The sequence below is a fragment of the Cimex lectularius genome, unplaced genomic scaffold (genome assembly GCF_000648675.2).
Source record: "Cimex lectularius strain Harlan isolate CLEC.00 unplaced genomic scaffold, Clec_2.1 scaffold285, whole genome shotgun sequence".
In the NCBI taxonomy this organism is placed as follows: domain Eukaryota; kingdom Metazoa; phylum Arthropoda; class Insecta; order Hemiptera; family Cimicidae; genus Cimex; species Cimex lectularius.
In genome coordinates this window covers 307,088-364,497 of record NW_019392999.1, presented here as the reverse complement: position 1 = coordinate 364,497, position 57,410 = coordinate 307,088, and the positions used below count along the sequence as shown (strand labels likewise).

Below are 57,410 nucleotides of genomic sequence, written 5' to 3'. Positions count from 1 at the left end.
TTAGAGCAGCGGCCTATCTGAAGGTAGTGGGTTCGAATCCCGCTCGTGACACTGACTTTTTTATCTCAACTAAAAAACCTTAATAAAATGAAAGATATTGTCATTAACTTAAGGCATTTTTATGATTTTGTTTAAAGTTATAATATAATAGCGAGCATGAATTATGTAATTGACTGTCCTGTTTTGCCCTGTTTGGACTAATTCGACTGTTACATAAATAAAAATATAGTACAATTCGTTCCCCGGAGATTTCGTTGAAATGGTACTAATTTAAGCAAATCAGAAAAAAGACTAATAGTAGAACAAAAAATTCAACAAAAACAGGATGAAAAAAAATCATGCCTGAATAGATTTAAAAAAATATATTGAAAATAAAATCGTTTACATATATTTTTGTTTAGGCAGGACAAACGCAATAAAACAGCAAAATAAGGAAAACAAATTGTTAGAAAACAGAGCAACGTGGGCGATATACAATAAACAAAAGCGGCTGAAAAAAAATCAAATTGACAAAATCTTGTAAAAATTTATAATCCTGATAGAATTTAATCAGATAAAAAATGAAACCCTGTTCTTTAAACGATCTTTTTTTAATTAAACTTTCATAAACTCTAATACAACGTGGAACAGTAATTATAATTAAAACACAAAGCTTAATATTAATAAAACATGTACATGATCACAAAATACACAATTGCCTTATTTATTGTCAATTTATTTGGTTAAAACAGTAAAATATTGACATACAGCTAACAATAAATGATTTGTGGCTTCCCGATGGTGTTCAGCACAAACGGTTACAAATTGGTCGACCACAATCTCCGACCGGAAATTCAACACCAAGCTTTGGCGACGGATATGACCAATATTACGAATATTGTGTTATCTTAGATATTATATTTAAAAATAATCACCCGACAAAATCTTTCTACTCAATGTTATTTATTTAATTAAATGATAAAACAGTATCTTCGATCGACTAGCTCTTACGAACTTGCTCCATAATAGCATCGTGGATTGGGGTTGTAGTCAGATATAGAGCTTTTGTACCATCGCATGTAATACAGACATATTACAGATTCTTGACAACATCCAGGTACGTAGTCAAAATGTAAAAACGTTTACATTTGTTAAATAACAAAAAAACCTACATCTTTTCTACTATTGAGTTACTAGATATGTAAGTATAAATTCTGCATAAAATTAATAAAAAACTATGTTGATGATTTGTTCCTAATTGAAAAAAGAGAGATTTGGGGACATTGTAATAGATTTCAATTCATATCATNTTAGTATTAATAATTTTAGTATTTATTTATTATTAGGTTTTTTCAATTAATTTTTATGTAAGGTATTGGTTGTGATAAAAAAGCCAATGTCAAGAGCGGGATTCGAACCCACGACCTTCGGCTTGATACGCCGCTACTCTACCACTTGAAGTCACAATAGCTCAAGTGGTACAGCAGCGGCGTATCTAGTCGAAGATCGTGGGTTCGCATCCCGCTCGTTCCATTGACTTTTTTATCTCAACTAAAAACCGTAATTAATTGTAATTAAAAACAAGATTGAACCAAAGTGATATCCTTGGGAGACACCAGATTTTGTTCTGGACACATGTTTCTGGAAAGTTTACTTCTAAACTTTACCTTAAAATTTCTATTCATAGGAGATTCTAGAGATAGGATCTAATCCAGGCGAAGAAACTGCCACCAAACCCAAACTGCAATCCATGGTCAACCATATCGAATTTTTAGCAAAGCCCCTGTAACCTGTGTCAACTTCATTACCATTCTCAATGGAATTGTAACAACTTTTAAAATTATTTCTTTCAAATAATTTATCTTTTTTATGTACGGTGTTGGTTGAAATGAAAAAGTGTCACGAGCGGGATTCGAACCCACGATCTTCGGCTAGATACGCCGCTACTCTACCTCTTGAGCTATCGTGACCTCGATCCACTCGGACACTAACTTCCCATCTCAACCTCACCTTTCGAATTTTCCCTACTTTTTGCCATTTTCCAATTAATTGATTGATTCCTTTCAGTAAAAGTGGCATAAAATAAGCTCCAGAATCGAAGTGTAGAATAAAAATATGGGATTCTCATTTAAAGTAACCAAGTTAGTGCCATTTCCCAGCTGAGAAAGTTATGTTAAATCTGTTACCACCACGCGATTCCTGGTCAAAATTAACTTGGGGTTTGCATAAGAATGAAAATGCGCTATGAAAATCATTTCCGAATTAATGCGTGGTCTTTAGAAGTTGATATACACTGTATAGTTAAAATATTTAATAGTGAAGAAAGAGATTTTTTGTTAACATGTGTAAACATTTTTAAATTTTGTCTCAGTACATGTAAGTTATCAAGAATCTTTGATGACTGTATGAATGTTAAATTAAGATCATTCTCTGTAGAATCTGAAGAAGACAAAATATATCGACGAAAGCACGGCGTCGGTACATACAAAAGCACTATGTGTTTTTCTCAACAGAACCCTAACTCAAGAGACTATTATAAATTATAAAAGTTTGTATAACCTTGATGTTAGAAGAAAGAAGAAAGAATGTTTTGATGAGTAGCTAAGTTGTTACTGAAGACTGTACATTAAAAATCAAAGTTTCACAACTGAAATTAAAGGAAAAATCAACTTTATTCTTGGCGAGACTATCCAGTTAAACACAACGCATTTACAAAATATAGGGCTGTATAGAGTATGAACAAAAATATAAACATGTAAAATGAAAATACTCCACAATGGTAATTAAACAAAAAATGAGTGGTGATTAGTGATCGTTAGTCTATGATTATTTGGAAATGGTAAGATGCAGTCTGGTGTGACGTAGGTTTCAGAAAAACATTTTCTTTATCGTGCCAACGTTTCGATCGTTACTGAGAACATCTTCAGGGCCTGGGATTTACAAAAATTGTTTAAATTTAACAAATACATGTGTCACGTTCAGATTTAAATGAACCGCCATGCCCCTCCACACACTCAAACAGTGAAAGGAGTAGGGGCCAAGGAAGGGCTATTTTTTTCAAGTCCTAGAACAGATCCCTTTCTGGCTTGTGTGGGTAAATATCTGAAGGTAGTGGGTTCGAATCCCGCTCGTGACACTGACTTTTTTATCTCAACTAAAAAACCTTAATAAAATGAAAGATATTGTCATTAACTTAAGGCATTTTTATGATTTTGTTTAAAGTTATAATATAATAGCGAGCATGAATTATGTAATTGACTGTCCTGTTTTGCCCTGTTTGGACTAATTCGACTGTTACATAAATAAAAATATAGTACAATTCGTTCCCCGGAGATTTCGTTGAAATGGTACTAATTTAAGCAAATCAGAAAAAAGACTAATAGTAGAACAAAAAATTCAACAAAAACAGGATGAAAAAAAATCATGCCTGAATAGATTTAAAAAAATATATTGAAAATAAAATCGTTTACATATATTTTTGTTTAGGCAGGACAAACGCAATAAAACAGCAAAATAAGGAAAACAAATTGTTAGAAAACAGAGCAACGTGGGCGATATACAATAAACAAAAGCGGCTGAAAAAAAATCAAATTGACAAAATCTTGTAAAAATTTATAATCCTGATAGAATTTAATCAGATAAAAAATGAAACCCTGTTCTTTAAACGATCTTTTTTTAATTAAACTTTCATAAACTCTAATACAACGTGGAACAGTAATTATAATTAAAACACAAAGCTTAATATTAATAAAACATGTACATGATCACAAAATACACAATTGCCTTATTTATTGTCAATTTATTTGGTTAAAACAGTAAAATATTGACATACAGCTAACAATAAATGATTTGTGGCTTCCCGATGGTGTTCAGCACAAACGGTTACAAATTGGTCGACCACAATCTCCGACCGGAAATTCAACACCAAGCTTTGGCGACGGATATGACCAATATTACGAATATTGTGTTATCTTAGATATTATATTTAAAAATAATCACCCGACAAAATCTTTCTACTCAATGTTATTTATTTAATTAAATGATAAAACAGTATCTTCGATCGACTAGCTCTTACGAACTTGCTCCATAATAGCATCGTGGATTGGGGTTGTAGTCAGATATAGAGCTTTTGTACCATCGCATGTAATACAGACATATTACAGATTCTTGACAACATCCAGGTACGTAGTCAAAATGTAAAAACGTTTACATTTGTTAAATAACAAAAAAACCTACATCTTTTCTACTATTGAGTTACTAGATATGTAAGTATAAATTCTGCATAAAATTAATAAAAAACTATGTTGATGATTTGTTCCTAATTGAAAAAAGAGAGATTTGGGGACATTGTAATAGATTTCAATTCATATCNATAGAAATGACATTTTTGTATAAGGAGTCGGCTTCTTTTAGGTGAAAAGAACCGACGATGGGAAAAAACGTTGGTAATGGTTCGGCCAGATTATCCTTTCCGGATTATATAGACGGGGATATTAAGAAAAGGAAAGCTAAATTGTTGAAGAATTAGACTATGTACAAACGTTTGATGTGTGGAATGTGATGAATGTTTTATATATTATATGTTTTGTGTGATGTGATGATATATGTATGTTATCTTTATTGAATTTGATTATTGATATTGGCTTAGCTGCGACTGAGTTTACATGTGTATGTTCTGTAATTGATGCTGTGTTTATCTATTTAGAAATCGTTAGATGCGGTCTGGTGTGATGTAGGTTTCAGAAAAACATTTTCTTTATTGTGCCAACGTTTCGATCTTTATTGAGATCATCTTCAGGGCTCAAAGTGTTCTTCTGTGTAATTGTGTCATTCTTGCGTGTCGTGTCGAGAGTGCCCATTTTTGGTTTTGGTATAGGTTTGTTGGGATAGGTTGTGTTGATTTGTAGTGAGGTGTTGTAAGTGATTTGTTATTGTGTTAATGCATTTCGATCGTGTTATGTCTTTTTCTTCTTCTATTTTTGTGGATTTTTGGATTGCATAGTCTACATCCGTAATTAATTTAGCTATTGGAAAATCTGTTTTGTTGTAAGGAATGGAATGTTTGGGACCAAGTGATAGGAAGTTCTGGATTTCTGGAGGAATGGTAGTTTTGGTTAGGTTTAGGAACCATTTATTTGTGTTAACAGATGTTTGTTTGTTGATTAAGTTATTTAATTTTTTGATGTGTTTGTTTTTGATTTTATCGAAGTGGACGTTTGTGTGTACGCTGTGTTTATCTCTGTTGGTGTAAACCATTTCTAAAAAGTTACGTTTATGTTTGTTTTATTCTGTGTGTAATATTTTTAGATTGTTGAAGTCGAAATTGTGTTTGTGTTCAAAATGGTGGGTAGCGAGTGCTGTAGGATTTTGCTTGGGTTTTTTGCAATCATAGATATGTTGATTTACTCTCTTGTCCAGATATTGGGATGTAAGACCGATGTAAGTTGCCGGAATGTTTAAACAGTTGATCTTGTAGATTACGTCAAATTTATTTGTTTATTGGTGTGGGATCTTTAATTTTGTAAAAAAGTGTGTGAACTATTTTATAGTTTTTGAAAGCTATTTTAAAGTTATCGGGCGAGAGAAATGTGTTAAATTTATGTGATAGGCCGTGAATGAATGGCATGGTGAAGTATGTTGGTTTGTCTGTATTTGATATATTTGATGTAGTATTATTAGTAATAGTGGTTGGTGTTAGTGTTGGGTTGTAGTTATGTGTTTAGGGTAGTGATTGTTATGGAGGATCTGTTTGTATATCTTTGTAAGCGCGTCTCTTCTGTTTCGGGCCCAACTCTGAATTCGGAGAACCGAAAACAAGGTCCCAGAGGTTTTCTTATGATCGGACCTGACTACATTAATTTAATTTAATGATCAGGCACCTTTTTGTGATATACAAAATCCCAATATTCAATTCAAACCAAAATAAATACGAGACCAAAATATTATTTAAATTTAAATCTTTTATTACAATTTATTTTCAAAAAAGATTACAATTTCTTTTATTAATTATTATTTTTAATTTAAAGAATCGTTTATTCTATAATAAAACCTATTTCAGAATCTACAAATATTAATTTTATAATCGAATTTAATTCTCGTTTTATAAAGAAAAGTAAAAGTAAAGGAAATTATTATTATTGTTATTATTATTAATTTTTGACCACCAATTAGAAAATACAATTAATATTTTAATATCACTTTTAAAATCAAATGTTATCTTTTTTAGTTTTTTTTATAAAAATATATTTTTTGTTACAACCCTTTTTTTTGTTACAAACCTACATTGGTGACCCCGGATTTGGACATGTAAAGTGTATATAAACTTTTAGTTATTAATCGTCAATTAAGTGTTCTTTTTCTTCATCTTGGTGAGTTTCTTTTTTTCTTTCCCATCTTTTCTTTCTTCACGCATTCAATTTGACCAGTACGAAACAAAATGGCTAACAACGAAAACGCAATCGATAATCCGGATCAAACGACCGCACAACCCAATTTCGTAGAAAGGGTCAGCGTCAAGATACCTCCATTCTGGGCAGATAAACCAGAAATATAGTTCTACCAGGTGGAAGCGCAGTTTCAATTATCTGGCGTAACTCAGGAGCTAACTAAATTTAATTATCTTATAGCCCAATTAGATTTGAAAGTGGTCGAAAACATTTGGGACATCGTTTCGTCAACTGACGAAAACAAATATACATTAGCTAAAAACCGCTTGTTAACAATTTTCAAAGAGAGTGAAGAGAGGAAAATAAAAAAATTAGTTAGCGAGCTTGATCTAGGGGATATGAAACCTAGCCAGCTCCTAAGAAAAATGAAAGCCCTTGCAGGCAAAGAAATTTCCGACAAATTGTTACAAACTTTATGGTTAGATAAATTACCCACACAGATAAGAGGAATTACCTCAATCACGGATGGAGAATTAGAAAAAATGGCCGAAATCAGCGATAAGATATGGGAAATGACCTGTCACAATAACCAAGTCAACGCAGTATCCTCTCATGCCCCTCATGTAGATCGCATTAGCGTTACAACCCAGAAGGGAAATATTGTTATGGTCACTTCCGATATGGGACATAGTGTAAGCCGGAAAAATGTACACCACCTTGTAAGTGGAAAAAAGAATCTAAGTCTTCGAATTTAGTGAATCAGACCAATCAGGGAAACCCCGATTGGCAGGCACAGTAACGGCCGAGTGCGCTGCCTGTAATGTCTCAGGCCGTCACCATAGACTATTCGTAAAGGATCGCCGCTCAGGCATACAATTTCTTATGGACAGTGGTGCGGACGTCTCAGTAATTCCAGTTACTAAGCAGAAGACGCCAACTGACTTCAAATTATATGCCGCTAAAGGTGCCGAGATACCGACTTATGGTACCCAAATATTTAACATTGATTTAGGATTCCGGCCAATTCAATATGGAATGGCCTTTCTTTATAGCCAAAACATCAAAGGCAATATTAGGTGCGGATTTTCTCCGTAAGTTTGGTTTATTAATAGATTTAAAAAATAAAAAATTAATAGATAATACGAAATTAACTGTCGTTGCTTCAGTTGACATACATTTTGCTGAAGACAGTTAGTTCTATAAAAACAACCAATTCAATTGTTAAAGAAATTAGGAAGATGACTTCTTGAATTTAGTCATCTGGCGTTTCGGTACAGCTGAAAATATTTATTCAAAATATTCATTTTTAACCTAACATCGGCAGATTTATTCTGCTAGGCTTGGGTCTCTAACTGAAGGATATAATCTTGACCAATTGTTTATAACCGTAGGTTTAATTGTACCGACATATTGTGGCATTTAAAGCCCGGTTGGGGTCTGCATTCGGTGAGTGGTAGCACGAAAATCCGCTTATTTTAAATTAATCACCACTGAAGATCGACCAGGCCGAGGATCAAAGGAAATCTCCTTATTCTGAAGTACCTCTTCACCTTCAACTGCGCAAATTTCTACATCGAGCCTACTTAGCACATTTTCCCGATAGAGTATCGGAAAAAGGATTTTTCCCCAGAGATGTTTCGTACAAATTGGTATAAACACATGAAAAACAAAGTGGCCGGGAAACCAACTGAATAAAGAATTATTCAAACAGCGGTACAAATCATATGAACAAAAGTGGAAAATACAGATTAATATTTGACTAAGGATTTAACGCAATTTATTCATTTCAAGGGCTTTTTTACGAATTAATTCTATTTTAATTTCTAGAATTTTAATTTCTATTATTCTATTTTAATATCTTAATAAAAAATATTAATGTTATATCTTAATATAAAATAAACTATACATGAGAGAAAATGAGTTATTGATATGTATTTTATTAAGAATTTTTTTTAAATAAATTATTTTTATGTTTAATATGGTAACCAGCTACAAACAATAAGATGTATTTGCCCGATACAGCGTTCTTCAATGAGAACATGAACCACAAACAATAAAGCACACGCAACTAGTAACAACAAGAAAAGAACAAAATGGATTATAACTAGATACATCAGGAAAGAGATACAAACTAACCAAATCATAAAACGGCATAAAAACTACACTGAACTTAAACAACAGACAAAACGGAATCACGAGGAAGTGGTAAAAGATGAACTACTTCCAAGCTATTTTTGGCCGATGTTTGATAATTGATAAAAGTCGGTTAAAAATGAAGAAAATAAAAACAGATACAGAGAACACAGAAGACGATTAAAGGACTAAGAACGAACATAATGATCACCGGATGAAACCAAGATGAAGCCAAACAACTCATAACGATATAGAAAAAACCTGTCAGTCGGCCAAACTGCAGGATACACCCCTTAGACCTTAAGGTACAAATATCACAATAATTATTATTGCCTTTTCTTAATCATCCATTATTCCGACTCAATGATTAAGTGCTGACCCAAACTAAACAGAAATTGTAGACTCAAGATTAATGTATGTAACTGACTAAAACACCCAGACTTAATCCGTTTTTTTTTTTTTTACAATAATTTCAATAATTCAACAACTACTATCTGATCGAAATCACGCAGCAAATTATTGTGACCGAAAGACTAGATTAGCAAATAGTCTGTAAGACACCAAAACACCCAGACTTAATCCGTTGAAGACGCCGACATACAATGGAAATACCGACACACACAACATTTTAACAAAGAACACATAAAAGGGGTGATTTGTAGTTTCTCACCCTGCTTAAAACCCTGAACAAACCACTGAAAATTGCAAGAAGCCGACGTCCCAACTGGTTCACCTACCCGCTGATCCCATGAGGAAATTTCACAATAATTCAATAATTAATATCTGATCGAAACCACCCAGACACGAAATAGAGGAAGCAAAGTATTGTGACTGAAAGACCAGAATAGCAAATTGTCAGTAAGACACCAAAACACCCAGACTTCGGTAGGCTGTCCAATGGAGCCGTTTTCGGCCGAATAGGGCCGGATGATCCAAAAGCGAATAAACGAATGAGCACGCGTCCATTAGAACCAATTCGTTCGGTCGTGTTGGGCGTGTTCGGCCGAAGCACTTTCCGATCCAAACAAAGTTGGATTTTCCAGTCCTATTCGGCCGAATGGTTACTTCGACTTCAACTGTCAACCACGTAACATCAAACACTCACCATTGTTTAACGCCGTTCTTTGCTTTTTGCTTACCTTTTCGTTTCGTTTTCATTTCGATATATTGCGCAAAATTGATAAGTGCGGTTGAGGAGCAGGCTCTTGGGACATTCGTGATCCACAACATTTTAACAAAGAACACATAAAAGGGGTGTTTTGTGGTGTCTCACCCTGCTTACAACTCTGAAACCACTGAAAATTGCAAGAAGCCAACTTCCCAACTGGTTCACCTACCCCCCAGATCACAAGAGGAAATTTCACAATAATTGCCATCTGACCGAAATCACCAGATGCCAAATGGAGCCGGTAAATTATTGCATATGACCGAACGATCATAATAGCAAATAGTCAGTAAGACACCAAAACACCCAGACTTAATCCGTCGAAGTCGCCGATATGCAATGGAAATACCGACACACTCAACATTTTAACAAAGAACATACAAAAGGGGTGTTCTGTGTTGTCTCACTCTGCTTACAACCCTGAAACCACTGAAGATGACAAGAAGCCAACGACCAACCTGGTACACCGACCCGTAGATCCCATGAGGAATAATAGTCACACAATAATACCCATCTGACCGAAATCACCCAAATGCGAAATGGAAGCAGTAAATTATTGTATATGACCGAAAGACCAAAATAGCAAATAGTAAGACACCAAAATACCCAGTCTTAATCAATTAAGAAAAAAAGCCGACAGGCAATGACAACATTCCTTTCAAACTTTCTATTTATTTATTTATTTTACAACTGCATTCTTCGACGCAGCAAGTAAATTGCATGTAAACAATAATAACAGTAGCATAAAAGCTTGAACAGCTGCCATCCAGTGATGGTAGCCGTTAGTACATCAGTACGATGAGCGAGATGGACTCCATCCTAGGAGACCGAAGTCAAGGGTTAAGGTTGTCGCCACCTACGCTTCAGTCTTCTGTTTGGATTATTAGGTAGATGACAGGATTTAGACGAAAGGGTTCGGATGATGGGGTAGTTTGGAATGGAACGTTCTGTAGCGGGATTGGGCTAGCTCGGTAACAAGAGGGACATTTAGGTCGGTATAGAAGGTGTGATCGGATACATAGAAAGGGTCGTTGACTATTTTGGATTGAAGGGATTGGATTCGATTGAGATTGGAAAAGTTCATGTCCGTATGTCCAAATGGAGGCAGGATGGTAATGTAAAGTTTTCTTTTGTTTGTTTAAAGTTTTGATCGTCTATCGAGTCGTTTAAGCATGAAAAAAATATTACAGTCTATGCGCTTAAGTCGTGCATGGGGTCAAATTTTCGAAAATATATGACGACATATTCTGTTGTTCTACCCTGCTTTAAAACCTGACCCTGAAATGTACATGGACCAAAATAGCGAGAATAGGCGGACCAAATGACCGGAAACGGCCAATGTGCGATTAATGTCCCGTAGGTTTCATCATGAAATCACACAATTATAACAGAGCTGACCCAAAGAAGACAGAAGCGAATTGGAGACACTAAATAACGTATAAGTATAATGATCGACAGAACCTTTGCTAATACCCGATACACTGACCAAAACTTATCCGTTAAAGAATAATTAAATATCGATACAATCCTTTCAAATTTCAAGACAAACATGTGAAAAAATTATTCAGAAATCGTGAGATGCGGTCTGGTGTGATGTCGGTTTCAGAAAAACATTTTCTTTATCGTGCCATCGTTTCGATCTTTATTGAGATCATCTTCAGGGCTCAAAGTGTTTGTCTTCTGTGTAATTATGCCATTCTTGCGTGTCGTGTTGAGAGTGCTTTCTGAAACCTACATCATGAATTCGCCATGAATAATTATCGACTAACTTCATCACCACACCTTTTTATTTAGCTAGATATTATATTTGTCTTTAAAAATATCCAGTAAACAATAAAAACTAATCTTTATTGAGATCATCTTCAGGGCTCAAAGTGTTTGTCTTCTTGCGTGTCGTGTTGAGAGTACCACCAGACCGCGTCTCACGATTTCTGAATAATTATCGATTAACGGTCACTAATCACCACACATGTGAAAAAAAGTGTTTTTGTTCTCTCAACCTGTTTACAACCCTGACACGCGTAGTGAGAAGCCGATAGAAAAAAAGTGAGCATTGGCAGACCAGAATGATCGGAAACGGCCAAACTATAGGTTCACCAGCCCGCAAGACTTAATTTCACGATATAACAAAGCACCCGACTAAACAAAAAACAGCACATTAATCTATGATGGCAAGAAGATCGAGTGTGACGATGAAAACAACGAGGATAAGCAGACCAAAAATGATCGGAGACGACTAATTGTAAAAATTTGAAATTGTAACCAGCGGCCATTTTTGTTGGATAATTTGAACGTTACCGATCATTTTATTCTGCCTTCCTTCGCTGTGTTGATTTGTCAGTCGCGTTTCTGCATTTAGCCCTTTTCAGTGTTGGCAACGACCAAATTGCAAGTTCATCATCAAGTCCACGAAGAGAAAACTCGAATTTTTGTTTACACTACTAAAGAAAAACCTGCACCAAAACATAAACAAAACTCGGGTCTAAATCTAACATACAAAATGCAGAATTAAATTTCGAGAAGAAAGAGGGGGGAAAAAGTACAAATTTTCTCTCTTTAACTGGGCTTTTTCAAAACGATCACATGACTGTACCAACTGTCGTTAAAAATCGAAATACTGACACGATTTCCTGAAGGGAAAAACTGATCGGTAAGAATGGCGGATTTGCTCGGAGAGGCAGGCGAGGGTGAGCAAGGCCCTGAAAATATCATCGGGGTGAGTTAATCAATTTATCTACACGACAACCAACTTTTTTTTATGTCTTCCTTTAAATATTACCGATCCTTTTATGTCCGTCGCTGAACAAAAATTAGATCACGGTGGGTACGTTTTTGAAAGGATACTGACTGCATTATAAAAAAATTAAAACGTTATGATATGGAGAAGAGAATGAACACACCAATAAAAATTAATATCATAGATAACACTGAAAATCTATCAATCCAAAGAACCTACAGTAGTCCTAATAAAAGCAATATCATTTCTTTAAAAGCAAAATTTAAAAACTCAATACTATTGGACAATATGCTCTTACTTTTCACCTGATGTGATTTTATCAATATTTACTTTTTTCATTTGAATTTTTACACCACAAATTTATTGGACAAAATATTACAAGCAAGATATAACAATAAATTAATACAAAGGTCGTTTTTTTTTCTGTCTTTTCACTGGAATTTATTTTTAACTGTCCAATACAAATATTTTCAGGTGGGTCTGTTAGAATAAAGAAAAAAGAAATCAATTTTATTGGTGGTCATCATAATGATTGAGTGGTATTTTCCAGGAGTATGAAGGTGAGAGGAATGCTCTGCAAGAAAGGCATGGCCTCGGTCGTGCTATTCTTCCAAACAGAGATTACTATGAAGGCCAGTACAGAAAAGGCTTGAGACACGGACTTGGACTTTATGTGTTTAAAAGTGGAGCGAGGTACAACGGTCATTATCACAAAGGGATCAAACAAGGCATCGGCACCTTTTACTATCCGGATGGGACGAGATACGAGGGTATGTTTTAAAAAGAAGTCACCAAAACGTTTTTACAATTGTTCTTTTAGGCGAATGGAAGAGAGATCTCCGCCATGGCTATGGTGCTTATTACTACGCCAACGGTGACATATACGAAGGCCAGTGGAAGAATGGCGTGAGGGAAGGACTCGGATCGTACACTTACAAAGGACTTGCTGTCAAATTTATGGGCACTTGGAGAAACGGTGAAATGGATGGACCTGGGCAGATTATAACACATGCTCATCGGTACCATGGAGTTTGGAAGAAAAATCTTGTATGTTTTTTATGTTATTTGTTTTTTATTTGTTATTTATTGTCCCTTTTTATGATAGCCAATTGGAAATGGTTGTTTTACATTCAAAACAAATTGCATGCAACATGGACATCACATACATATGAATTACCCATTGTTTGAGACTACTGAGCTGTTCAAGAAACAACTTATGCCTATGCTTGATCCGCTGAAGGAAGAAGAGGCGAAAGAAGTCGCGGCAATCTGGCGGGCAAGAGAGGTAAGAAATAATTTCAGTCTTTTGTTATTATTTTTTAAATAAATTAAAATTATATCTTAGATATCGACATATGATCCTGAGAGACTGCCCCCGGCTCCAGTGCCGTTTGAATACCCGCCGTCCGATACTTCAATCACTCCACCTCCGACCCCAATGCACGAAGAGCCAGTATGCCCGTACGACTTCTTCCAAGATATTGCTCAATACAACAAATACTACTTGGACGAGAAGGTCATCATGGCAACAGGCCAATGGGAACAAAAGCCTAAAGAACCTTCAGCAGTCCAAGAAGTTATGGGCGAAGGTACAAAAGAAGAAGATGAAGACCAAGACATCGATCCCAGATATTAATATTATTTGTTTCTTCTTGTATATAAATATTGCAAATAATAAATTTAATTTGATATTTCGAGGTTTTAATCAACCCCTGGGGGAAAATATAAATAAGGTTTAAATTTTAAAAAATTGGCAGTAATTTTATTTTTATATTGTGTAGTATGTACATACCATGGCAAGTCTTTATTTACACATCATAAAAAAATGATGCCAATGGGTATCGGATGATGAAGGCCAGTCCACTAGAAAATATCTGGAAAAAATAAAACACACACACACATACAATTTGTAAACTTTCTATATGTTTCTTACTTATAAAAAAATAAAATAATCGATACTACCAATGATTTGAGAATTAATGAAGCAAAATTCTTATAAAATGTACTGCAGTACGTACAGAGTGAAAATATCCCCCACCCTATATTTTTTTTATTAGTGTTAGGAAAAACATGTAAATTTTTATTTAGTCTAGTTTCTCACAATTCAAAAAGGTTTCGATCTAATATATCCCAGGGCATCAGGATAAAAATAAGGGCTTAACTATTTCAAATGGTAAGTTACTCATCTCATGTACTTTTTTTAAAGTTTTTTGACACTGAATTCAATGATTCAAATTATTTTTAATTCACCTGTCCTCAAGTTATTTGCAAAAAAAAAATTTCCGAATGTTTATCAGAAAAAAACCCCAACTTTTTCAACCAATTTATTTATCATTGTGATAGTAAATTAATTAAGCAATTACAAATAAAAATATACTTTGGTAAAGATAACCAACAAAAACATATATAAATATAATTACTGATTGACCCGTACATGATGTATATCGCTGAGAATAATATGTATATTACACGATACTCTAGAAGCAAGATAACATTGTCAACAAACAAAGAAAAACGTATGGGACTTAAGACACATCCCTGGTTAACACCAGCACCCATATTAAAAAATCCAAGACGGCTCCCACACAAAGAATTCAATGTCTTTACAGTATTAATAAATTAATAAATAAAAATAAAACTGCCAATATTTTTAAGAATGGTAATTACATGCTCCTTAGATGTCTGATTTCAGGAAAGGAAAACCAAAAGTACGATCATACAATGTTCAATATGATACAAATTTCATCACAATTCAATTCAATCCACAAATGCAAATTCGAAGGAATTAATTTTTGATAAAACAAATAATTTTATGAGGTTAGGTGTGTTAATTTTTGAGGCTTGATTAATGAAAAAAAAATCCATAGTTAACATTTATCTTAAAAGCAATCACAGTAAAGTTATTTTTTCATTGTTTGAATTACTATATCTTAAAAATATCTTGTATATTACAAGAAAACGTTGAGATGATTCTGCTGTTGGGAAAATTGGATCGGAATCGTATCCAACTGTGCTTTAATGTGCTATATCCAGAGAATCCTGTTATTCTAAGACATTTGGAGAAATTATTTTAGGAAGATTGAGTTTTTCCAAAGGCAAAGTGTTCGGAAATAGTTTTTTTTTCCCAATAACTTGAGAATGGTTGCCTCAAATTAAAAAACCGTTTGAAGTATTGAATTTAGCATCACAAAACCTTTAAAAAAAATATATACTTGATATCTTGCCGTTTTTAACAGATCTTAGTTGTATCCCGCTTTCCTGGAGTTAGATCAAAACTATTTGGCGCATGGGAAACACATTCTCCGTAAGTTCTGCAATGACAAAAGTCTCCTATCAATGCACTTCTTTTAAAAATTTAATTTAAAAAAATTAATTTAGGAGGTGAGAGCTAAACAATTTCATAATTCAACAGTATACATAAAAAATTATCATTTTGATATTTTTAAGAGAAGAAGAATGAAAATATCAAAATGATTTTTTTATGTATACTGTTGAATTATGAAATTGTTTACCTCCCACCTCCTAAATTAATTTTTTTAAATTAAATTTTAATTTAAAAAAAGATTAATTAAAACAAAAACCATAGTAGTAATTTTTATTGTATAATGAACAATATAATAACTGTAATTATTTATTTTTCAATTTGTTGTCACTTTTTATAGCATAAATCCAGATAAAATTATTTTCCGCTTTCACCATTGCTGTACGGTTAATTATTGTGATTTGTTAAATTTTTCTCTGGACATCGTATAAGGTTTTTTATTACATCAACTTTTTTTTTTACTCTCAATAAAAATTATGTTATTAAATTACAAAAAACAAAAGAAAAAAAATTGTATTTAAGTATCCTAAGGAGTGTTAATAAAAATAATTGTCGAGACAAATGTGTAAAAAATATTTTCTGTTTATTTTTTTCTAAGAACCAAGGGTGCATTTGTAAATGTCTTAAGCGGCCCATAGACGATCAATATTAGTGCACAATATTTTGGGTTGTGCAATTTAATTGATCGTGTATAGACGATATTGAAAGTTTGTGCAATACATTGCATGATTGACGAAAAGTTGAAAATATATTGTACAACCTCGAAAATATTGCACCATCTGTTGGAATTATTGTGCAATATCAGTTAGTTTGTGAAGTATCAACAAGTGGAAAATATTGCACAAACTTCAATATCGCCAACAAACTATTCAAGTTCATCACAAACAAAATTTTGTACAATATTATTGAACGTTAAGGGGCAACGTCAAATTATTGTGCAATCTATATTGTAAAATAATATTGACCGTCTATGGGCCGCTTTAAGGGCAGTTTTGACATTTGTCAGGTTAACAAAAATTAATTTATATATTTTTTATATAACTGATTGGTAAATCAAGAAACTTACTTGGATCGTTAGCAGTACTGTAGTTAGGTGCATTTCGTGTATTGGTCCTCCTTTAATAAGTATAAAATTAATTAGGGTCAAATTGTTTACAGATATTGTCGCTTCTTTGAACTCGACATCCGCCAGGTGCAACTTGTCGAAAATTTTTAATATAAGAAGGCCGAGTGTGTCCACTTCATCTTTTCCAAACTCAACCCTGCTCGGCTCCAGCATATTTGCCTTGTTCAACCTTGTTCAAAAACAAAATAAATATAAGAAAATTTTGAGAATTAAAAATTTCAAACCTTGGAATCCGATGCCTAGGGCAGGGTACAAAATGAAACAGCTGAGGAACCGAATAGATAAAATTTGCAATTTGAGGAATGAAAAATAGCAGAACTGTTTTGCTAAAATGTCCAAGTATTGCGACAACAGCGAAAGTCATCCCAGCAAAATAGCAAAATGTATCTCCGACGAAAACCTTCGAAGGGTACCTGTGAAATGGATAAAAATGAAGTACGGATTCGATCCCTTATAGAGAAAAATTTACCAATTGTGTCGGAAAAGTGCAAGCGATGTAGCGATGAACGGTATAATGAAATAAAGTGAAAACTGGTGTGTCCGCCACATGCTTCCTCCTAGTTCACAAATATTGAAAACCCCGATCGAGCCCGCGATGACAAGGGATTGCCCAACCTCAAGACCGTTCACACCCGCCAGTATGTTTATCGCGTTTGTACAGAAAACCGCTAAAAGCCCCATATACACATAATACAACACACCTAAAAACAAACTAAGTTACGAATTAAAAAAAAAAGGATTTTTTAATCTGCTTACCTATATTTATGGAAACCCCAAGCAAATGCCTGAACGGCTTGGGGACGATGATCGTCGTCGAGTTGAACGTTACGTAGTAAACCATCAACAAAGGTAGTGATGCGATTGTAGGCAAAAGGAGTTTATGTCTCCATCGCAAATCTAGGACATCATCAGCAAATCCTAGTAGAAGCATGCAGCATATAGAAAGCAACGCAGCGACCAGTTTCACAAACTAAAAATGAAATAGTTAAAAACCCTAAATGCAAAAAGCAAATCTAATAGTTCACCTCATCATAGGGAAAATGTGAATTTTGAAAAATCACCCTGCCGAATGGGAAGGGAATGAAGAGAGACATAATTATTAGGAACATACATCCTGAAACAACTCCTAGAGCTTCAGGTCTGAAAACAAAACAAAATATACTATATTATCCGTATATACATTATACATATTGTGTGGTGATTAGTGACCGTTAATCGATAATTATTCAGAAATCGTGTGATGCGGTCTGGTGTGATGTAGGTTTCAGAAAAATATTTTCTTTATCGTGCCAACGTTTCGATCTTTATTGAGATCATCTTCAGGGCCCGGGATTTACAAGCATTGTTTAAAATTAACAAATACATGTAGGATGTGGAAAAAATCATTGTATAAATTCACTTTTTTCTAATTTTCTTCTCTTATTCTTCTTCTTTTATTTCCAATGATACTTAAAAAAACTATTTTAACTAATTTAATTTAAATTAACAATATGGAGGATTGTATTAAGAAGTTAGCGACCGATTTTCGGACCAAAAAAATTCTATTTTTACATTTATTTTATTAAACTACAACATTTATGCAATTGGTCCCATGAGATTACAAGCTATAGAGGTTTTTTTACATAAATTTTGGAAAGTTGTGAATAAAAAATTATTCGTATTAAGGTTTGATGAACTTGCGTCTCTTCGTACCTTGTAGTGTTATGTAATAATGAAGTATTATTTATTCAATTCTTTTACCTATTTCTAAACGTCTTTCAAGAAATTCTTTCCCAACTAAAATATCTATATGAACTCCCTACTACACGATGAAGAGATGTGTAATGTTTTTAGGGGGTGAATTGGGCGGCAAATGAAAAACTCTGAGTTCTATCAAAAAATTACTTCTACTGAAAAGTTTTTCACCTTTCTACACACTTTTCTACAAACCCTTCATCATATAGAAACAATTTTTTTTTTTAATTTGTAGAACAATAATAGGAAAATAATAGCAAGGATCAATTCCTTTAAAAAATACCCAGGATTGAAGATATATAATATATATTTCATTTTTTGATGAAAAAAAGTCAAATTTTGCTTCAACTTTACATTTATGCCAAGAATTACGTTATTTTTATAAACCTTTAGTTACCAATTTGTAGTATATTAAGAAGAAACAAAAAAAAGTTTTTAATAGATTTTGAGAGAATGATACCAAAAAATGGCAACTGTTGGACCAATCTTTGAACAGTTAAATCTTGAAAAATCACTCAAATACGGTAAAATGTTGGCAAAATATTGTGGGTTAATGTTTCAAAAAATGTACACAGTGTTATAAAAAATAAATACGTATCAATGCTAAAATTCATTCACTACAAGTGAAATGAAAAAAACAAAAACTGTTGTATCTTATCCTTAAATGAGATTAGATATACAAAAATTTACCAAAACGAAAAGACTCTTCCACTAAACTAACCCAAAAATAGTTTATTTTGAAAAAAAAATTGATATTGGTTATTCAGAAATCATGAGGTGCGGTCTGGTGTGATGTAAGTTTCAGAAAAACATTTTCTTTATCGAGTCACGTTTCGATCTTTAGTGAGATCATCTTCAGGGCTCAAAGTGTTTGTTTGAGAGTGCCCTCTCAACACGATACGCAAGAATGGCACAATTACACAGAAGACAAACACTTTGATCCCTGAAGATGATCTCAATAAAGATCGAAACATTGGCACAATAAAGAAAATGTTCTTCTGAAACCTACATCACACCAGACCGCATCTCACGATTTCTGAATAATTATACATATTGGTATAGTGACATGCCTAAAAGATACGAGAATTCCTCCTGTGATCTGCTGGATGATTTGATCATGACCAATCATCTTGGTCTGACTGTTCTCAATGGGTCTGTCAGACACACTTTACCATCTTCAGCGAGTGTGACAGACACCAAGATGATTAATAATGATTAAATTAAAGAAAAGAACATAGTTTTAGGCTTATACACTAATACCTTCCAAAGAGAAGCACAATTGATTGAAATATGTGCATTCCAATTAATCAGATACAATAATAAAATCATAGAGATCATGTTCAATAGCCTAGCTGGCTTTACAGTACTGATCTTAACCATAACCTTCAAAATTAAAAACCTTGCCACAGGGAATGACAGGAATAAATAAAAGAATGCTTGTAAGTAATTTAACTGCCAAACAATTCATATCTAAACCATTCTATGGAAAAGAAATTAATACAACAACTTTTTTTATAGCTTTAAGGTTAATTTTAAACCGGGAATTTATTAAACAGTGGGTGCAAGCAATCCAAGAATCACTCTGAAAAATTTAAAGTCGAGAAAATGTCAAATGCTTAAGAAGAAGCAGAATCTAGGTTAGGTTTAGGTTATCAAAAGCTGGCATCATTACAATCTTGTACACCATTGTCAATATTAGTCTATGGTCCATCTCCATAATTATCTACAATTCTTCATGAAGCTTAAGGACTTCCCTGATGAAAAAATCGACCTTACCACCAACAGAGGTCACGATCTGGTATTTCTTCTTCCTGGCAATATCTGCGCAGGTTTGTTTCTGCTTTTCTGGATCTAGTCCAGAGTCTGCAGTGTCAGGTCAGCAGTCCTAATATCATTGTAATATGTCTTAGATTTGGTAGGTTTGATTGTGGTTAGTTACCAGTAGTTTTTGGTTGTCATCTTTTAGGTGTGTCTCGCTTGTGACACCAAAAAAAGGAGGTAGAGTGGTTTTCCCTACCTAGGGAGTGCACAGGAGACCAGGCTGATGTATTTCAGCTTAGGTAGCTCTTTGCGCGCGGCATACAGTTCGATGCTTAATGACCATTCGGAATGGGCAAGCGTCCCCAATGGGCAAGGTTGTCTTGGCCCCTCGGGGCTGAACTGCCTCTACACCAATGCTGCAGCAGTAACACACTTCTGTCGTATGCGGAGGTGCGTTAGCTTTCATCTTGAGAATCAAAACGTGCAATAAGGTCGGAAAGCTAGGTGCGGACATTAAAGATGTTAGGACGACCGAGTATACGGGAAGCAATGTCACCTTTTAGGAACTTTTTTGCATGACTGTTTTCTTTAAAGCAATAGCTTATTAAATAAAGAAGAGATGGAGCCAAATGAAGTAAAAAGTGAAGAACAACGTTTAAGCTCTGCTTTTTTGATAAGCTTTCAAAAGACATTCCTTTCGTCATCAGGGCCTGATTTCATTGAGATGGAATGTGTTTACTAGCGTAAATGTGTAGTGTGATGGGGTGAATGTATTTATAAGCATGAAAGCCACTCGATATGAGAATTGTGCATGAGCAAGGTAGCGAGTATATGGGTCCGTGATCTGATTTTTAGTGGCAACATGGCTGTTTTACTGTATATAATATTTAGTAGATAATTCATCTTGGTTTCTTTGCATATGTTGAGAATGAATGTATTTATTAGTGTGACTACACTTTCAAACTAATAAATAAGTCGTTCAAACTTCGTTTCTAGACTTCCGTTTGAACATTAGTAGACTAATAAATACACCAGTGGGTAAAACCATTAAACTAGTGTTGTAAAGTCGATGTTTCACAAGCAATTAATAGTTGGACAACTTTTTAGTCCAGTTTTAATAAATAAATTGATTCGTTATTTTTTCTTGTTTTGGTAGTTGTTTGCTATGTTATGCAGGTAATAAAATTTCCTAAACAATAGGAAAATTAAATCATTAGGCTATGTATTGTCATAAAAATCTGTTTAGCAACTCGCTCTGGTTGCCCTGTTTGTTTTTTTCTTTTAATGCTTGATTTTGTCCATTTAATCCACTACTTTCAAGTTCCATAGGATGACTTTTTGAGCTGAAGTACATAAAATAAACTTTCACTCCATTTATTTATTCTTAAAAAAATATATATATGTATGCCTAGATAGACACATCTAGAATGACAGGTAATCAAACTTGTAACTGAATTAGTTATAATTATATAAAAATATTTTTTCTTGTGACAATTCTTATCCATGTGTTTAATTAGAGTACTACTCTAAATAATTTAGTTACGGGGAATATTTTCTATTGGTATTTATAGCTAGATTTTCCACATTTAGGAAGAATTAAATGCTTTATTAATATCTTTACTTATATATAATTGTAAATGTATAAACACAAGGCAGCAAAGCACATTCATTTACAAAAAATTAGAAGCTCAACAAAATTGCTCAGGGTTTGTGCATTAAGAAGGATCATTGAAAAAAATTTACAATATTTAAAACATTAACCTGGAAGCGCTAATGATTACTTCTATTGAAAATAAATACGACAAAAAAGAGTTAAATTTTCTACTTTTAAGAAGAATTAAGAAATTAAGAAAAAACCATTAGCCTAACTGGTCAGTTTGTAGATGATTGTTATGGCTGAAGGAGTTTTTTTTTATATATATAATCCTAATTTGTCCAGTTTGTCAATTTATGACTGTCAGGCAGCATTATTGCTCTGCATACTGGAGATCCACCAAGCAGACTCCTTAGATACAGATATCCAACTACGAGAATTAATTCAATTGTTAACAAAACAAATTTGCTCGAATAATGAGTTTTTCCCAAGCTTTCCCATGTTCCAATCCTGTTGTATATAGTAATAATAATATTTGCGTGTACCTAGCTTGTTTTGAGAGTGAATTAGCGTGATGTGAGAGGTTCTATGCTTTATGTCGAGTACCCCTTTGACCCTTAATTAGATTTGTTGTATAATATGTGTTAAGGGTGATGGAGGGATAGCTAGTACTCCACCACCCTAACTGATTTAATGGTATGTAAATAGTGAATGTATTTAAAAATGAATGTGAGTACGAATGGGTTTGGAACTGTATGCGCTGGGTAATGAATTGGCCTAGCTCTTGACAGCATCCCAACCTCTGTGGCTGGACAGATAAGACCAAGGTCTGCTCCCAGACTGCCAATACTCAGGGTGGGTGATTCTTAAGTATGCCAGCAGTTTTCTGTAAATAGCAAAAGCCGGAAAAGGCTCAACTCGGCATACGTTTGTATGTATGTACATATTCACTTATCAAAGGTAAAGGGAGCGGTGGAGGAATCTATATACCTAAATTAGGTATCAGCATCTCCTCCCCTCTTGGCAATAACACCTCCGTTTTTCTGGAAGAACACTTATGGAAAATAAAATCAAGGGAAAAGATATTAGAATTTTTTGTGACAGTCAGGCTAGTCTTAGGTCATTACAAAAAGATTTGTCAATATCTAGACTGGTGGAGGAAACTGTAGATCTTATCAATAGGATCTCTTCCAGGTTGAGAACAAGGTAACCCTTATTTGGATACCAGAACATAAAGGACACCATGGCAATGAAAAGGCAGATATCCTGGCCAAAGAAGGCTCTAATACTGCGTTTGTTGGGCCACAACCGGTATTACCTCACTCTATGAGCATAGTGAAAGAGAGTATTAAAAACTGGGGCATGAAACAATTCCTTAAGGAATGGAATCTGACCCCTGGACACAGGCAATCTAAGAGTTTGTTAAGGCGATCAAACCAGCAGAATCAAAATGGCTATTCTCTAACTCAAGGAAGGGAATTAGGAAGCTGATAGGTATCCTGACAGGCCACTGCCCACTGAGAAGACACCTCTCCATAATGGGTATTCTACCAGACCCCTTTTGCCGTTTTTGCGCAATAAAATAAGAAACGGCAAGGCACTACCTCACATAGTGTGATAGGTATGCAAGGTCTAGATTTGAAATCTTTGAATTTGAGTACATTACTAAATCACTCCCCGAGATAAAATGGTCCAAAATCTTGGGGTTTGTGAATAGTCCAAGAGATTTATGCAGGACCAGCCGACCAAGTCCTGGACCTTTTAGGGATGGGGTACGAGTCTACCCAGGCATTTAACCTCTCAGGACTTGGTCGTCCAATCCGTATATATGTATGTACATGTGTGGATTAGAGCGTATATAAATCCAAATCCTTTTCCCAAGCTTATGACGAACAGAAGATTTGCGAAAACATGTCACCTTGTCGGAAATCTAAGCCACAATACTAGGGTTGATTCTGCTACATGGCCTGCCCATCTTAGCCCTGATAGCCTTATAAACTATACTCTATCAGCCTCTTTAAAAGTAGAAGAAGAAAGAGCAACTCTCAATTGATCCTAGCTGCCAATGGTTGCTCACTTTCACCCGGCCAAATATACAAAAAATAATTTTGCTTTCAACGATTAACATGGTAGGAAGGTAGAGGATCGGTTAATGTTTTATAAAGAACGTTTCGACAGTCTTATTGTTGCTATTTGAGGTTTAGTAACAATGTTATTTTATTTTTTAGCCCTACATTCAACCTCTTGACCTGAAGAACTATGTCATTTAGTGTTGGAGTTTACGTCTCGTGGGACTGTACGGTTCACTTCATCTTACCGAGCCTGGGCTTCCTTTGGTCGTACTTCAGAGTTTTCTGTTTCTTAGACAGAGTAGAATGATTACCTTCATAGCTTTGGAGTCTGTCCCACCAGGGTGCAGTTTAGCATCTTACCCAGAATGATTTCACAGATCTATATTAACTATAATTATTTATGACTAATAAGAACAAACCTATAAGGTACGTAAGACTATAAGCATGAGAACACACATTCACCTTGTTTTACAATATATTTAATTAGTTCTTTCATCCATCGAATGGTAGGTACATCCATTTATACTTACATAAGCGCATCTGACTTTTTGTTCAAGTCCCTTCCAAAAAGTCTCGCCTTTATGAACATCGGCCCGACCGATATTATTATTCTATATGTTACAAAATAGAAAATAACTGATAAAACTATGTTGATCGCGATGGGGAACCACAGGTCCCATGAGTAAAATTGGTTCATCTTTTTAATAAAAAAAATATACTTAAGTTTATATTGAAATCGTTAAATCAATCTCGTGGTGTTTGGGAATTATGCAAATTTGGCAATAATCGAAACCGGTGCCGTGTCGAATGGAAAACACACGTATCAAACATCACAAATATCGTCGTGTATTATCAGTTATCTCTTCTGATAAGGGAAAATGTATAAGTTGTAAACATCGGGGAGGTTACGGTAACAGCGTTGCAACCTTCTTTCCGCCAAATCTCAAAGGTAAAAAAGTTCCTTTTTTTTATCCTCAATGACGGAAGAATTTATGTGTTGTAATTTCGACGAATGTCTCACGCCAATAACGAAAGTCGGCTGGATTACGAGATGTTCGCACGTATTCTGTAAACATCACGGTGAAAGATCCCTGGCTAAAAACTCGTCCCAGGTCAAGTGTCCGTCTTGCGACGAAGTGCTCAACAGGCAGAACGACGTTTCTAAGTTTAACACCAACCCTTCTGATGTAAGAAGTTTCAATTCCTTAGAACACTATATTTTTTAATATTATCATATTTTATAAAACAAAGATTATAACTTTTCATAAGGACAACTTTATCAGAACTATGCCTAAGCTTACTAACGTAACAATCTGTTTTTACGCAATGCAGTTTGATTGTAAGACCCTTTTTACTCTACCTTAGTTATAAACAAACTTCATTAGTTTTGCCACTGGAAGAAAAGAAGACGCGACGTCAAGGTTATAAGCAGGGAGAGGCAAGTCGCTGACATCTTCCATTTTTTACAAATTCTCTTTATGTCAGAGCAGGTTATCTTACCTTTAGCGTCTTGACGCTATTTTAAATAAAAGAAAAAATGGCCGCCATTTTATCACTTAAAACGAATAATTTCCAAATTTATAATTTATGGACAAATCGGTGCTTTGAGAGTGTGTTTCCATTATAAAACGCTCTATAGTATATAAAGTTAAATAGAACAGTTACCAGACTTAACAGAAAATATGGCGTTACGTCAAGGTATAAACAGGGAGAGGCAATTCGCTGACACCTTCCATTTTCCAAAAATTCTCGTTTTGTCAGAGCGGGTTATTTTACTTTTAGTGTCTTGAGCATTTTTTTAAATCAAAAAGTCCGCTATTTCGTTTCTTAAAACGAATTATTTCCACATTTATAATTTGGGAACAAACTATGTTATACACTAGCGTCAATAGTTATTTGGCGGGCGTCAAGGTTATAAGCAGGGAGAGGCAACAAGCCAGAATCGCTACTTTTTCTGCAAATTTTCCTTGTACCTTGTATTTTACTTTTCGCATGAGGATATTTAAATGAAAAATGGAGCCTTTTTTGTCACTTAAAACATTTCCAAGTTTATAATTTAATCGATGCTTTGACATTGTATTTTCATTGTAAGGCTATTTTTACTCTATCTAGTTATATACAAACTTCATTAGTTTTACCATCTGGAAGAAAAGGTGACGCGACACCAGGGTTATAAACTGGGAGAAGCAAGACGCCGGACTTTTCCATTTTCTGCAAATTTTCCTTGTGTGTCTTGTGCCGTTATTTAATCAAAAAGTCCACTTTTTTATTACTTAAACGAATTATTTCCACATTTATAATTTGGGAACATAACTATGTACTGTTATGCAGTGTATTTTCAATGTAATGCTCTTTTTTACTATATCATAATTATACACAAGCGATAATAGTTATTTGATCTGGAAGACAACGTTATAAACAGGGAGAGACAAGACGCCTTCTATTTTCTTTAAATTTTCCTTGTCTCCTTGTGTTTTACCTTCAGTGTCTTGAGGCTTTTTAATAAAAAATTTCCTGATTTTTATACTTAAAACAAATAATTTCCATATTTATAATTTATCAACACATCGATTCTTTGACGGTGTATTTTCATTATAAGACGCTTTTTAGCCAACAAAACTACATCCAAAGTTCAATAGAGCAGCTATCTGGTATGACAGAACATATGGCATGGCGTCAAGGTTATAAGTAGGGAGATGTAAGATACCAGCTCTATGCCAAAGCTTTTAGTTCTAGTTTCGAGCTGCTCTTTTTGAGCCTGGTTTTAAAATTAAGATGTCCAACTTTTGCACCCTAAAGAAACTAAACTGCTATTTGTAATTTGTTTATTTATTACACGTTATACAATATTTCATTTTAATCTTTTAACGTCTTCACACCTCAGAAACCTTTATGTAAAAATGATTTCTTAGAATTGACATTTATTGCAGTTAATTGTGTGCTGCGTCCGACCTGAGAAGGCGTTGGAATATGCGTCAAGAGCTGCGAAACTCTGGTGCTACCAGATGAAAGTAAAGAGGAAGATCCAGTTGCACAACGTGACGGATAAATACGACAAAATGGCCTACGATGCCACCATCCAGCTCCAACTGGAGAACAAAGGTAAATCGATCGATTGTTTTCTATAGCCGTGTCTTGATCCTTAGACGTTTAGAACTCAGAGAATTTGTCAGCAACGTTGAAAAGGAGCTGGAAAAAGTCAATGACGAACTGCTGCTTACAAAGCAGAAACTTAAGAAGTACAAAGTAAGACAAATCATCTTTGTATTATTAAGATTATAGATACTAATCATATTAATAAATAATAAATCCAGGCGGCTTATGATAATTGCCGAAGGGAGAAATATAGACCCATGATCAGGAAGAAAGATGCTTTTGAATTTTTGCAACGCCCGTCTCAATCTATCGGTGAAATGTGCTCCCAGACAAGCGTCAAAAGCCCCTTTTTCAAACATTTATAACAACCCATATAATAATTAATTAATGTAACAAAAATACATTTATGTTTTTTGTTGTTAACCAATAAGAGTAGTTTTCTTGAGTCTTAATTTAGATTTTTTTTGTTAAAACAAATAAGATTTCTGTAATATCTAATCATAACAAATATTACTTTTTTTGCGTTATAAAGATTAAGATCTTTAAGAAAATGCATGCCCAAAAGTTTGAAGTGTTTCCAAATATAAAGAGAAATTCAATGTTAACGTTAATATAATATAATTAGTTAATATATATATAAACATTATATATGCTGACAAATTAAAGAACAGTTGTATATAAAAAGCTCGAATATTTTGAAACTAAGAGCAAAATAACCTTCTTTGACCAAGAGAAAATTTGCGGAAATAATAAGATTAGGCGACATGCCTCTCCCTGCTTATAACCTTAACTTCGCGCACACTTTTCTTTCATTCATAACGGTAAAATTATTGAATAAACTTTGTGTAATACAAGCTCGATAGAAAGGCGCGGTAAAAACAAAATACTCTCAAAGAACGTACGATTTATCCACAAATTGTTAATTTGCAAACTATTCGTTTTGCGTGACAAAAAGGTGGATAGTTTTGATTTAAAATAAGCTCAAGAGACTAAGTAAAGTAATCTGCTTTCACCCATGAAAACTAGCTGCAATGGAATGAGTAGGGGACAAGCCACTCCCGCTTATAACCCTGATATCGTGCACCTTACCAGGATTTTTTATATGAAAAGTAGGTTACAATTGAATAAATACATTTCAGATATATTAGAGTAAAAGCACCCTGACAAATAACGTGTCTACATACCCACAAAAAATTTTCTTTAAAGAATGATTAATTTTAAATAATAAAACGAGAACATTTATCAATGAAAATATTAGTGTATAGCTGGATAAACAACAGTTCAAATTATACACAAATTGTTAATTTGCAAACCGTTCGTTTTAAATAACAAAAAGATGGGCGTTTTTTTATTGAAAATAAGCTAAAGTGACGTAAAGACCCAAGGAAAACTGGCTGTAAGGGAAAGTGTGGGGGACAAGCCGCTCCCTGCTTATAACCCTGATTTGATGCCATCTTACCAGGCCCTTTTTTTTATTTAAAAAGTTGGTTCACAACTGAATTTTTACAATTCAAAAATCCTAGCTGAAAGGAGCCGTAAATACAAGATACCCAGATAAATAATCTGTCCACATAAGCGCAAAATTTTTACGTTAACGAATGATTCATTTTAAATATGAAAACAATAACTTTTTTCAATTGACAATGTTAGTAACAGTCCGAATAAAATGAAGCGGAATGAAGCTAATAAGAAAATAAACTACTTTGAACCAGGGAAAATTGACTGAAATGGAAGCAGTCTGCGTATTGCTTCTTCCTGCTTATACCCCTGATGTCGTGCCATCAGGACTTTTTTATTTAAAAAGTTGGTTAACACTGAATTTATACAGCTCAAATATCCTAGAGTAAAAGGATCTGTAAAAGCGAAATACCCAGACAAATAAATCATTCAGCTTCATTTTTGATTGCAGCCAGTTTTTCAAGGGTGAAAGCAGATTACTTTACTTAGTCTCTTGAGCTTATTTTAAATCAAAATTATCCACCTTTTTGTAACTCAAAACGAATGGTTTGCAAATTAACAATTTGTGGATAAAACTTACGTTCTTTGAGAAAGTATTTTGCTTTTACCGCGCCTTTCTATCGAGCGTATATTACACAAAGTTTATTCATATACATACTTATAAATGGGCTTTTTTTCAAAAACACCGGCACCCTGAGGGTTTATATGACCTCTGCTGTTGCAAAAAAAATGTTCTGGATGAGATTATTGTTGATAATGAAAAGAAAGGTTTCGGGCTAAGGTCAAGGTTTAAAGTCCCATGATCAGGTTCACAGTAGAGAAATGGGACTTGAATATATTTTTAGCCATTTTAGTTAGGTCATGATTTCAAGAGAAAAGCTATAGGTATTCGAACAGTGTGTAGGTCGGTTCTTCTGGTCGCGGAAGAGGAAACGTGTGCAGACGGAAGGCGACATTTAGTTCGAATGTTCCGCCGACCTATCGGATATTTGTAGTGTTAATGGCGTTGACTAGTCCCACAGATAAAGATATTACTCGATTCGAGGGTGACTGTACGAAATTAGGTGTCTCTCCCTTTTATTCCCGTGGGTTCTAGTTAGCATTTTGATTGTGTGGGACAAAAGGGCCGGGGCGAGCGAGGGCGAGACCAGCTGTACGGATAAATTAATAATTGGCACATATAGGGAGTGGCTTTTGTGGTATGCAATAATGAAGAGAGACGCGTGTGCTACTTAGGAAAAGAGTTAATACAGGAGTCCATTATTGACTTGTATGCAAGCACAATGCGTTTGGCGACAAACGTCCAACCACTAATCGCTCGCACGTGCGGAACATCCGCTGTATATTATCTACGCCAACCCCGGTGGAAAAGATAAAACTGGTCCCATTCTCAGACCTATCAACGCTTCTCCTCGTGTATTTATCCTCGCAACTGTAACGAATCACGACTGACTATTTTATATACTCCATGACAGGATAGCCGTATATTGTTCCGCGAAAAATTCAGTTTTATATCACAAAAAAACCATTATCAATAAATTTTTAAAGAATATTAAGGAAAAAACCTTTATAAATCTCAGGCTTACAAAAGATTTCAAGTTAGAAGGATTTTAAGTTCCAGCCAGTTTCAGACCCTTTCGTTCCCTTAGTTAACGACAAATGGCCTTTGTTAAGTAAAACGGTGAGTCTTGTATCCAATATGTCGAAAAACGCACACCCATGAAGACAGGGAAAATGATTTACTACCGGTGAAAAGCTTAAAAACAGAGAAGGGCATTCACACCAGTCTGTGGGATTCGGGGCCATTGAACCCTTACAAAATAAATAAACATCTATGTAAAAGCACCAAATCTATTTAAATTAAATCACAAGTAAAATGGGCTACATAAAAAACAAAAACAGAGAAATCTATAGGGCGTTTAATTAATTAATTCGTCTGATTCCACCAGTTCTTACTGATTTTTAATTTTACTAGTGTTCTTTTTTTTAAATTAAATTCTCATCTTGAAACTATTCTTTTTCAAATATCTAGAAAAAATAGTAAAATGAAATTTTATTAATGAAGTAATCAGAGGAATATTAGAACTAATTATTCAGAAATCGTGAGATGCGGTCTAGTGTGATGTAGGTTTCAGAAAAACATTATCTTTATCGTGCCAACGTTTCGATCTTTATTGAGATCAACTTCAGCGCTCAAAGAGTTTGTCTTCTGTGTAATTGTGCATTTCTTGCGCACTCTCAACACGACACGCAAGAATGGCACAATTACACAGAAGACAAACACTTTGAGCCCTGAAGATGATCTCAATAAAGATTGAAACGTTGGCATGATAAAGAAAATGTTTTTCTGAAACCTACATCACACCAGACCGCATCTCACGATTTCTGAATAATTATCGATTAACGGTCACTAATCACCACACATTAGAACTAATGCTGGTATTAGTTATAACTGTAGTTTATCCTGGTACAGAAATTAGAGAAGAAGGAAGGTACAACAAGAGAGATAGATAGTTAGTTAGTTAGAGAGAGAGAGAGAGAGAGAAAATAAAATTTTATTAATGAAGAGAGACATAGAACTAATCTTATTATTTATTATAACTATAGTTTATCATGATAGAGAGCAAAAAAAATGCATGTACAAAAAAAGAGAATGTGAAAGGTAGATAGAGATAAATAAATAAAGATAGATAGAGCGATAGAGTGATAAAGATAGATAGATAGGTAGAGATTAAAATAGATAGATAGAGATAAAAATAGATTGATAGAGAGAGAGATAAAAATAGAGAGATAGAGAGAGATAAAGGTAGATAGATAGAGATAAAATCTGTAGCTAGTGAGAGATAAAGATAGATGGATAGAGAGATAAAAATAGTCAGATAGAGAGAGATAAAAATGGATAGATAGAGAGATAAAGATAGATATGTACATAAGTAAATAAAATTTTATTAACGAAGAAGAGTTCTATTACTAATTTTATTATTAGTGATAATTGTAGTTTATCCTGACAGAGAGCAAAACAAAGTACAAGTGCAAAAATGAAGAGAAGGAGAAATGTAAATAGTGATAGATAAACATATATATATATATATATATATNTGCGGTCTGGTGTGATGTAGGTTTCAGAAAAACATTTTCTTCATCGTGCCAATGGTTCGATTTTCATTGAGATAATCTTCAGGGACCGGGATTTACAAACATTGTTTAAATTTAACAAATACATGCAGGATGTAGAAAAAATCATTGTATAAATTCACTTTTTTCCAATTTCCTCTCTTATTCTTCTTCTTTTATTTCCAATCATACTTAAAAAAAACTATTTTAACTAATTTAAGTTAAATTAACAATATGGAGGATTGTATTAAGGAGTTAGCGACCGATTTTCGGACCAAAAACATCCTATATTCAATTTTATTTTATTAAACTACAACATTTATGCAATTGGTCCCATGAGATTACAAGCTATATAAGTTTTTTACATAAATTTTGGAAAGTTGTGAATAAAAAATTATTCGTATTAAGGTTTGATGAACTTAAGTCTCTTCGTACCTTGTAGTGTTATGTATGAAGTATTATTTATTCAATTCTTTCACCTATTTCTAAACCTCTTTCAAGAAATTCTTTCCCAACTAAAACATCTATATGAACTCCCTACTACACGATGTAGAGATGTGCAACGTTTTTAGGGGGTGAATTGGGCGGCAAATGAAAATCAAAAAATTACTTTTGCTGAGAAGTTTTTCACCTTTCTGTACACTTTTCTACAAACCCTTCATCATATCGAAACAAATTTTTTTTAAAAATTTGTAGAACAATAATAGGAAAATAATAGCAAGGATCAATTCCTTTAAAAAATACCCAGGATTGAAGATATATAATATATATTTAATTTTTTTAATGAAAAAATGTCGTTTTCCTTTAACTTTAGATTTATGCCAAGAAATTCGTTATTTTTAAAAACCTTTAGTTACCAGTTTGTAGTATATTAAGAAGAAACAAAAAAAAAAAGATTGTAATAGATTTTGAGAGAATGATACCAAAAAATGGCAACTATTGGACCATTCTTTGAACAATTAAATCTTGAAAAATCGCTCAAATACGGTCAAATGTTGGCATAATATTACGGTTTAATGTACAGACTCTCATAAAAAATAAATACGTATCAATACTAAAATTCGTTTTCTACAAGTGAAATGAAATAAGAAAAACAGCTGTATTTTGTCCTTATGGAAAAAATCATAGTATAAATTCACTTTTTTCCACATCCTACATGTATTTGTTAATTTTAAACAATGTTTGTAAATCCCAGGCCCTGAAGATGATTTCAATAAAGATCGAAACGTTGGCACGATAAAGATAATGTTTTTCTGAAACCTACATCATACCAGACCGCATCTCACGATTTCTGAATAACCAATACCAATTTTTTTTCAAAATAAACTATTTTTGGGATACTTTAGTTGAAGAGTCTTTTCGTTTTGGTAAATTTTTATATATCTAATCTCATTTAAGTATAAGATACAGCAGTTTTTCTTTTTTTCATTTCACTCGTAGTGAACGATTTTTAGCATTGACACGTATTTATTTTTTATGAGACTGTACATTTTTTGAAACATTAACCCGTAATAGAGAGAGAGAGAGAGAGAGAGAGAGAGAGAGAGAGAGAGAGAGAGAGAGAGAGAGAGAGAGGGAGAGAGAGAGAGAGAGAGAGAAGAGAGAGAGAGAGAAGAGACAAGGTGAAAGACGTAGAAAGAGAGAGTTTGTTATAAAAAATAATTTTTTTTTTAATTTTAAGTTCAATCTTTTTGACTGAAGTTACACGTATTCACAGTGTGACATGGTAAAACTAGCACCTACCTACCATGCACTTCTTATGTAAACGTTTTTACATGCATAGTAGTGTAAATTAGTGATGACTGGAACTAAGTAAAAAAAAAGAAAGAAAGAAATTTTGTAGCCATTTAAAAAGAAAAATATTCTGCTTACAAAATTTGTTTATTATAATGACTTTACGTCGTGAAATATTATAAAATGTCTCTTTATTTATTAATATTATGTATATATATATTTCACATATAACATTTAAACAAACTTTTGCGGTTTAGAGCTTATTAACTGGTACTCCTTTCTCGCAGAAGAATGGCCATTGACACGCGTTGGGTAGAAAAATAAGGAATTATTCTGAATTGTGTCCTGAAGGGCAAAACCGGAGAGGAAACACGGGATTGTAAAAGTTCTTGAGTTACTTTTAGCCGTGTGTCAGGTTGCTCCACAATGCTGCACATCAAAGAAGATTACAGGGGCCTAACTAGATTAGTCTAAGCCTTGTGGTTAAGGTTACATCCTCACTTCCTCCTCTGAACAAATCGGTCGCACCTTGTGTGCATCGAATGAACAAAAAAAAACACTGAAAAGCCGTGAAAAGCACAGGGAAATACCGAAGAAGGCTTAATTCCTGTTGCGGATATATCCCACTTAAAACGGTAAACGGGTTTAATCGCGGTAATTGCACTAAACAGTAAGTACAACCCAAAAGGGGGCACAACAAGGTTTTTGATTTACGACCAGTACCAATTGGCCTGCTGGCAAGAAGCTCGACCACCCCCGATATGGCATGAATCCTCGAGTCATTCAACCCGGAAGCCCTTCATTCATAAAAATGCTTCCCGGCAATGAATTATAAGATCCTGTATAATGGCAAATCCTTTTCAATCTAAACCCATTAAACGTGAAATTAAAAGCGATATCAATCTTCGTAATGTTCTTATTAAAATTAAGTAATACAACAGTACATTATACTTACCATCAGCTTCTGAAAACAACTAGCAGCACTTTTAAGTTTTAACATTATTTAAAATATGATAGATATTAAGCTTTATTTATCGAGGACTTGATTTATTGATGCCACATTTACTTAGAATCTTTATTTTATTTAGCCTCTCGCCTACAATTACGAACTACAGCTAGTCTTTTTATCTTTAGATAAGTATTTCATTACGGATTCATTTCATGTCGGTTACCCCTCCTATTGTCGAGTTGTCAGGAAGATAAGGCAATTACGATTTAAGGGGAGACCGGCTCAATCGGAGCTTGGTGTTCGCACTCCAGTGAACCTCCAGGGCCCCCCGTCGACATTGGGGTAGGAGAGGTTCGAGAGGGTCCCTCCCTTTGGAAATTGGGGTAATCTCCGGGGTTTTACACCTCGAGTAACTCTGAACGATTTCTAAGTAGGGTTTTTGTCACCCCTGTAAAGGGTTGGGCGATAATCGTCTCACATCCTACACAGAAGATCCATTTTAAATACATTTTTCTATAAGTATTTAAATTGTATAACCAGCCGTGATTTTCGCTGAATTTTAATATAAAAACCCTTTTATCCTTCGTTTCATTATGTCAAATTTTTTCACAGATCCATCTGTGTGGTGATTAGAAACCGTTAGTCGATGATTATTCAGAAATCGTGAGATGCAGTCTGGTGTGATGTAGGTTTCAGAAAAACATTTTCTTCATCGTGCCAATGGTTCGATTTTCTTTGAGATCATCTTCAGGGACCGGGATTTACAAACATTGTTTAAATTTAACAAATACATGCAGGATGTAGAAAAAATCATTGTATAAATTCACTTTTTTCCAATTTCCTCTCTTATTCTTCTTCTTTTATTTCCAATCATACTTAAAAAAAACTATTTTAACTAATTTAAGTTAAATTAACAATATGGAGGATTGTATTAAGGAGTTAGCGACCGATTTTCGGACCAAAAACATCCTATATTCAATTTTATTTTATTAAACTACAACATTTATGCAATTGGTCCCATGAGATTACAAGCTATATAAGTTTTTTACATAAATTTTGGAAAGTTGTGAATAAAAAATTATTCGTATTAAGGTTTGATGAACTTAAGTCTCTTCGTACCTTGTAGTGTTATGTAATAATGAAGTATTATTTATTCAATTCTTTCACCTATTTCTAAACCTCTTTCAAGAAATTCTTTCCCAACTAAAACATCTATATGAACTCCCTACTACACGATGTAGAGATGTGCAACGTTTTTAGGGGGTGAATTGGGCGGCAAATGAAAATCAAAAAATTACTTTTGCTGAGAAGTTTTTCACCTTTCTGTACACTTTTCTACAAACCCTTCATCATATCGAAACAAATTTTTTTTAAAAATTTGTAGAACAATAATAGGAAAATAATAGCAAGGATCAATTCCTTTAAAAAATACCCAGGATTGAAGATATATAATATATATTTAATTTTTTTAATGAAAAAATGTCGTTTTCCTTTAACTTTAGATTTATGCCAAGAAATTCGTTATTTTTAAAAACCTTTAGTTACCAGTTTGTAGTATATTAAGAAGAAACAAAAAAAAAAGATTGTAATAGATTTTGAGAGAATGATACCAAAAAATGGCAACTATTGGACCATTCTTTGAACAATTAAATCTTGAAAAATCGCTNTTGCCGCTCAATTCACCCCCTAAAAACGTTACACATCTCTTCATCGTGTAGTAGGGAGTTCATACAGATGTTTTAGTTGGGAAAGAATTTCTTGAAAGATGTTTAGAAATAGGTAAAAGAATTGAATAAATAATATTTCATACATAACACTACAAGGTTCGAAGAGACGCAAGTTCATCAAACCTTAATACGAAGTATTTTTTATTCACAACTTTCTAAAATTTATCTTAAAAATTTCTATAGCTTGTAATCTCATGGGACCAATTGCATAAATGTTGTAGTTTAATAAAATAAATTTGAAAATAGGATTTTTTTGCTCCGAAAATCGGTGGCTTATTCCTTAATACAATCCTCCATATTGTTAATTTAAATAAAATTAGTTAAAATAGTTTTTTTAAAGTATGATTGGTTTTAAAAGAAGAAGAATAAGAGAAGACAATTTTTGCATGTTGTTAAAACGCTAACTTTGCAAGACGTAAAGTCAAGCTGTAAGATCAGATTGCTAGTTTATTTAATAAATTAATTTTTTTATAAGATAATTGTATTTCTTAGTGTACTTGTAATCATCCAAAAAAATTTACAAGTTTTTGTTAAGAAAATTAATTTTATAAGACAGTATGAAGGCTTTGAGGAATTGTGACAAATCTTTATGTATTGATTATTCGGAAATCGTGAGATGAGGTCTGGTGTGATGTAGGTTTCAGAAAAACATTTTCTTTATCGTGCCAACGTTTCGATCTTTATTGAGATCATCTTCAGGGCCGGGGATTTACAAACATTGTTTAAATTTAACAAATAATGTAGGATTATTTAAATTAACAATAATAAGTGATACAAATTTAACAAAAAAAGTGAATTTGTTCGATACAAAAAATATTTTTTATATTCGTAAAAAATAAAGTACGCAGAAAACAAACACTTTTGAGTGAGTAGAAATACTTTGATTGAATATAAAAAATATTTTTTGCATTGTTAAATTCAATTTTTTCCACATCCTACATGTATTTTGTAAATTTAAACAATGTTTGTAAATCCCGGGCCCTGAAGATGATCTCAATAAAGATCGAAACTTTGGCACGATAAAGAAAATGTTTTTCTGAAACCTATATCACACCAGACCGCATCTCACGATTTCTGAATATTCATCGACTAACGGACACTAATCACCACATATTTATGTATTGAAAGATGAGATCTGTCAACTACAGCATACAGATGNACGTAAAGTCAAGCTGTAAGATCAGATTGCTAGTTTATTTAATAAATTAATTTTTTTTCATAAGATAATGGTATTTCTTAGTTTAATTGTAATCATCCAAAAAAATTTACAAGTTTCAGTTAAGAAAATTAATTTTATAGGACAGTATGAAGGCTTTGAGGAATTGTGACAAATCTTTATGTAATGATTATTCGGAAATCGTGAGATGCGGTCTGGTGTGATGTAGGTTTCAGAAAAATATTTTCTTTTTCGTGCCAAAGTTTCGATCTTTATTGAGATCATCTTCAGGGATTTACAAACATTGTTTAACTTTAACAAATACATGTAGTATGTGGAAAAAAGTGAATTTAACAATGCAAAAAATATTTTTTATATTCGTAAAAAATAACGTACGCTGAAAACAAAAACTTTGAGTGAGTAGAAATACTTTGATTGATTATAAAAAATATTTTTTTCATTGTTAAATTCAATTTTTTCCACATCCTACAAGTATTTTGTAAATTTAAACAATGTTTGTAATTCCCGGGCCCTGAAGATGATCTCAACAAAGATCGAAACGTTGGCACGATAAAGAAAATGTTTTTCTGAAACCTATATCACACCAGACCGCATCTCACGATTTCTGAATATTCATCGACTAACGGACACTAATCACCACATATTTATGTATTGAAAGATGAGATCTGTCAACTACAGCACACAGATGCACAACACAAACACAAAAAAGAAAATTCTTCTGGCCGTCTTGGCCGACCAATATTAAGCCGTTTTATTAGAAAGTCGTGCTTAAGAGATTGGATATAAATGTATGAACTATTGATACAAAAGGCAGATCACGTCGATATTTAGAAAGTAAGCTAATTGGTCTCATTCTCTCTTTTAAAACGTTTCTCTTCATCACAGTGCATTCAAATTTGTCTGTTGGTTCGATTAAAACTGAACTAGTTCGGGAGAAATCGTCCGGTCACAACTGGGACAAAGGGGCTCTTTGAGATCTCGCGGCGTGACCTCTCTCTCACAGCGACGTCCAGCAATATATCACCATTATGAACAGCGGTCTGAACAACATTTCACTTAGTTTATACGCATCTGTCCACAAATCCTACACCCTTGGCGTCCCCTCGGATTCGCACCCCGGCGGACAAATATTTATGGGGCCGTTTGGTCATTATCCCCATTCCACCAGGTGTTCTACAAAGGGCATTTTTCGGAACTCAGTTCTAAACGTTATCTGTTTATTTCCATGTACTGATGTTTTCAAATGATATATTTTTTTACCGCCTGTTGATCTAGTTTTGATAAATTTTATTACGTACAATTACATGTCATCTATACTATATCGGCTTAGAACTTTAGATGTAATAAACGATTACACTTAAAAACAAAATAGTTAATTAACGAAACAAGCCGTTTGTAATAACGGGCTTAAAGGCCGGATACATATTTTCCGGGCGGGCGGTCACGGACTGATGGGCCGTTTCGCTGTGTAACCCTTTTGTGATCGTGGAGGATGACGCGCTCTTGACACTGTAACAATTAAAATAGAAGGCTACACCTGGGGGTTGAAAGTCTACAGATGTGCCTCGAATGGCTGAAAAGAGGTGTCTTCGACGGCCTTGTCAAAAGGAAGCCATTCCATCCTCTTAAGCACGCATCGGTGGCCACCCATAGGAGCAGGACCATCCACCATAAATGGATTACCGAACTGTTACACAGCCGTTTATGAGGCTTATATTGCCGGGTAAAATCCTCTTTCTAATAAATCCTCTCTCATCCTGAATAACTGAAGTATTTGTCTAATAAGCACTAATCACATCAGCATGAAAAATATAGTTATTTTTATCTGGGGATGAATCTTTAACTTGGACGTTCTCACAAACAGATCTCTTAAATAATAAAAACTTATAAAATATTTTGTCAATTAATTAAACTTTATGTAAGGTATTGGTTGAGGTAAAGTTAGTGTCACGAGCGGGATTCGAACCCACGACCTTCGGCTAATACGCCGCTGCTCTAACCACTTGAGATATTGTAACTTCGATCCACTCGGACACCAATTCCCCATCTAAACCTTCAAAATTTGAAAGGTTGCAGGTTGAGATGGGAAATTGGTGTCCGAGTGGATCGAAGTCACGATACCTCAAGTGGTCAGAGCAGCGGCATATTTAGCCCGAAGGTCGTGGGTTCGAATCCCGCTCGTGACACTAACTTTACCTCAACCAATACCTTACATAAAGATTAATTAATTGAAAAAAGTTAATTGGTCAATCGTAACACACACTCTAATGGACCTATAACATATACTCTCATTACAACATAAATTTTCTACATTTAAAAAATTACCTGTCTGCATATTTTCGCCTTAAAATTACAAAGTTTGCTTAAATTACTGTGCTTGTTGGCAAGAGTTATAGGTTTTGGCCAGTTTCATTATATTTTATTTTTTATTTGAAAATTTACAACAATCCGATGAACGTAAACACTAGTCACTATCTATCACTAGATTCACTAATTTCGTAGTCCGCTTGACCAATTAATATATTACAATTAATTAAGGTTTTTAGTTGAGATAAAAAAGTCAATGGCACGAGCAGGATTCGAACCCACGATCTTCGGCTTGATACGCCACTGCTCTACCATTTGAGCTATCGTGACCTCGATCCACTTGAACACCAACCTTCCATCTCAACCCCACCTTTTGAATTTTCCCTCCTTTTTGCCATTTTTCATGTGCCATGCCAAAAAAATAATATAAAATTCACTAGTTTTCGTGGTCCGCTTGACCAATTAATACCATTCAATTAAGGTTTTTTTTGTTGAGATAAAAAAATCAGTGTCAGTCATCGATACCTCAAGAGGTAGAGCAGCGGCGTACTTAGCCGAAGATCGTGGGTTCGAATCCCGCTCGTGACACTGACTTTTTTATCTCAACTAAAAAAAACCTAATTAATTGATTAACATAAAATGTTTTATGCAATAGAAGAATTATATTTTGTATAATACAACTATATATCAAAACAGGTAATAGACTAACAAAATTTCAACACTTGACAATTTTTATTCTTTAAAATCGATCATCTTTTGTATTTTGACGCATATTTGGTGCATCTGACAGATCATGAACTTCATAGAAGTCAAAACCTCGAAGTTTTCAAGAAGTCGTCCAGCACGAGTCATTAAATGGAGAAGGCTGCGGTTAGCTGCAAAGCTAGGGATATAAGTAGGGAAAGGCACAATAACGATTACTAAGAGCAACAATAGTTATTTTCCGTTTTAATTTTGAGCGATGGAATCAATTTCTTCAGTTTTTAAAACTGAACTTTAAAGGACCTTTTTTCCTGATGTCTTGTTGTTTAAACCAACAGACTTTGAGGCTTTAAAGACTTTTTTACAAATATCTGTTTTACATAACATGTAATCATTTGTCTTCAAATTTAGTTTTATTTAGTGTTCAACAAATAATTTGATTTGAAACCCTATATAAACCCTATATAAAAAAGTTGTTAGATTTCTTCTTGTTGTTTAGACGTTTATGACAAATCAAAACTGCTCTTATAGTACAACAATGTTCGGAAACTACCGGTGACGACGGGTTCAACACCCGGCAGAAGTCACAGAAATCTTACAGTTTCTTTTCTTTTGTTCGGGATTTTTCAAATTTAGCCTCAAATCGGTTCCAAATACGGATGAGCAGGTATGACACAGGATTGAAAACGGAGTTTGTCAGGATAACCCGGATGGCACCGAGTCCAGGGTCTTTGCCCTTGGAAAACCATAAATCCATTTTCTGCCTAACGCTTGGAAAACCGCACGCACTCCCGGCTGGCTGTTTAAACCAAAATATTTATACCCGGGCTGGAAGACCTCCGGCAAAGGCACTTAAACCCCGGCATAAAGCAGTCACCGTCAGCCTTTTATTTATTGGCGGCTGAAGTTCGGGTGTAATCCCAATTAACATTTCCAAAACAAGTTTTTTTTTGAAAGGGTGAATGTTCAGAGGAATGAATCTTACTTGGTCAATCGTTAGGTACACAGTTCCTTGAACCTACAAGTTTTGTTATTTAAACGTATTAGAAAAAATTGTCCTATATTTTTTGAGTCATGAACTTAAAGATTTTCAGTTGGACCCGATAAAAATTAAGCAACATAGTTCCCTGAACCTAGAAGTTTTGTTATTTAAACGTATTAGAAAAAATCCTATATTTTTTGAGTAAGAACTTAAAGGTTTTCAGATGGGCCCCATAAAAAATTAAACAACATAGTTCCTTGAACCTACAATTTTTGTATTTAAACGTATTAGAAAAAAATGCTATATTTTTGAGTAAGAATTTAAAGGTTTTCGTATGGACCCGATAAAAAATTAAGGAACTTAATATATTTATATTATACCTGAAATGTTTTTGACAAATATTACATAATAATAACTAAAAGATAATTCTCCCCTGTTTATGTAATGAATAGACTTGTAAACAATAGACAATATAGACCAGTGCCTCTACCGACTCGGGACAATTTGAGTTTTAATGTACGGAAATTTTGAAAATTACTAGTTTAGATCTTTAGCCAAGTATGTGCCGATTCTCATAGCTTCTGTTCGCCCTGAAATAGCTGAATTTATTTGTCGTACCTCGGGTTATCCGATCCTTAAGCATTTCGTGCTGTTTTTCAATATACCGAAGACCTCACGTTATATAAAATAGATATTTGTGAAAAAGTTTTAAAAGCACAAAGTATGTGGTTTAAAGAACAAGGCATTTGGAAAAATGGTTCCTTAATGTTTACACTGTTTTACAACTGAATAAATTGATTCTATCACTCAAAATAAACCGGAAAATAATTATTATTGCTCTTAGTAATCGTCATTTTGCCTTTCCTTGCTTATATCCCTGGATTTGCAGCTAACCTTTTCCATTTAATGGCTCATGTTTAACGCCTTCTTGAAAACTTCCAGGTTTTGATTTGTATGAAGTTCATGATCTGTCAGAAGCTCCAAGTTTGCTTCAAAATACAAAAGAGGATCGATTTTAAAGAATTAAAATTGTCTTGACTCTTGACCTAGGAAAACTATCAGAAAATTCTTAAATTTACAGCCGTCGCCTCTCCCTTCTTATCTCCTTGACATCGCGCCGTCTAACTATTATCCGTTCTCGTCAATATCTTTCTAGCCAATCTGCTTTTAAAAACACTATTGGTAAACTGTGGTAACTGTGTGGTAAATTTCCCATATGAGACATGGGAAAAAGTTTATCTAGGAACGGCCGGGAAATAGTTACCTATTTGAAATTACGACTTGTATCCTTCGCATTTACCACAGTCAATCGCCTGCCTCTCCCTGCAAGCTCTCATCGAGTCATCTAATTTTTGACTTTTCTCGTCAATAGCATCGTTTTTAAAAATACCATTGGGAAATACAACGACAGGAGATTTTATCTAGAAACTGGAGAGTCATCAAATTCAACTAACTGCAAGACTGAAAAATCGCAAAATTGTCGGAAGATTCTTCGCGTTTACGACAGACAGCCGCTTGCCTCTCCCTGCTTATAACCTTGACATCGCGCCGTCTAATTAATGTCTTATCTTGCCAATAGAACAGTTTTCACAAAGACTCTTGGGTCAAAAAATCGAAAAACTGCCAGAAAATGGCTTTTATGTTAAGGTACTGACTTTTGCAAAAACCTAGTTCAATGTTAACTCATTTTGTTCATATATTCAAGTAATTTCAAAAATTTGATGAAAGTTTGCTTTTATTTATTGAAGCAAATAAATCTTTTGGTTTGTTTTTTATTTTGTTTTTTAATTTTTAAATGTATATAAGATCATAATCCAGGGAAGCGGTCATAGTAAAATAATGTTTTGGAGGAAGGAATGAATGAAATAACTAATGAACTAACAAAAATCAGCGAGGATAGGTCAATAGGTTTATCATCCTGTAGACTACAGGAGGAATTTCACAAACTCGCATCGGCTATCAATCAGAGAATCTTTTTGTTGAAGTGCAGACAGCACAAGGGCCTGAAGATGACCTCAATAAAGATCGAAACGTTGGCACGATAAAGAAAATATTTTTTTAAAACCTACACGAAAAGAAAGAAGAAAATGGGATTCTATTAACAGATTTCAACTACACATGGACACCAAGCAAAGAGCATCATGAAGGACATCGCTAGGAATGGAAAAAAACTTGCATCCGCTATCAATCAGAAGACGCTTTTGTTGAAATGCACGCATTACAAGGCGCTGAAGATGATCTCAATAAAGTTCGAAACGTTGGCACGATAAAGAAAATGGTTTGCTGAAACCTACGTAACACCAGACCGCATCTCACGATCTCCAAATAATCATCAACTAACGGTCACTAATCACCACATATTTGGTATTGGTCTTAATCTCACCTAAAACCATTTTTTTTTATTCCAAACAATATCTCTAAAACTTAGCAAAACTAGAATCTACACTATTTCCCGGTGAATTCTGTCGAATTTCATTGGTAGATGTACGATTTTGAACTCGTAGAGAATAACGAATGCGTTACCTGGGGAATAAATACTTTCAGAGTCGACCCCTGTGAATGCGATAGAAAAAGATGCCACAAAGCGAGAATGCGAAAGGTGTCGGTTTGTTTGATGTGCCTGCGAGGTGGTCCAGGGCGTCAAAGGACACTCATAAATAGATCCGATTGTGTCAGCGACCGTGTCCGATTCTGTTATCAAATACATAAAAGGGAATGGCTTATTTTTCCTGGGGTGGGCAGGCAGGTGTGCTTTGCCATAAGCGGGAGGGTGTTCCGCCATCTTAATCCAAACCACCCCTCTAAACATCCAAGCCCCAGGGTAATACAAATATTTTTAAACAGACCTTTCTCATTTTTTTAATGTCTCATCTATATTGCGGATTTTTATACTGAGTACAAGTCAAAATTTCAAATTTTACGCCTAAGAGAAAAAACGTGAAATTCATTGAAATCACCATAAAAATTAAAATTTAACATATAAAAATGTTTTTCGGTTATTGAAAAATTACAACGTAAAAAATGGCATAAATACTTTCAAGGGAAATATCCCTTAAATTAGCTCAGTTATATAATAATTTGTTTTACTTTATCGATTTTTTGGAAAGACCATCCTCGCTGTTTTAGTCTGTCAGCGAGCCATCTTCAGTGTTCAAACGTGAAAAGACGTAAAATATAATTGCCGTTGAAATCATCACAAAAAATAATATTTGCCATAAAATGGCATTTTTTCAGTTATTCAAAAGTTACAACACAAAATGGTATAACATAAATACTTTCGAGGGAAATAGATTTAAACTTTTTAGTTTTTTGATGGTGTCCATCCTGATTTGGTGGAACTCCATAATAAGATGATGTAGGAAAAAAATATACTCTAAATTAGCTCATTTATATAATAATTTTATTTTACTTCATCGATCATTTTGGTAGGACTATTCTCGCTGTGTTGGTCTGTCAGACGAGTTTCGCCATTTCGCCATCTTCAGTGTTCAGACGTGAAAAGACGTATATTGACGTATTGCCATTGTGATAACCACAAAAATTAAAATTTACCATAAAAGACATTTTTAAGTTCTTCAAAAATAATAACATAAAAGGGAATGACATAAATTCCTTCAATATTTTATTTTTTGATGGTGTCCATCCTGATTCCATCGCTGTTTTAGTCTGTCAGACGAGCCATCTTCAGTGTTCAAACGTGAAAAGACGTAAAATATTATTGCCATTGAGATCAACACAAAAAATAATATTTGCCATAAAAAAGGCATTTTTCAGTTATTCAAAAATTACAACATAAAAGGTAATGACATAAATACTTTCAATGGAAATAGATTTAATTTTTTTACTTTTTTGATGGTGCCTATTCTGATTTGTATAATAAGGTGATGTAGGAAAAAATATACTTTAAATTAGCTCAGTTATATAATAATTTTGTTTTTCTTAATTAATCATTTTGGTAGGACTATACTCGCTGTGTTGATCTGTCCGAGTGTTTTGCCATTTCGCCATCATCAGTGTTCAAACCGTGTGCAAATCAACAGAAATTGTAAAAAGACTTAAGTTTCTGAGAATTATCATCTTATAAACTTACAGAAAAATATGTACGGCAAGATTCGATTAAAACAGTGCCTGATCAATTTTTATCATTAGGAAAAAAGTTCTTTTATTATCGTAATTAAAGTAATTAGGTAACTTTTTCGCAAAGTTGGTTGTTATGGTGCTTAAATATGTGGTTTCTTGTAGTATGAGAGATTCGAAAAATTTTAATTTTTTTTTTGGCCATCCATGTTGCCCATTGAAACTCCATTTTCATTTACTCACTTCATATAAAAGGCTGACTGAATTACTGCACTTCGGTTATAGGACAATTATGAAAGAAGGTATGATGATGATGAGGATAGTAGGAAACGGGTTTTGCATTCCCCAAGCACTGCAGCCGTCTGACTTATTGTTCTATTCTTAGTTACTCAGTTTAGTTGAATTGAGTCGTTTCTTCTTTTATAAAATAATAGGTCATTGACTGTCATTGCAGCAATCCTTCTTGGCATCTTCTGGTTTCTTCCTCACCATTGGATAACAGAAATGAGTTATCGCTGTCATTTACCCAGGTTGTTTAGGTGTTTTCTGTACATGCCAGTTACCGGTATATAACCTATTATTTTTTAGCCTGTGTTATTACCAATTAGAAATTTACCCTAAGCAATACGTTTGTCAGTAGTGTCTTCTCATTGTTGGCGATGTCCTTCAGTATACTTTTAGCTTCGTGTCCATATGTAGTTGCAATTGAGAAGAAAATCGCATCGGCTATCAATCAGAGAACTTTTTTACTGAAATGCAGACAACACATGGCCCTGAAGATGATCTCAATAAAGATCGAAACGTTGGCACGATAAAGAAAATGTTTTTCTGAAACCTACATCACACCAGACCGCATCTCACGATTTCTAAATAAATATCGATTAACGATCACTAATCACCACACAAAAAGCCACATACTTCGGCTAGAAAAACATCCAAGGTTAAGAGATTCTCTCATTCTTAACTGGGCAGATTTTCGTCGTAATAAAATGAATCTTCAAAGAAGATTGTTCTTCTTTTAGAACAAGCTCTACAGTGAGCTAAGCTATTGCTTTAAAACTTGTATTATTATGTTTTCTAACGTAGTAAAGTTTTATTATTAGAAGGATCATCACATTAGATATGTAGAAAAACGTTGAAATCTATTTTCATTCAAAAGTGATCCATAAATAAAGAACATAAGTGAATATTAAGTTATGCTATGGGCTTACTAAAAAGACACGTAGGGTTTTGATCGCTTTAACAAGGTGAACGATAGAAATGTATCTCTTAAGGGGCCCTTATTTATTTTCAATTAGGAAAGGGGTGAAATTCCATAAGGTAAACACGGGGGTTGTTATTCATGAAAGGAGTCCGCCCCTCTGTACACGCCGAGGGGAAAAAGGCGAAAGGAATAAAAAAATATAAAAAAACAGACGACTTGATTTCAATATTCGACGTCAATCGGAGTGAACGGGGCAAGCCCATTGTGATACAAGTATCCACCTTTTTATGTCGACCCTTCACGTCCTTTGTTCGCCGTTATGAGAAGGGTGTGCGACCTATGTATCAGCGCGGGGGGAGGGAAACATTATGTATGGTAAACATAGCTTGTCCGAGAAATCTGTTTATATTGAAATTTGAACCGTTACCCGGTTTCGCAGATTAACATCTTGCTTCACCGGCTGTTTACTACGGTACTATCTCGAAATCCTTATCCTATAATGTAGTCCCGTAGAACGATCTTTTGGTGTCATAATAACCTCAGATGCTATAAAAAACGGTCAAGACCTAAAAAAAGAAAATAACTAAGTAACATTGAACTTAATAATCCTTCCAAACTTAACCTTAAGGTTTTTAGTTGAGATAAAAAAGTCAGTGTCACGAGTGGGATTCGAACCCACGATCTTCGGCTAGATACACCGCTGCTCTACAGCTTGAGCTATCTTCACCTCGATCCACTCGGACACTAACTTCCCATCTCAACCTCAATATGGCAAAAATGAGGGAAAATTCAAAAAGTGGAGTTGAGTTGGGAAGATAGTGTCCGAGTGGTTCGAGGTCACGATAGTTCAAGTGGTAGAGCAGCGGCGTATCTAGCCTAAGATCGTGGGTTCGAATCCCGTTCGTCCCACTGACTTTTTTTATCTCAACTTAAAACCTTAATTATTTGAAACATATTAATTGGTCAAGCGGACCACGAAAACTAGTGAAATTATTATATACCCTTATATGTTTAGCGGTCATAACTCATAACCACGTGGGAAACACATTCGATTTTTATATCATCCAAAACCTTACTAAATAGAAAAGAATTTATTTGGTCAAGCGGACCACGAAACCTGATAAAATGTAATAATAAGCAAAATGAAGTACATTTGAAAACTGGCAAAAAGGAGGGAAAATTCAAAAGGTGGGGTTGAGATAGGAAGTTGGTGTCCGAGTGGTCGAAGTCAAGACAGCTCAAGTGGTAGAGCAGCGGCGTATCTAGCCGAAGATCGTGGGTTCGAATCTCGCTTGTGACACTTTTTTTATCTCAACCAAAACCTTAATTAATAGAAAAGAATTTATTTGGCTAAGCGGACCACGAAACCTGATAACATGTAAAAAGCAAAATGAAGTACATTTTAAAATTGGCAAAAAGGAGGGAAAATTCAAAAGGTGGGGTTGAGATGGGAAGTTGGTGTCCGAGTGGGTCGAAGTCAAGACAGCTCAAGTGGTATAGCAGCAGCAAATCTAGTCGAAGATCCTGGGTTCGAATCCCGCTCGTGACACCGACTTTTTTATCTCAACTAAAAACCTTAATTAATTGAAACATATTAATTGGTCCAGCGGAACTAGTGAACTTAACCTTAAGGGCTACGGAAATTTTTAAGTCCGTAGCCGTTATAAAATCCGAAATATTGTACACTTCCAATTCATTTAATTGCAGTACGGATTTATAATTAAACGGCTTGATCAAATTTCCAATTCTGTACAGCCTGTCCAATATCTTTGTTCTTTCATTATCATAATTTTTGCATTTCATTATGAGATGTTCCAGATCTTCCCTTTCTTCGCATACTAAACACTCCGTCTTTGCCCTATTTTCTTAAAATCCGTTCCACTTATTCCATGGTTAGACCTGAGTCTATTCACTGTAGTGGAATCTTTTTTAGACATTGGAAATTTGAGGAACAACGGCCTCCTGCTGATCGTCGGGTTTATATACCGGTAAAATTTACTCAGTGGAGTAAGAGTCTAGTTGCTTGTCCCACGTATCATACTTCTTTTTCAAACCGCCTTTTAACTCCTCTAACTTCAATTTTGCCCTTTTTTCACATATTACCTTGCCTTACTGTCCACAAGCACACTGCTTGGACTTCTCCATGGCCCCTACCAGACAGAAGGTGCATTCGACTTGCCGTTCTATTAGCCTATGGCTGAGTTCCATAATTTTAGCCTAAAATCTTTACTTGCCTCGTGTGATTTCAATTTTACTTAAGCAATAAATAATATTCTTATATTTTTTTTGTAGTACATTCGCTTTGGTTAATTACTGATTTATAGGTCCGTTATATTCTTCCTGTTTAATATTGCATTTTTTTATTATAATTTATTTATTGTTGTTTCGATATTTATTTGTATGTCAAATGGTTATTTATTAGCTTTGTTTGATGTAAGTATTTTATTAGCAATTATTTATTTATCGTTCGATTATTACTTTGTTTGTTTCTTGTTTTTAGAAGTGGGATTTGTCTGATGACCTTTTTCCGTGTTCGGTGTTATCCGATTTGTTTCGGCCAAACTGAATAAATTTTAACAATGGTTTATTCAATTATTTGCTGTTATATAGAAGTTGAATAGTTAATAGTAAAGTAGTTTAACGTTCGTTAGAAAACCGAGCCCTGTACGTGGCGCTACCTGCTGGTAATGATAAACTCTCAAACAACTTCTTTTTTTAGGGCAGACAAAATCAACTTTATCTATACACGACATATAATAAAACAAAAAATAGTGTATTTAACCTTCTAAACAGAATTTTTAAAATTAGTGATATTGGATTCACTTAATAATAATTTATTGGAGCCATGAGGAGCGGTCGAGAATGATGTAGTTTAGAAACTTTTTTTTTTTTTTGCCGACGTTTCGATGTTTATTCGTGTCATTTTCAGCGCTTGGGTGAATTACAAAAGATATTTCGATTGAAAAAATACAATATAGATGTAAATATAAATGTGTGGTGATTAGTGACCGTTAATCGATAATTATTTAGAAATCGTGAGATGCGGTCTGGTGAGATGTAGGTTTCAGAAAAACATTTTCTTTATCTGCCAATATTTCGATCTTTATTGAGATCATCTTCAGGGCCTGGGATTTACGAATATTGTTTACATTTAACAAATACATTTTAGGTGTGGAAAAGTGAATTTATACAATACAAAATATATTTTTTATATATTCGATCAAAGTATTTATTACTATTAATAATAACTACTAATAGTATTTTATATAATATTAGTTACACAGAAGACAAACACTTTGAGTGAGTAGAAATACTTTGATTGTATATATAAAAAATATATTTTGCATTGCATAAATTCACTTTTCCACACCTAAAATGTATTTGTTAAATGTAAACAATGTTTGTAAATCCCAGGCCCTGAAGATGATCTCAATAAAGATCGAAACGTTGGCACGATAAAGAAAATGTTTTTNCAATTAATATCTTTCAATTAATTAAGGTTTTTAGTTGAGATAAAAAAGTCAGTGTCACGAGCGGGATTCGAACCCACGACCTTCGGCTTGATACGCCGCTGCTCTACCACTTGAGCTTTCGTGACCTCGATCCACTCGGACACCAACTTCCCATCTCAACCGCACCTTTTGAATTTGACTTTTTTATCTCAACTAAAAACCTTAATTAATTGAAAGATATTAATTTGTCAAACGGACCACGAAATTAGTGAATTTAATTCTACATTTATTTGTAAAATTCAAACAATGTTTATAAAACCCAGGCCCTGAAGATGATCTCAATAAAGATCGAAACGTTGGCAAGATAAAGAAAATGTTTTTCTATTACCCCCGTCTCACCATCTCCGAATAATAATTTTCTAAATTAGTTTAAATAAAGACAAAGTAAAGAAATAAGTGTCTATAGTATAATTTGGAAGTAAAATTTGAAACAAATGAACTTTTTGAACTAATATATTAATCCATATATGTCTAGCAGTCTTAAAGGACAGTATTATTTATAGTATATATTTAGTCTATGGTCTTGGTTGAGATGTTTTTGAACTAATTACTTGTCTTCTGTAAAAATTGTCTAAGAAAAATAATTTAATACAATTTTGTAAATAATTATTATATTCCATTTATGAGCACAGCAGTTTAAAAGTCGAACAGTACAATGAACATATAAATTGATTTATGACTGGGATTTTTGTTGGGATCCAATGAATTTTCAACCTAATTAGACAAGAAACACAAATGTTAAAACCAGATGTTAAAAATTCAATAATGCGTAGAATTTATCATAATCGGTGTAGAGAAAATCTCTCAGAAAAGAAAAACCTGGTTTTCCCTTTGGTCTCTGCGTAGTCTATTCATGTTCGTCTTAAAGTGTTTCTGCGCCTTTTCCATCCTTGGATTATCCGCCGGGACCGTGTTCGTCGAAGAGTGAGTATGAGCTCGTTGTGTTTTTGACGTTTTCTGATAAAATTTCCAAACGTGTGCCCAGCCTTTTGTACCCGGACTTCGAGCAGAGGCGGGTCGACATCGAAGACAGGTTGGCCTTCGCGGAGATACCATCGGAAAAGCGGGAAGTTTCCATCTCCCCTTTCGAAAAGAACGCTGAAGAATTCGGCGACGCGTACGACTATTTAGAAAACCTGGACGATGCTTATTTCAAAGAGCCCATATCTTACGACTCCTACGATGAAAGTTACAATCCTTACTTGAGAAAAACGAGACAGAAGGTTGGAAATTTAAAAAAAAAATGACTGTTTAAATATCCAAATTGTTAATTTCAGGCCGGCCAGATCGAAAGGTCCAGAATGGGGCGTCTACGCGACAAACTCTTCTCGAAGAGAAAACACAAAAATAAATTCAGCAGCTATAAAGGAAGTGTAAAAGATCAACCGTCTGCGAACTCGAACGATGAGAAAAAGGAAAACTTGTCCAAACCTCGACATTCCGACGTCATACCAGGTTTAAACGAAATAAGTATGTGAAAAGCATTAAACCCAGATTTAAATGCCAACATATTTTTACAAAAAGGAAACTGTTTTTACTACATTATGAGCGTTTTACATAGAATATACAGTTTTGTATGAGATACACAGCATAATAGGTAAACATCATCAAAATCAGTTTTAGAAAAAAATGTTTTAAATGATAAATTCTCTTCTTATTAGTCAGGAAACTAATTACACGCCAATTATGCAATTCATGTCGAGAGACATGGTTGTAGTACTCCTTCAAACTGATGATGAGTTAAAAGCTCGAAATCCCGATCCCTGAAAACAACTTCCTTATGTAGTAGGAACTATCATTAAAAAAAAGAAAAAAAGGATTTAATTACATGCCTTCAGTAAAAATTGCCTAAGAAAAATAATATAAATATTGTTATTTATTATTATATTTCATTTATGAGCATTGCAGTTTAAAAATTAAACGGTACCCATGCTTAATGATAAATAATATTTTAATTATTCAAATTGACAGTCATTTCAAAAGAGAACAGTTATGCTAAAATTCTCTTCTTATTAGTCAGGAAACTAATTACCTGCCGACAGCAAAAATTGCCCATGAAAAATAATAAAATAAAAAATGTTTTTAATGGCAAATAAAAGATTAATTATTCAAATAGACAACCACAGGTTCATTTCAAAATGGAAGGTACGCCAAATTTCTTCTTGTTAGTCAGGACACTAATTATCTGCCTTCGAAAAAAAATGTTTAAGAAAAATAATTCAATACAAATATTGTTATTTATTATTATATTTAATTTATAAGCACAGCAGTTTAAAAATTAAACGGTACAATGCTTAATGACAAATGATAGTTTAATTATTCAAATAGACGATCATTTCAAAATGGAACAGTTAGGTCAAAATTCTCTTCTTACAAGTCAGGACAATAATTACTTGCCGTCTGTAAAAATTGTCCATGAAAAATAATAAAATAAAAAATGTTTTAAATGACAAATAATGTTTAATTATTCAAACACACAGCGACATGTCCATTTCAAACTGGAACAGTTTGGCTAAATTTCTCTTCTTATTAGTCAGGGAACTAATTAACTGCCTTCAGCAAAAATTACCTAAGAAAAATAATTTAGTACAAATATTGTTATTTATTCCCATTATATTTCGTGGTCCGATCGACCAAACGACTTCTTTCAAGTAATTAATCTTTATGTAAGGTATTGGTTTAAATGAAAAATGGCAAAAAGGAGGGAAAATTCAAAAGGTGGGGTTGAGATGGAAGGTTGGTGTTCAAGTGGATCGAGGTCACGATAGCTCAAGTGGTAGAGCAGCGGCGTATTGAGCCGTAGGTCATGGGTTCGAATCCCGCTCGTGACACTGACATTTTTATCTCAACCATTACCTTACATAAATATTAATTAATTGAAAGAATTGTTATTTATTATTATATTTCATTTATGAGCACAGCAGTTTAAAAATTAAACGTTGCCATTTTAATGACAAATAATAGTTTAATTATTCGAATGGACAACCACAGGTTCATTTCAAAATGGAACAGTGAGGCTAAAATTCGCTTCTTGTTAGTCAGGAAACTAATTACCGGCCTCCAGTAAAAGTTACCTAAGAAAAATAATATAAATATTGTTATTTATTATTATATTTTTAATTTATGAGCACTGAAGTTTAAAAATTAAACGGTACAATGTTTAATGACAAATAATAGTTTAATTATTCAAATGGACAACCACAGGTTGATTTCAAAACGGAACAGTGAGGCTAAAATTTTCTTCTTATTAGGCAGGAAACTAATTACCTACCTCCAGTAAAAGTTACCTAAGAAAAATAATATAAATATTGTTATTTATTATTATATTTAATTTAGGAGCACTGAAGTTTAAAAATTAAACGGTACAATGCTTAATGATAAAAAATATTGTAATTATTCAAATAGAGTCATTTCAAAATAGAAAAGTTCGGCCAAAATTCTATTCTTATTAGTCAGGAAACTAATTAGCAAAAAAAAAAAAATTGCTTTAAAAAAAATTCAATACAAATATTGTTATTTATTATTATATTTCATTTATGAACACAGCAGTTTCAAAATTAAGCGTTACCATGTTTAATGACAAATAAGTTTAATTATTCAAGTAGACAACCACAAGTTCATTTCAGAATGGAAGAGCTAAGCCAAAATTCTCTTCTTATTAGTCAGGCCACTTTACAATGTAAATGTACGAGAAAACGTATATTAAATGATCCCGGAATTAAATAGAGGCATCTCGAGTATGCAGCTGAGGTGTGACATTGTGTGATTATCCGTGACGAGATAACCCGTCAGGAATGATGGGACAGGTATCCGACCGGACGGGCGGCCGGCATCGCCTTGTGATGACTCCATCAGGGGATCCGTCCGAGTCCAATCAGTCACCTCAAACCACAAAAAGGCTTCATCACCACCACAATCTACGAAGGAATCTTAGAATAATGCGTTTTAATCTGGAGGGAAAATCTCAGATGATTCATCGTCTCTGGGAGGCAAGGGAATGATAAATATACAAGCATTTATGTTAAATGTGGTAGTCGTGTGCTGTGAACATTTTTACAAAATGATTTATGAAGAAATTAAAGAAGGGTGTCAAAAAGTAAGCTTTTTTTAGCACGGTGAAATGAACGTCTACTACATTATACTAAGAATCCACTCTGTCCTATGCTTCCATCACATATTACTGTATTAGTTTGTTTTCTATTTAAACGTCCATCCATTCATATTAATTTATTTCAGATGCTCAAACAGCTCAATCAAGTATTTACCCATTTATGGTAGGAGCAATAATGTACATATATGCAGTTAATAAAAAGAAGAGGAATTTAAACAAAATTAAAAGAGAGAGAAAGAGAAAGAGAGAGAGAGAGATATTCATGAAAACTGAGATAAATTCATAAACAGTTAAATTGATAAATGAGTAGGTAAAAAAAACCTTAACATAGATGGATGGATGGACGCGTAGATAGTTCATAAAATAAGGACTAATATCTGTGACGGAATAAATAATATATTAAGCTAGTTTTTTGCTCATAAGAAAAGCTAATTTTACACAATTTTACAAAAAAGCTTACTCTACTAGTGCCCACTCTCAACACGACATACANGTGTGAAGTAGGTTTCAGAAAAACATTTTCTTTATCGTGCCAACGTTTCGATCTTTATTGAGATCATCTTCAGGGCTCAAAGTGTTTATTTTTTGCGTAGTGGGTGAGTTGGGCACTCTTAACACGACCCACAAGAATGGCACATCTGTGCAAAAAAAAAAACACTTTGAGCCCTGAAGATGATCTCAATAAAGATCGAAACGTTGGCACGATAAAGAAAATGTTTTTCTGAAACCTACTTCACACCAAACCGCATCTCATGATTTCCGAATAATCAATACATAAAGATTTGTCACACTTCCTCAAAGCCTTCATACTGTCTTATAAAATTAATTTTCTTAATAAAACTTGTAAAATTTTTTAGATGATTACAATTAAACTAAGAAATATCTTTATCTTATGAAAAAACAATTAATTTATTAAACAACCTAGCAATCTAATCTTCTAGCAAGACTTCACGTCTTGCAAAATTAGTGTTTTACAAACTTGCAAAAATTTTCGTCTCTTATTCTTCATCTTTTATTTCCAATCATACTTAGAAAAACTATTTTAACGAATTTAATTTAAATTAACAGTATGGAGGATTGAATTAAGGAGTTAGCGACCGATTTTTGGACCAAAAAAAACCTCCGAATAATCATCAACAAACGGTCACTAATCACCAAACAATTCTGTTTGTGTATTAAAGTACAAAAAAGAATTACTTATTACTTAATCTTAATTGGCTGATTTAGGTTATTTTGTAATAGATAAGGTACGACGGAGGTTCCAAAACTACTTATTAATCTAATATAATGATATTTATACTTTGCGTTTATTAATGATTCAATGTCAGTAGATATACTATAGTTTTCTAATCTTTCAGTTAAACTTTTTGTCTTTTTTAATGTTAGAACATTTCTTTTGCCATGTCTCTTATGATCCTATAGAAATAAGAATTTTTTGTAGATGAACGTCATGGAAATGTATGTTGGTTTGTTTGTATTTGATAGATTTGATGTAGTATTATTAGTAATTCACTAGCTTTCGTGGTCCGCTTGACCAATTAATATCTTTCAATTAATTACGGTTTTTAGTTGAGTTGTGTGTGGTGATTAGTGACCGTTAATCGATAATTATTTAGAAATCGTGAGATGCGGTCTGGTGTGATGTGGGTTTCAGAAAAACATTTTCTTTATCGTGCCAACGTTTCGATCTTTATTGAGATCATCTTCCGGGCCTGGGATTTACAAAAATTGTTTACATTTAACAAATATTTAGGATGTGGAAAAGTGAATTTATACAATGCAAAATATATTTTTTTATATATTCAATCAAAGTATTTCTACTCACTCAAAGTGTTTGTCTTCTGTGTAATTGTGCCATTCTTGCGTGTCGTGTTGACAGTGCCAATGAGATTTTGCTGTTTCCCTTCCCCACCCCTTCAAAATCCAACGTATATAAACATAAAATAGCAAAATCTCACTGGCACTCTCGACACGACACGCAAGAATGGCACAATTACACAGAAGACAGACACTTTGAGTGAACAGAAATACTTTGAGTGAATATAAAAAATATATTTTGCGTTGTATAAATTCACTTTTCCACATCGTAAATGTATTTGTTCAATGTAAACAATGTTTGTAAATCCCAGGCCCTGAAGATGATCTCAATAAAGATCGAAACGTTGGCACGATAAAGAAAAGTTTTTCTGAAACCTACATCACACCAGACCGCATCTCACGATTCCTGAATATTTGTTTTTAGTTGAGATAAAAAAGTCAGTGTCACGAGCAGGATTCGAACCCACGAGTCGTGTGGATCGAAGTCACGATAGCTCAGGTGGTAGAGTAGTTTTATCTCAACTAAAAAATTTAATTAATTGAAAGATATTAATTGGTCAAGCGGACCACGAAAACTAGTGAATTGAATAAGTTAAAATGATGTATATCTTCGCTAAAGCTCTCCGTGGCCATTTCCTTTGTCGCTGAGAACCAAATAGGTTACACGACATTTGAAAAATGGCAAAAAGGAGGGAAAATTCAAAAGGTGTGGTTGAGATGGGAAGTTAGTGTCCGAGTGGATCGAGGTCACGATAGCTCAATCTCGCTCTTGACACTGACTTTTTTATCTCAACCAAAACCTTAATTAACTGAAAGATTATTGGTATTAGTGGATGGTGTTAGTGTTGCTTTGTAGTTGTTGATTATTCTGTTGAATATGTGTTTAGGCTAGTGATTGTGATGGAGGATATGTTTATTACAATTAATTAAGGTTTTTAGTTCAGATGAAAAAAAGTTAATGGCACGAGCGGGATTCGAACCCACGATCTTCGGCTAGATACGCCGCTGCTCTACCACTTGAGCTATCGTGACCTCGATCCACACGGACATGAACTTCATATCTCAACCCCATCTTATGATTTTTCCCGAATTTATGTTATTGTTATGAGGATATGTTGTCTTCATTTTCTTGTGGTGAAATGATTCATGGCTTAGGGTAATAGTTCTGCGATGTAGCCCTTATACTATTGTTGGTTTAAGCTGAAACACTTCAACACCATTTAACTTTAAAGATGATTGTATGAGAAGGGAATCAGCGTGAAGTATGGAATATTCAATACTGAAACGTCAGAATACATTTTATTATTGTAGAAATTCTTGAATAATAAATTCTTTTAACTGTTTTGTTTAATATAAATTGACCATCTTGTGAGAGTTTTGTGGCCAGCAGGGTGATTAATTGTAAAAGTATAGTTTGCTTTTTACTTGGTCAC

General features: G+C 33.9%; 4 protein-coding genes across 5 annotated transcripts; 3 read left to right on the top strand and 1 right to left on the bottom strand.

Moving 5' to 3' along the window:
- The first annotated feature begins 11,646 nt into the window (after positions 1–11,646).
- On the top strand, positions 11,647–14,094 carry LOC106666469 (radial spoke head 1 homolog). Its single transcript, XM_014393680.2, has 5 exons — positions 11,647–12,379; positions 12,951–13,170; positions 13,221–13,447; positions 13,506–13,685; positions 13,746–14,094. Exons 1-5 carry the CDS (start codon positions 12,320–12,322, stop codon positions 14,034–14,036), a joined length of 978 nt encoding a protein of 325 aa, XP_014249166.1. The 5' UTR covers positions 11,647–12,319; the 3' UTR covers positions 14,037–14,094.
- Positions 14,095–14,134: 40 nt separating this feature from the next.
- On the bottom strand, positions 14,135–24,891 carry LOC106666466 (UDP-N-acetylglucosamine--dolichyl-phosphate N-acetylglucosaminephosphotransferase). 2 transcript variants are annotated; one of them, XR_002910816.1, is made up of 8 exons: positions 24,540–24,891; positions 17,874–17,988; positions 17,605–17,818; positions 17,318–17,549; positions 17,073–17,261; positions 16,789–17,017; positions 15,613–15,711; positions 14,189–14,274 (listed from the first exon to the last, which is right to left on the bottom strand). XR_002910816.1 is itself a non-coding variant. In XM_014393676.2 (7 exons), exons 1-7 carry the CDS (start codon positions 24,704–24,706, stop codon positions 14,209–14,211), a joined length of 1,212 nt encoding a protein of 403 aa, XP_014249162.1. In that variant the 5' UTR covers positions 24,707–24,891; the 3' UTR covers positions 14,135–14,208. The 2 variants fall into 2 exon arrangements, 1 of the variants encoding a protein (XP_014249162.1); XM_014393676.2 differs by lacking the exon at positions 15,613–15,711 and having other exon boundaries at positions 14,135–14,274.
- A 13-nt stretch (positions 24,892–24,904) lies between these two features.
- LOC106666445 (E3 ubiquitin-protein ligase CCNB1IP1-like) lies at positions 24,905–27,470 on the top strand. Its single transcript, XM_014393646.2, has 4 exons — positions 24,905–25,196; positions 26,940–27,111; positions 27,164–27,255; positions 27,324–27,470. Exons 1-4 carry the CDS (start codon positions 24,987–24,989, stop codon positions 27,468–27,470), a joined length of 621 nt encoding a protein of 206 aa, XP_014249132.1. The 5' UTR covers positions 24,905–24,986.
- Positions 27,471–50,770: 23,300 nt separating this feature from the next.
- Positions 50,771–51,590, top strand: LOC106666454. Its single transcript, XM_014393654.1, has 3 exons — positions 50,771–50,972; positions 51,034–51,271; positions 51,326–51,590. The coding sequence occupies exons 1-3, from the start codon at positions 50,902–50,904 to the stop codon at positions 51,524–51,526; spliced, it is 510 nt and encodes a 169-aa protein (XP_014249140.1). The 5' UTR covers positions 50,771–50,901; the 3' UTR covers positions 51,527–51,590.
- The last annotated feature ends 5,820 nt before the right edge of the window (positions 51,591–57,410 follow it).

Bases quoted from the DNA above. Each gene is read 5' to 3' on its own strand.
- LOC106666469 (XM_014393680.2), top strand. From the start codon at position 12,320: ATGGCGGATTTGCTCGGAGAGGCAGGCGAGGGTGAGCAAGGCCCTGAA. The intron at 13,171-13,220 runs GTATGTTTTAAA...TTGTTCTTTTAG, and splicing joins GGATGGGACGAGATACGAGG to GCGAATGGAAGAGAGATCTC. The intron at 13,686-13,745 runs GTAAGAAATAAT...ATTATATCTTAG, and splicing joins CAATCTGGCGGGCAAGAGAG to ATATCGACATATGATCCTGA.
- LOC106666466 (XM_014393676.2), bottom strand. From the start codon at position 24,706: ATGAACCAATTTTACTCATGGGACCTGTGGTTCCCCATCGCGATCAAC. The intron at 17,819-17,873 runs GTGAACTATTAG...TTTCATTTTTAG, and splicing joins CACATTTTCCCTATGATGAG to TTTGTGAAACTGGTCGCTGC. The intron at 14,275-16,788 runs GTAAGTTTCTTG...TATTTTTTCCAG, and splicing joins CAGTACTGCTAACGATCCAA to ATATTTTCTAGTGGACTGGC.
- LOC106666445 (XM_014393646.2), top strand. From the start codon at position 24,987: ATGACGGAAGAATTTATGTGTTGTAATTTCGACGAATGTCTCACGCCA. The intron at 25,197-26,939 runs GTAAGAAGTTTC...CATTTATTGCAG, and splicing joins TTAACACCAACCCTTCTGAT to TTAATTGTGTGCTGCGTCCG. The intron at 27,256-27,323 runs GTAAGACAAATC...TAATAAATCCAG, and splicing joins AGAAACTTAAGAAGTACAAA to GCGGCTTATGATAATTGCCG.
- LOC106666454 (XM_014393654.1), top strand. From the start codon at position 50,902: ATGTTCGTCTTAAAGTGTTTCTGCGCCTTTTCCATCCTTGGATTATCC. The intron at 50,973-51,033 runs GTGAGTATGAGC...ACGTGTGCCCAG, and splicing joins GGGACCGTGTTCGTCGAAGA to CCTTTTGTACCCGGACTTCG. The intron at 51,272-51,325 runs GTTGGAAATTTA...TGTTAATTTCAG, and splicing joins TGAGAAAAACGAGACAGAAG to GCCGGCCAGATCGAAAGGTC.